At 35.8% G+C, this 71340-nt stretch overlaps 4 protein-coding genes across 8 annotated transcripts; 3 read left to right on the top strand and 1 right to left on the bottom strand.

Annotated features, from left to right (window-relative positions):
- The first annotated feature begins 1308 nt into the window (after positions 1-1308).
- On the top strand, positions 1309-25993 carry GRV2 (DNAJ heat shock N-terminal domain-containing protein). Of its 2 annotated transcripts, none has more exons than XM_088883005.1 (22): positions 1309-2238; positions 4245-4478; positions 4688-4775; positions 4882-5090; positions 5817-5918; positions 5999-6061; positions 6288-8534; positions 11958-12320; positions 13709-13849; positions 14907-15299; positions 15454-15948; positions 16643-16866; positions 16969-17313; positions 18334-18628; positions 19681-20097; positions 20169-20514; positions 20589-20929; positions 21040-21477; positions 21603-21727; positions 22067-22190; positions 22511-22579; positions 25354-25993. In XM_088883005.1, exons 1-22 carry the CDS (start codon positions 1774-1776, stop codon positions 25549-25551), a joined length of 7722 nt encoding a protein of 2573 aa, XP_088739131.1. In that variant the 5' UTR covers positions 1309-1773; the 3' UTR covers positions 25552-25993. The 2 variants fall into 2 exon arrangements, with proteins under 2 accessions (XP_088739131.1, XP_088739130.1); XM_088883004.1 differs by having other exon boundaries at positions 20586-20929.
- A 1198-nt stretch (positions 25994-27191) lies between these two features.
- On the top strand, positions 27192-42853 carry LOC105166442 (2-oxoglutarate (2OG) and Fe(II)-dependent oxygenase superfamily protein). Of its 2 annotated transcripts, none has more exons than XR_002287382.2 (15): positions 27192-27785; positions 27903-27980; positions 32410-32459; positions 32602-32655; positions 32842-32894; positions 33055-33127; positions 33707-33768; positions 34387-34455; positions 35103-35208; positions 36384-36454; positions 38398-38498; positions 39822-39885; positions 41115-41182; positions 42211-42253; positions 42569-42853. XR_002287382.2 is itself a non-coding variant. In XM_011085792.3 (15 exons), exons 1-15 carry the CDS (start codon positions 27570-27572, stop codon positions 42647-42649), a joined length of 1221 nt encoding a protein of 406 aa, XP_011084094.1. In that variant the 5' UTR covers positions 27200-27569; the 3' UTR covers positions 42650-42853. The 2 variants fall into 2 exon arrangements, 1 of the variants encoding a protein (XP_011084094.1); XM_011085792.3 differs by having other exon boundaries at positions 27200-27785; positions 39822-39917.
- A 3240-nt stretch (positions 42854-46093) lies between these two features.
- On the top strand, positions 46094-59489 carry NUDX19 (nudix hydrolase homolog 19). Of its 2 annotated transcripts, none has more exons than XM_088882308.1 (6): positions 46094-46837; positions 49812-49952; positions 50043-50147; positions 50279-50378; positions 56031-56123; positions 58409-58725. In XM_088882308.1, the coding sequence occupies exons 1-6, from the start codon at positions 46280-46282 to the stop codon at positions 58537-58539; spliced, it is 1128 nt and encodes a 375-aa protein (XP_088738434.1). In that variant the 5' UTR covers positions 46094-46279; the 3' UTR covers positions 58540-58725. The 2 variants fall into 2 exon arrangements, with proteins under 2 accessions (XP_088738434.1, XP_011084091.1); XM_011085789.3 differs by lacking the exon at positions 58409-58725 and adding an exon at positions 58801-59489 and having other exon boundaries at positions 46096-46837.
- A 612-nt stretch (positions 59490-60101) lies between these two features.
- On the bottom strand, positions 60102-68889 carry EMB1187 (Protein kinase superfamily protein). 2 transcript variants are annotated; one of them, XM_011085791.3, is made up of 12 exons: positions 68572-68889; positions 65874-65965; positions 65545-65651; positions 65252-65357; positions 63949-64071; positions 63699-63790; positions 62906-62990; positions 61198-61303; positions 61048-61114; positions 60713-60805; positions 60480-60630; positions 60102-60318 (listed from the first exon to the last, which is right to left on the bottom strand). In XM_011085791.3, exons 1-11 carry the CDS (start codon positions 68694-68696, stop codon positions 60502-60504), a joined length of 1125 nt encoding a protein of 374 aa, XP_011084093.1. In that variant the 5' UTR covers positions 68697-68889; the 3' UTR covers positions 60102-60318; positions 60480-60501. The 2 variants fall into 2 exon arrangements, with proteins under 2 accessions (XP_011084093.1, XP_020550887.1); XM_020695228.2 differs by having other exon boundaries at positions 60102-60630; positions 68572-68888.
- Positions 68890-71340: the final 2451 nt, after the last annotated feature.

Below are 71340 nucleotides of genomic sequence, written 5' to 3'. Positions count from 1 at the left end.
ATTTTAGTAGTTCATGAGGATATTGGTCTCATGAATGTGACAAAGAGCTCACTTTCATTTTTACAAATGCTCAAACTTTGGGACATGGATGTATATTGATTGACTAGCAGCTCTTAGTATCTACTTTTTGTTTTGGCAGCAAAAACCTATTTAATAGACATATTTTAATCAGTGAGACAACAAACAGTAAGGGTTTGGACAAGGACCAATGAAATACCTAGAAAATCAGAGTTTTATTATAACGACTTTATTACCCTGCCATTCAATAAATCTCCAAATGGAAGTTGGATGTGCAACTGCCAAGCATAACTTATCTATCTATTGATGTTTGATGTTTTGGTTATTAATATATAAAATTTGTCAAAATAGAAATACCAAACTTGTTACATAAATAATTTTCACATATCAAACAATTACATTGCTATAAACTTCTTATCAATTCAACATCACTATTCAAACAAAACTTTTAACATCGAATCATCACCAAATGGACATATACCAACTTAATCAGTGACTTAATTTCCAGAGTCGATACTTTAGTTAGAATATATCACATGCTGGTCGACTGTCCCAACATTAATTTATAGCAATTTAGAACTGAATAACCCAAAAGTCCCAAAATAACTTACACTTTTGAACCTCTATTTTAGTCCAATATGTCTTTACTCGTTGATAAGTTAAACATTTAGTTAGAAATTCTGCCACTTCACTTTTCATCATTTGCAACCAATAGTAAGGTCTTACCCTACTTGATGCAACAGAATAGGCGCTGCAGTATCCTTTCGTCGTCCTCCTGCACTAGACATCTCCTGGTTCTTGATTATAGAAACGGGACCAGTTCGAATATAGCTCTACTGGTGCAGTAAACTTAGGCTCAAACTTCTTTTTTCTCGCCTAGTCTAACTGAAATAATTGTCCTTTTTTGGGCTTTGATGCATGTAGACATTTCAACATTAGAAAATATTGATCTTTCATTCAGACATGCATTGTGATTTGTTTAAACATAGATTACAAAGTATTTGAGAATAAATGTAAATTACATTTTGCTATCTGAACTATTCTTATTTTGACACTTTGACATCTAAATTATTTTTTGTATCAACTTACCATCCCAACTTTGTGAAATTTCGTAAAGTTGAAATGGTAAATTAACAAAAATAAATTTAGATGCCAAATAGTAAAAATAGACATAATTCGAATGATAAAATATAATTAATCTTTTTAAATATTAGTGGACTTATGTCTAATTAAACTTGTAAATTTGCTGGAAAATAGAAAAATGACAAAAAAGAATAAGAAAGCAGAAGAGAGGGCTTTCCAGTGTTTCGCGTATGGGTAGTGCGGAGCCTATTCTCTCATTTTATTCTTCTTCGATCAATTTCATTTCGATCTTCGGAGAGTTGTCTTTCCGCTAAGTGTAAACGTTGATGAACCCACGCTCATCCGCAAAATTTCTTCTCAATTTCTTCTGATCTCAACTCTCTACTTATATTTATACGTTTCTGTGATTATATTTTGTACATTTGTCTATTAACTTCCCAACGATCTTCTGAATACATATGCGGATTGATCGGGTTTTAAAATCGATAAATTCTACTGTGAGTTGATCACGATAGCTCAATTAACCACCTTAGGGTTTTCAGATTTGAAGCTCTGGGTGCCAATCAGTCAAGGCAGAGACCTCTGCCGTCATCTTCGGCAGGTGGAGCATGGTTCTTCCTACGGCCTAGTCCTCCCCAGCCACACTCTCTTCACTACCTCCCTGAACCACAGATGGACTTCGTCAGCCGCCACACCGCGACCCCTTCCGACCACACACCACCTGCTCACCCCGCCTCCTCCTCCGCGCCTGCTACCCCGCTTGAAGAGCCCGAGTACTTGGCCAGATACATGGTTATCAAGCACTCATGGCGGGGTCGCTACAAGAGAATTCTCTGCATTTCCAATCACGCAATTATTACTTTGGATCCAAGCACGCTATCTATGACTAATTCGTACGATGTGAGTTGTGATTTTGAAGGCGCAGCCCCAATAATTGGGAGGGATGATAATTCTAATGAGTTTAATATTAGTGTGCGGACGGATGGCCGTGGGAAATTTAAAGCCATAAAGTTTTCGTCCAAGTATAGGGCGAGTATATTGACTGAACTGCACAGAATAAGATGGAATAGACTAGGCACCATAGCAGAGTATCCGGTTCTTCATTTACGCCGGAGGACCTCAGAGTGGGTTCCTTTTGTAAGTCTTATAACATGTTCCTTCTACTTGACTTGATTTTCTAATTTTCTATTTTCATTCCTCTCTGTGCTATTTATGGGGCTCTTATGCTGCTTCCCTTGGTTTGCTACTTAGTTAGTTTGCCATGTCTAGCCCTTAAAGTTTGTGTGAATCATTATCTTGGATGTTGATAACCATAGCAAAAGTAGGTGCTTTCATTCTTCTGGATGATTGATGTTATTGTAAATGGTGCTAAAGATTGGGAAACTTTTAACTGACTATAGTTTCTCCAACAAATCAATGTTTACATAAGATGATGCCAAAAATTGGCTCTTTGGTTACAATTATTTATGTTCTCATAGGGTGCAAACCTGTGAGGAGCTTTAGCATTAAATTATGTAAAAGAGAGATGAAATACTGTCTAATACTTGCTATCTTCAGGTTTTTTGACAAACTCTTTTTCTTTTTTAATTTTTTTTTTATTTAGAATATCACAATCCTATTGAAGCTGATGTATCATAGGAATACCTTATTGAAGAAAGAGCTTTGATAGGCCCTGTTTAAGTATTTGGTGGTAAAATTCTCATGTTACTTCATTGATCTTCGCTCTTTGTAGGAAGGTTGTTAGTTGGGCAGCTTCATTGGATTATTTGGCCTGTGGGTGAAGTTTACCTTCATAGGCAGACCAATCTACATTAATTCCTGTAATATATGCCCTTAAGGGTGATTCGGATTGATGGATTTGGATTTGAAGAAAGGATTTCAAATGACGCAATTTGAAAAGAATTTGAAATCCATCCATATTATCAAAACTGTGTTCAGAATCAGAATAGAAGGATTTGAAATCCTTTAAATTTGGAATTATCCAAACTTATTCTAAGGATTTGAAATTCATTCAATCCATACAACCTTAGATCTTTAGTGGTTTGATTTTGTTCCAGATTTCCTGGATGGTAGGATATATTGAACTGTGTTGTATGACCTGTGAAGTTTTGTTTAAGGCCATAAGCAGAGCTCTATTTGTGTTCTTCCCTTCTCTTGGAATAGGTTCAGCATGATACCATGCTTTATAGAAATCTAATCTCTGTTTAGTATTATTATCCTCTATTGATATATTACAAATATGGTCTAGGAAATGATCTATTCAGCATTTCTGGAGGACCTTGCAGGGAAGACGCTGAAATCCTATAACACTCCTGCTTTTGATTAAATGTTACTGCATCTTAATTTATTTTAGTTATTTCTATGAATATCTGTATTTTATTTGGCTTCCTTTGTTGTGCGAACTTTTGGAGTTGGAATATCTAGTTTTGAAATTGAATTTTCCTTGATTTGCTCCTACAGTATAGGGGGAATTTTTAGTAGTATTTGGTTTTTGTTTTCTGTTTCTTTCTCGCATCCTCCCTCTCTGGTAAGCATAGCGTCATCTTGTACATCTCCGATAAGCAGATGACTTTCTTTCTGTTGCTGCAACTTAGTTAGTGCTTTAGCTTTCAGCTTCTGCAAGAGAAGGATTTGCAACTGAAACTGCTTTAACTAATACTTGATTAATTGTCTTTTCTATCTCTATATAACCACATGTAGAATCGTAGATGCAGGCAGTCTGACCTGAATGTTATATTTTATGACATTTTTCTACTTAAATACATTTTTTTTAGCAGTCATATCTTGAGCTTAAAAATGGAAGTAGAGAATAATGTATTGCTACGTAAAACAAGAGGAATTACATTGGAAGAATCAAAGAGGATGGATGATAGTGGTTACATGGATGCAGACAGGATATTATTTAAATAGACTAAACATTAGTCATTCTTATTTTGATACTGGATTGTTACCTTTTTGTGGTCAAGAACCACTTATTAAAATAAGTGGCACTTGCTTCTTTCATCTGGTTCATTCTTTGTCGGTTTAATGGATATCACTTCCACTGTTCTCTACATAGCTTGTCTGAGCTGCTATAATAATCATGGTGTTTTATATCTGTTGAGAAGAAAGGGGGATGATTCTGGTAAATTTTAATTATGCAGAAAATGAAAGTTACTTATGTTGGAGTCGAAGTGATAGACTTAAAGTCTGGGGACCTTCGTTGGTGCTTGGACTTCAGAGATATGGATTCACCAGCCATAGTTCTTCTCGGTGAAGGATATGGGAGGAAGAGTGTTGACCATGGCGGATTTGTTCTTTGTTCTTTATATGGAAGGAAATCCAAAGCTTTCCAGGCTGCTTCAGGGACGTCAAATGCTACCATTATATCAAATTTAGTACGGAAGACACTTGCTTCTGCTATGATGTTATATCTTAATATGAAAAAGCATCTTTTGTTGTCTTTAAACTATGACATTCTAATCTATCTCGGTATCTCCTAATGCATGAAGATGCTAGAGAATTTTGTATTGACTTTCTTAAACAGTTACGTACTGCAGATAATGCTAATGTGCTAAAATTGTTTTGTTTAAACATTTTTTTCCAGACTAAAACTGCACTTTCTACGATTGGGGTGTCATTAGTTGTTGATAGTTCTCAATCACTCACCATCACAGAGTATATGAAGCGAAGGGGTAAGCTTTAACATCAAGATCGGATGCAGTTCACATTTTAGTTTGGCTAGTATATCCTTCTGACATGCTCTGCTTGTCTTCTCTTTTTCAACGCATGAATTTGTAGCTAAGGAGGCTGTGGGGGCGGAAGAAACTCCTCTTGGTGGTTGGTCTGTTACAAGGTTGCGAACTGCCGCTCATGGAATGCTACATTCTGTTGGATTGAGTTTGGCAATTGGACCAAAAGGAGGACTCGGGGACTCTGGTGATGCTGTCTCACGTCAGCTTATTCTTACCAAGGTCTCACTTGTTGAACGTCGCCCCGAAAACTATGAAGTAAGCATGCCATTGCAATATGATGAGTGATACTCTTTTTATGGAAGTAATTCTCAGAGATTTTTGCATTCTTTTAGTTAACTTACCTACCATTGTTAGGAGGTGCATGAATCACTCCTAAGAAGAAAAAACCGTGCAAATTTTTAATTACAAGCTGTTTTTACGAGATTTTATATGCATTGTTACAGTTGTCTTAATCTGTCATCTGAAAATTAATTAGTAGAATTCTTAAAGTTGTTGACAAAAGAGGTTGGTTCTTTTCCTTTTGCATATATGCCTTCAGTTATGATTGATTTCCTTCTGGTCGCGGTTAAACACTTGGAAAAATCTAGTGGTCTTTGTTCACATACAGGATTGCTTCCATTGTGTTTTAGCTCCTGTTTGTGGGAAGATGTTGCCTCATTGTGGCTCAATAAATGGGTTCAGTCTGATCCTACGCTTTGTATTAATTAATTGTTGGGTTCAATTAATAATGAACAAATATCTTAAATTGAACCTATCAGGCATTCTCGTGTATTCAGTTGTTACAGGTTAAACTCAAATAGAGTTGGGAAGCAATGCTGGAGCTACCAAATTTCTATATAGCTGGCACCTGTGTGGAGCCTTGCAGTTTTTGAACTTCTTTGAGATATAGTTGTGTAGTATTGCAGTTATGCTCCATATAGATCTAATGGAAACGTTCCTAGTTAATAGACTTTAAGTGCTACATGTCCTCATTGAATGCAGGCTGTTATTGTTCGGCCTTTGTCTTCAGTTAGTGCTCTTGTTCGGCTTGCTGAGGAGCCCCAGATGTTTGCTGTTGAATTTAATGATGGATGCCCTATTCACGTGAGTGCTTTTGGGTTATGAGTAATATCTACACTGTTTTGTGGTGTTAAGTTCCTGCTCATGTGTGATAGTGATTTCAGGTTTATGCGAGCACTTCTCGTGACAGCTTACTTGCAGCAGTTTTGGATGTTTTGCAAACAGAAGTAGGTAGATGTGTTTTTTTTTTGGTCTATTAACTTTCAATTAGAGTTTGTCTGCTGATTCTGTGTGCGAATTTGGAAGTTGGTCTGACTAATTCGGCATGCAAGTTGGTTGGACTTATGGTTCTTGCTTTGCATATAATTGAAATTTCTATATATTGGGAGTTCTCATAAGCAGTCATATTGTATGATATTTGGTTTTAGTATGTTATGACTTTGGCTTGTGCAGGGTCAATGTCCGGTGCCTGTATTACCAAGGCTAACGATGCCTGGTCACCGGATTGATCCCCCTTGTGGCAGAGTTCATTTGCAATATCCCCAACAACCTCAGCGACCTGTTGCCGACATGGAATCTGCAACAATGCATTTGAAGCACTTGGCAGCAGCTGCCAAAGATGCTGTAGCTGAGGGAGGCTCCATTCCGGGTTCAAGAGCTAAACTGTGGCGCAGGATAAGAGAATTTAATGCGTGCATTCCATTTAGTGGAGTTCCTCCAAGTGTTGACGTACCTGAAGTGACTTTGATGGCCTTGATTACATTGCTTCCTGCTGCTCCCAATCTTCCTCCAGAATCCTTGCCCTTGCCACCGCCATCTCCTAAAGCCGCTGCCACTGTCATTGGTTTCGTTGCATGCTTACGCAGGTTGCTGGCTTCAAAAAGTGCCGCCTCACATGTGATGTCATTTCCTGCTGCAGTTGGAAGAATCATGGGCCTGCTTAGAAATGGTTCTGAGGGAGTAGCTGCTGCAACGACGGGGCTTATTGCTATGCTTATCGGTGGTGGCCCTGGGGATACGAGTATGTTAGCGGATACAAAAGGAGAACAACATGCGACAATCATGCACACAAAATCTGTATTATTTGCTGAACAGAGTAACCTAATTGTCCTCGTCAACAGATTAAAGCCAATCTCTGTTTCGCCATTGTTGTCAATGGCTGTTGTTGAAGTTCTTGAAGCAATTATATGTGAGCCACACAGTGAAACGACCCAATACACTGTTTTTGTTGAATTACTGCGCCTCGTTGCTGGATTACGCCGTCGCTTGTTTGCATTATTTGGGCATCCTGCAGAAAGTGTCAGAGAAACAGTGGCGGTAATTATGCGTTCAATAGCCGAAGAAGATGCTGTTGCAGCAGAATCAATGCGGGATGCTGCTTTACGTGATGGTGCGCTGCTGAGACATTTGTTACATGCATTTTACCTTCCTGCTGGCGAACGACGTGATGTCAGCCGACAGCTTGTGGCTCTCTGGGCAGATTCTTATCAACCTGCCCTTGATTTATTATCTAGAGTTCTACCACCTGGGCTGGTTGCATATTTGCACACACGAGCTAATGGAATTTCAGCAGAAGATATATCTAATCAGGAAGTTTCCTTGATGAGCAGAAGACAGCGACGTTTACTTCAACAGAGAAGGCATCGTCCGGTGAAAGGAATACCATCTCAAGGACATAACATGCCTTCTGTTAGTGATGCTGAAGGCAGTGATCAAGCACGGCAGACAAGTGGTTATGCATATCGAGGTTTAGATGGCTATCGGAACTCTGGAGATCCAAATAGTGTGCAGGTTCCATCTATTCATTCATCTCTGAATCATGCTGGCGAGAATTTTTCTAGTGAGCTTCCAGCTGTAGGGGTGCCTCCAACTGATCAGTCATCAGCCACTGCTCCCCCTGATAATTATGCAGGCCATTCAGGTGAGTCAACTGAAACAAATGCTACAGTCACACGTGATTCTGATGTTGGTGCATCTGGTTCCCAGAACTCTGGCCTCCCTGCTCCAGCCCAGGTTGTTGTGGAGAATGCACTTGTGGGATGTGGAAGACTGCTGTTAAATTGGCCTGATTTTTGGCGAGCTTTTGGTCTTGATCACAACCGCGCTGACTTGATCTGGAATGAGCGTACTAGGCAGGAGTTAATGGAGTCTTTGCAGGCTGAGGTTCATAAACTTGACCTAGAGAAGGAACGAACTGAAGATATTGTTCCTGGACATACATCTAAGGAAACAATTAATGGGCAAGAAGCTGTGCCTCGGATATCATGGAACTACACAGAATTTTCTGTGCGGTACCCTAGCTTGGCCAAAGAGGTTTGTGTCGGTCAATATTATCTACGCCTTCTGCTTGAGAGTGGCACTGGAGGTAGGGCACAGGACTTTCCACTGCGTGACCCGGTTGCATTTTTCAGAGCACTTTATCACCGGTTCCTGTGTGATGCCGACACTGGGCTGACTGTAGATGGTGCTGTTCCCGATGAAATGGGTCCCTCTGATGATTGGTGTGATATGGGAAGATTGGATGGTTTTGGAGGAGGGGGAGGTTCCTCAGTCAGAGAGCTTTGTGCAAGGGCTATGGCAATTGTATATGAACAACATTACAACACAATAGGCCCATTTGAAGGCACCGCACATGTTACAGTACTCTTGGACAGAACAAATGATAGAGCTCTAAGACATCGCCTTCTTCATCTTCTGAAGGTATAGGCATGCTGCCCCATTTCCTAACTCTTCCCTCCTCTACCAGTTATAGAAATTAAAAATTATCAAATTGCAATTGAGATGAAATTAATTGAAAAAAATAAGAGTGATAAAAAAGAAAAAGTTTCATTAGCATGTTACATATTGTTCAAGTCATGATACAAAACCAATTAACATCCAGTTAATTTACATTTAAGAATGTGATGGCTATACTTGTCTAAGAATGGGGCGTTCTCAAGTTTTGTGTGATGTTGGGAACTGTTTTTCGAGATTTACTGGGGAAAAAGCTTAGGCCCATAGCAGGATTTGTCTGGGGATGATACAGACTGTTGGACTTTACAGTGTTACGATGCTTAGAAATGTGGGGTTAGAAGATGATATGTCAGAGAATTGTACTGTTCTGCAATTCTATCTTGCTGTTGTCTTTGGTGTTAAGTGCACAAGATACAAAGATGGCAGGCTTTAGGAAGAAGGTGAGGTGCATGCGGCGTGCCTTACTGTAATCTGCATAGTTGCGTTTCTTAGCATATGTTATTAGTGCTGATGTCGCCGAAGAATCTGCATGAAAGTTTGGGCACTTAATCACAGAAATACAGCACATTTAGCATAGTTGACTAAAAAGTTGAGCAAACTACAGTTAGCTACAACACTTGATTGCAGAAATTTCATCATTCAATCACATACAAGCATGGTTCCATCGAATTTTGGAAAATTCCAGAAAAAGTGTACTAATTTGTGTTCTGAATACAAAATTTCATGGTTATGTTGATTTCAATTCCAAATGTTACTTCCCTTTTAGTTTGAGATATCTTTAGGAAATGTTTTCTTCAAACATTTCAAAGAGCTATACCTTTGAAACCTACAACCAAATTTCAACCCCATGTTTGAAAAAGCCATATATTCAAAAGCCTATACCCCATTATCAGAAAATACTGTTGATTTTGCAATTGGAAACAAGTAAAACAAGATGTGTTCTCAAAGTGTCAAATGAATGTATGAACTCAATTGCTTAAACTTTTGAACTCACTCATCCAAACATAATTTGATTTCCCCTCACCCTTTACGGGAGTCATTTCAAGACAATTTTCAGAAACTATTTACAGAAAATGTAATGTATATGAGTTTTCGTTAGATTTCCATCCATTTTAAGTGCTGAACGGACCAAAATGCCCTTGGACTAAAAATTATAATTTTTATTTATTTTTAAAATTTTTTTGAGTTTTTTCTATAGACCAAGTGGATAGGTTTTTTTTTTTATTATTATTTTTCAAAATTTTTGATCCACTCTGTCCCATTTTTTTTTACAGACTCTTATTTTATTTTTTTTAAAAAGAAAGAAATAGAGTAAAGGCAAAGTTGACAATTTTATACTCTATCCAAGGGTTACATAATTTTATCAAACATCATCAGGGTATTTGTAATTTTTCAAACAACGAGGGGTATTCGTAATTATGCTACACCTCAGGGGAGGTCGTCGTAGTTTACTCTTTATTACATTCTATACATGTTTGTGAGTGTAAATATGTGTTTATTTATACATGGTGTCATGTATAGCAGATACCTCTAGATGCATATATAGAAGAAAGTAGATGTGTACATACATGCATTGCACCACATAACTTCAGTTGTGTGTATGCAATTATGCATGCAAGTATACGCAAACAGAAATACATGCACAAGCAGACAAAGACATACTGAGCTATAGATGCTAAAAATATTTGTGTTTCAACGTGAATGGCCTACTACTAACTCACACTGAGCTATAGATGCCAAAAAACTGAATTGTGTGTTTCAGTATGAAGGGGCTACTACTAACTCAACCTTTTGTGGAAATCGTTTCTGGACAAACTAATGGAAGATGGTGATATGATGAATTAAACTGGAGATGCAAACATGGTAAATAACTTATTAAATATGCACACCAATACTCTGGCATCATATTTGTAATTTAGAGTTAAAAAGCTTCTATAGTAAGATATGCAATATGATGCTGCATGTAATATATTCATGACAATGATTTTAGACTTTGCCATCGAAACTTTTTTTTTGGACAACTTACAATCTCAACATTGCAAAATTCGCACTTTGTCATATATGACCGTCTTTTTGTTGATTTTTTTGCGGGAAGAATATTACATGCTCTGCATATGTGAAAAATATCACATTACATAACCTTTAAATATGACATTTAAATATGACATATGTACAGCATGTGATTTTTTTTTTTTGACAAAAATCTTGGTTGAGAAATAGTTATAAATGGCAAAGTGCTAAATTTTGTAAAGTTGAGATGGTAAGTTCACAAAAAGTATTTTAGACGCCAAAGTGTAAAAACGGTCATAGTTCGGATGACAAAATGTAACCCTTTCTTTATGATAAGAATGCCAAAATGTGTGGTTTTAGAAAATTTGCTTATATTCACTATTTACTGAGAATTTATTATTTGCAGGACATGTGCCAATTGTGTGGAGAATGAAAGACAGAACAATTAATGATTGTTCTGTGCTGTAGTTCTTACTGAATTCTATGTTTTTAACTTACTTTTTGGGGCTTGAATGAATTCTATGTTTTTAACTTAATTTTTGGGGCTTGAATGGTTTAGAGAACCAATATGAAAAAATCCAGCTGGAAAGCAAAATTATGAAATTCTTATGTGGAACTTTTAGGTGGCATTTACATCCTTGCATGGGATAAATTTAGGATGGATGGGACAATATTAAATGGTGGATTACTCGTGAACGAATAAGTCAACCTTTACTTATGTGGACAAATGTGTTGGCCCTGTTGGAATTAGAGTGGAGGTGAGATAAGTCATCACACCAAAGTAGTGTTTAAGCCCAGGCCAGGCATTTCTCTAGTAAACATTGGAATTGGTTGGATTTGGCCATTTATCCGGGCAAATCCAATGATGTAAAGCCTTAAGGTTAAGGATGATTATTGAGTTTGAAAGTGTGAGCAGAGGTGATTATAATGGACATGACGATTCTGAGGAAAACTTGGTCCCATGACTGGGCGTCTTGGGTGAATATGCAATCAATCATGGGTCCTACTCCAGTATCTCACTAACTGGTATGGAAATGTGTATGGCTTGAGTTTTTATTGTGTGTACTTTCTTCCTCATTTTATTGGGAGAAATTGTGCCAAATACCCTGCTATTTATCTTTCTTGTTTGCTATCAACCTGTTGCTTCCCCCTGTTTGCATCTGAAGCAACAGGATTGCTAAAGTTAGACACAACCATGATAATCAAGACTTTTAGAAGCTGGGGCATCTCCATGGTGTGCATAGGTTTATGTCCTGACTTCTAGAAGTATATCAGCTCTTGGGAGTTTCCTCTTCATAAACGAACCTTGGAACAGTTGAATTATACCTCAATTTAAAAGACAAATGTGTAAGCTACTTAATACTTCAAATCTTCCTGCAGGTTTTGATGAAGGTCCTATCAAATGTGGAGGCATGTGTCTTGGTCGGAGGGTGTGTGCTTGCTGTTGATTTACTAACAGTAGTTCATGAAGCTTCAGAAAGAACTGCGATACCGTTGCAGTCTAACCTAATTGCTGCAACTGCTTTTTTGGAACCTCTGAAGGAATGGATGTTCATAGACAAGGACAATGTACAAGTTGGGCCGGTGGAGAAGGACGCAATCAGAAGATTTTGGTCTATAAAAGAAATTGACTGGACAACCAGATGCCGGGCATCTGGGATGCCAGACTGGAAGAGACTACGAGACATACGTGAACTCCGGTGGGCGATGGCTGTTCGAGTTCCCGTTCTTACGCCAATCCAGGTATAGCATCGTCAGTAGGATTATTATGCCAATAAGAAGAAAGTAAAGACAATTTAAAATTAAGTACATTCTTCATATAGTATCATTTTTAAATTGCCTTTTGATTTAATTTTTTAAATATTCTCGAATTCTTTTTAGTCCCTTTTTTGGTCTTTTTGAAGTGGGGGTGGGGTGGACTCCACTCAAATTTGAGGAAAGCAAGCGAATAGAGTAGGTTTGCTTGTTATATGTTATGGATTATATTGATGCTTCTTTTTCTACATTTCTAAGGCACATATTGCATCTCTCTCTAAAAGACTCTAAAAGAAGCAGTGTCACGACTTGATTGTTGAAGGGGTTAAGCCAAGTGACTCCTGGCGCCCCTAACTTGTCCATCACATAGGTTAACTCACTTTATACGTGGATGAGAAAGAATCATTGACTCCAGCCTGTCGATGTTGAATTGGTCTTAGGAGGGTGGGGTCAATTCCTTCTTCGCGTCTTGTCTGGGCAATGAGGTGGGTCAGCTTTCAACATGGACAAACTGTTGGGAGAGCTGGGGATTCCCTTAGCCTAAACTCTACAATCACGTCAATATAGTGCTTTCAGAGGGAGATACAATGGTGAGTGAACAAACTTACCTTCCAATGGTGAGTGGAAGTGAAAGAGAGAGTAACAAACTTACCTTCCAATGGTGAGTGAAAGGGGTTATTTATAGTTGAACCAGAAATATGGAATATGTGTGGCACGGCACCCATGGCCTTGGATAGCCTCTTTGGTGGGTCTTACCTATAAGTCCTCATTTTGCAAAACGTCAATTGATGATTGTGATAGTCCACCATCACAATGAATCGAGAATGCGAATCAACATATATGTTGGTGTTAGACTTTCAGGATCATGGTTACTAACATCTGGTTAGATTACATTACTCTGTATATGAGATATGAAAATATATTCTGTGAATCATGATGCATTTGATTCATTGAGTTGTTCACAGCACTGAAGTGTTGTTTATCTATCAAACTACTACTGAACTGATGGAGTTGAATTAGTATCTAGTTTCTATAGAGACTTATTACTGGACTACAGACTATGATCATAATCATTTGTTGCAGTTTTTCGCCACAGAATATGAAATAAAGTAATTTCTACTGAGATAACGAAGAATTTTTCGCTCTTATGATCATCTACATTTCTTAGACTAAATATATTATAAATTAGTTACTGAATGAGGTTGTTTCTTATTTATTTTGTTATTTAAATAGGATATTTATGGTAGAGAAATTTCTGTTTTTCCTGCGCCAAAGGGACAAATAATGACATGGATGGAGTCTTTACTTGATACACCTACCTATAGTTGGGTATGCTTGTTTTACAATGTTCCTTAAACGGGCGTGTTCTTTTTCAGGTAGGAGATGTGGCATTGTCCATATTGCACAGTATGGTTGCCGCTCATTCAGATATAGATGATGCTGGAGAGATTGTTACACCAACCCCCAGAGTAAAGCGGATCTTGTCAAGCTCACGTTGTCTTCCACATATTGCACAAGTAATATTTTTAAGTGCCTGTCCTTTTATTGGTTGTCTGTACTCTTGTCCCAAATTGGCCAACTGAAAGTCTACTCATACTTATTAGAATAAAAAATTGCTAAAAATGCAGAAAGTTGTGCTTATTATTGTATCTTTTATTTATTTACCTGGAGAGCGTGAAAAATGTAAAGGTTGATATGTGGTTTCAAATAAGTTCCAACAACCTTTGTCCTCGAATATTTGAGATTTTCAATCTGGCAGTTCTATGATTTGTATTTGCTAAGGGATAGTAAGTCGAGGATTATGTTGATGGATATGCGAGGGTGGGGTACAGCATTTCTGACTTCTGTTAAAAGAGTTCTCTACCTACTAAATTTTGCTTGTACGTAGATCTGGTACAAGTTGGTTCAAAAGAATTATGAAGGGCTGTTCATTTTGTTTTTCCCTTCCCTCAATCTTTACTCGCTTCAACGAGCAGGCCATTCTTTCACGTACATAAGGCATTGGGCCCCTTAAAGCATTCCTTTGGTTATGAGCTTGGTTACATAAAAGATTGATGTGTGGCACGTAGAGTAAAATAGGATCAGAGCTTTATCCTACAATAAACTGGTTGCCTTGCAAGCCATTTAGAATGGGAGTCAGTTGTCTGGTATTTATGCTTATCGTCACATGAGATGCACATTGGAGACTGATTGAGCAAACAATTGTAGAAGGGTCACTGGAACTGTTGCACCTCCTTAAACTAAGATATAGTTTCCCTGTAATATGCACTTAGGATATCCGCGTGTACTAATATCCTTAAACTCCTGGTGTTTTAAAGATGCAACTTTTCATATTCTCTTGTGCCTTTTCATGGTAATTATATTATAACACTTTCACTTTGGAAGTGGGGTATTTAACTTTTGTTCCTTTCTTTGCCTTCCAAAGAGGTTTGAGATGTTTTCGTTATTTTTTCTTTTGTTTTTAAGCTGAACTAGGCAGTGGGTAGATGGTGGCTCCATCAATATGCACATTGTTTCTCAATTTCAGAGCTTTGGTTAATGAACCAAACTCTTTCCTCTATTTCTTATGTGCAGGCAATGCTTTCTGGTGAACCGACTATTGTTGATGCTGCTGCTGCTCTGCTGAAAGCTATAGTTACTAGGAACCCAAAAGCAATGATCCGATTATACAGTACAGGCGCATTTTATTTTGCTCTGGCTTACCCTGGATCTAATCTTCTTTCAATTGCCCAACTCTTCTCAGTGACTCACGTTTATCAAGCCTTTCATGGTGGTGAGGAAGCTGCAGTTTCCTCTTCTCTACCTTTGGCGAAACGAAGTGTTTTGGGCGGCCTCTTACCTGAGTCATTGCTTTATGTACTGGAACGTAGCGGCCCAGTTGCTTTTGCCGCAGCAATGGTTTCTGATTCTGACACTCCTGAGATTATTTGGACACACAAGATGCGAGCAGAAAATCTGATCCGTCAGGTAGCCCTGAATCTGCGACTGGAGTTTGCTACTTGTCTTTCACCCCAAGCATCTTTTGTTAACATTTAGTATTTACATTCTAAAACATGGTGCTACTTGAGTCATCCTCAATGCAAATAAGTGCTGCATTTAACTCTCAGTTTTATTTTATTAGGTTCTTCAGCATCTTGGTGATTTCCCTCAGAAATTGTCACAGCACTGTCATTCCTTATATGACTATGCTCCAATGCCACCCGTGACATATCCAGAGCTGAAAGATGAAATGTGGTGTCATCGTTATTATCTTCGAAACTTATGTGATGAAATTAGATTTCCTAATTGGCCTATTGTTGAACATGTTGAGTTTTTGCAATCATTACTAGTAATGTGGAGAGAAGAGTTAACTCGAAGGCCAATGGACCTTTCTGAAGAAGAAGCTTGCAAGATACTAGAGATTTCCATTGATGAAGTATCCAGAGACGACGCCCCTAAGAAACCAAGTTTTGAGTCAGTTGAGGAGATACCTAATATATCAAAGCAGATTGAGCATATTGATGAGGAAAAGCTCAAGAGACAGTATAGGAAACTTGCAATGAAGTATCATCCAGACAAAAATCCTGAAGGGAGGGAGAAGTTTCTGGCAGTGCAGAAAGCTTATGAGTGCCTGCAGGTATGCCAAATTCCTTGATCCTGTGTGAGGATCTGTCGTTACTCATACAAAACGGAGACCATATGATTAAGCTTGAGAAAAAAAAAAAGAACATATAGACAAGGGATCTTATAAGCTGCCAGATCTTATTTCAAATGAATTAGTCGACTTGTTTAGACGCCATTTTCACAATTAAGCTGTTTATTTGACTGGTAGAAAGTGCTCTAAATGTATTTATGCTGTCAAGATGAGCCAAATGCTTTTTTACACATATAAATGGATATCAGCATTGGTTTTAAATATATCTTGGAACTAGGAAGGACACGGGACTATATATATATATATTTAATTCTTAGATATGATACTACCTCAATTTAAGGTGTGGACCAAGAAATAAATTTAAATATATAAATTTAAGTGGCTTTTACGGAAGAGTGAAAATGTAAATCATAGGGCTTTCCTATGAGGTTTGGAAGCCCCTTTGGTTTTGTTGCCTCCATCTAATATTTCATTCTGCAATCAGCAAAATTCTTGGAATATGATCAGCAAAGTTGGACAAAATTCCTAAGTTGAACCCTACATATGAGGGTTTTTATGAGGCATGTCTTTGGCCGGAATGGAAATCTCTTTAATTGGTTGTATTTCTTCATATTTGAGTTCCATGTTTCATATTTTCTTATTAGTGATCCGCTGTTTTCTGATTCCTCTCCCTTAGGTGACCATGCAAGGATTGCAAGGTCCCCAGACTTGGAGGTTGTTGCTTCTCTTAAAGGGCCAGTGTATTCTATATAGGCGATATGGGAATGTATTGATGCCATTCAAATATGCTGGATATCCTATGCTCTTAAGTGCCATTACAGTGGACAAGGATGATAACAATTTTCTTTCCTCTGATCGAGCACATCTTCTAGTTGCATCCTCGGAGCTTGTTTGGTTGACGTAAATTCATCATCTGCCTTTAATTTCCATATCATTCTTCTTTAGATAAGTACTTTGTAAATGTACTTTTGCTTATGCTATTTCCACATATTTAACTTTCAGGTGCGAGTCTTCATCATTGAATGGTGAAGAGCTTGTGAGAGATGGTGGAATACCTCTTCTTGCAACCCTCCTTTCCCGTTGCATGTGTGTGGTCCAACCAACAACTCCTGCCACTGAACCGTCCGCTACTATTGTTGCTAACATAATGCGAACCTTTTCAGTTTTGAGTCAGTTTGAAAGTGCGAGAACTGAGATGCTCGAATTTTCAGGATTAGTTGATGACATTGTTCATTGCACTGAACTTGAGCTTGTTCCTGCTGCTATTGATGCTGCCCTGCAGACCATTGCTCACCTTTCTATCTCCTCTGAAATTCAAAATGCCCTTCTGAAGGCTGGTGTATTGTGGTAAGATGGATATTATTTTGTTATGATTATGCTTTCATTAGTTTTCTAGCATGAGATTCTAGTTTCTGGAAGTTTTGCAGAACACTACTGTTTCTGTTATGGATTTTTTGACTGTCCTTTTATATTTATCGCTTAACCTGGCTCCAAGTGACATATTGCTCAGTGACTTAGCTTGTATTCGTTCATTACTTTTCACTCTTTTGCCCATATAATTCTTCGTAGCTCATATATGAATATTGAATAATGAAATTACCCATATTGGTCTATTTATAATGCTCTTTGTGCTCATGTGGATGACTTTGTTGCTGGCATTTTCTCTGTGTCTGTCTGAGCTTGTAGAAAACTTATTTGCTTGTGAAGGTGGTCGTATTTTTATTTTTTTAAATTGAACAAAATATTGGAACTCTAGTGTTGAAGATGCTTTGTGGTGACTATTCTTTGAATGGCAGAATGTACTTTTTCTACGTGAAGTGTGAAAACTTAAGCTTTATGAACAATATGAATTTTGAAGTCACTGCATCAGCTGGCACATGACTGTTACATCTTACAAAAACCACTCTTATGTTTCAAAAAAAACTGCTGTACCTTGATGTTATAGTTTTTCTTGTGGTCTCTTACTTGAATCGAGGTCCATTTACAAACTTGAGGGTTCATAGAGTTAATGTTTATTTGTTCGGTACCTTTTGTCGAGTCAATTTGCTTGCGAAGAAAGTCCAACTTTTATTTTAAAATTGAACAAAATCTTGGAACTATTGTGGTGAAGGTACTTTATGGTGAGTATTCTTTGAAAAACAAAATTTCTTTATTCTACGGCACTGTGGAAGTTTATGGTTTATGAACATTGTGAACTTGAAGGCCTCTGCATCAGCTGCTATGTGCCTGTCATATCTTAAAAACCACTCCACTGTTGCAAACTGCTTTATCGTGATGTTATGGTCTTTCTCAGGTGGATTATTTTGTTTGAATCCAGGTCCATTTCAGAAACTTGTGGTTTTATAGGGTCATTTTTTGTTTGTTCAGGTACCTTATACCATTGTTGCTCCAATATGATTCGACGGCGGAGGAATCAGATAAGACAGATGCACATGGTGTTGGAACTAGCGTTCAAATTGCAAAAAACTTACATGCTGTAAAAGCATCTCATGCCTTGTCAAGGCTTAGTGGTTTGGTTGACGAGGAGATCCCGACACCCTACAATCAGGCTGCAGCTGATGCCCTTAGAGCTTTACTTACCCCTAAACTTGCAAGCATGCTGAAAAATAAATTAGCAAAAGACCTCCTATTCACATTAAACTCAAACTTGGAGTCCCCTGAGGTAAATGCTGCAGATTTTGCATTTTGACAAAGAAAAAATATATTGGGTGCTACTTGAGCATTGCCTCATCTTCTTGCATCAGTATCTGCATTTTTTCTTTGAATGTTGTGAAATTCAGAACACTATAACAGGGCAGGCTTCTTAACATACTTTTTCTGATATGTAGGCAATACTTGCTTCTTCTTCTTTTGTAAGTACTTTGTTGGTTCTATTAGATGTAGATAACTGAGGGAAAAAAGAGAGGAAAGCAATATGTTCTACATGTTTGTGTTATTAAAAGGTTTCAAGTTTACGTCCTTAGATCTTCTTGGCTTTAACTACTTGGTATGTAGTTGTCATGAAGATTCTATAACTGATTCAAGTTTCATTTTTTTTCTTTTCCCGATTTACTTTTTTACTAGCAAATCCAGGTGTGGTGGTGGCATGGATGTTTTCTGGACGTTCTGCATCTAAAACTAGAGAACTTAATTTTCATTTGAACTGTCTTTTGCACTGGACATAGTATTTAATTCAAAGAATCTCTTGCAGGTCAACTATTGGTTCTTTAAGGGAAGAGGTTATTTGTTTGCATTTAATAGAGTATCTTCTTCCGTATATCTATCTTGTTAGATCAAAGAAATTTGGTGTTGGGCCTTACAATCTATGCCCTTCTAGTTGTTAAATTTCCATGCATTTTCTTATGTTTGATATGCAAACCTATTCGCACATTTTCCTCCTCCCCACCCCATAAAAAAAAAATAAAAAAAAACAAAAAAAGAAGCTTTAGCACCAGAAGTTCTTTTCACGAGCCTGAAGGTTTTATTTTTTGCATAATCATTAAGAAAAGGGTATCTGTTATGTGCAAGCTATAATTCTAATCTATATATAGGTTGTCTTTCTGATAATAATTGGGGTGTGGGTGTTACTTTCCATAACTTTCTAGATTGAAAATGTTTTAAACACATATACTGTAGTTCCAAGTGATGGCCATTTTGATGCTCTATGCCATAGTTGATGACCTTGTGGAACTCTCAGATATCATGACATAGTTTCACTTGATCTTTCATTTACAGATAATCTGGAATTCCTCCACTCGAGCAGAACTTTTGAAATTTGTGGAAGAGCAGCGTGCAAGCCTCAGTCATCATGGTTCATATGACCTTAAAGATTCACATTCCTTTGTTTATGAAGCATTATCTAAGGAGCTCTATATTGGCAACGTATACTTGAGAGTCTATAATGATCAACCAGATTTTGAAATTACTGAGCCTGAGGACTTCTGTCTTGCCCTTGTTGATTTTATATCACATCTAGTTCATAATGCACCTGCTGCAAGCATGGATACTCATGTTAATAGTGATGTAACCACTGATGGATCTGCCGAGCAGCATTCTTCTGATGATTCTTCAGCATCACTTGATGGGAAAAGCTTGGAGAGGGAGGATTTGGAACTAGTTAAAAATCTTCAATACGGTCTTCTATCCCTTCAGGTAGAAGTCTGGTGGTTTTTCTTCTGACACTTTATTAGTCACCCTTGACACCATTTTTTCTGTAATTTCAGCACTTGTTGACAAAGAATCCGAATTTAGCTTCGGTGGTCTCCACAAAGGAGAAGCTATTGCCCCTTTTTGAATGCTTTTCTCTTCCTGTTTCTTCATCAAGCAACATTCCTCAGCTATGTCTACTTGTTTTGTCACGGTTGACAACATATGCACCTTGTGTGGAAGCAATGGTCGCAGATAGCTCTGGTCTGCTTATTTTATTACAGTTGCTTCACTCATCTCCCAGCTGCCGTGAAGGAGCTTTGCATGTTCTCTATGCCTTGGCAAGCACGCCGGAGCTAGCTTGGGCAGCTGCAAAGCATGGAGGGGTGGTTTTCATTCTTGAAGTTCTCTTGCCAATACAAGGTATGCTGATCTCATAGATAGCGGTTTCTTAAGAATTCTATCTTGCGCTCTAAAATGGAAATTTTGTGTAGAAGAGATTCCGTTGCAGCAAAGAGCCGCAGCAGCTTCGCTATTAGGGAAGCTTGTTGGCCAGACTATGCATGGGCCTAGAGTGGCGATAACTCTGGCAAGATTTCTGCCTGATGGCCTTGTCTCTGTAATCAGGGATGGTCCTGGTGAAGCAGTTGTGACTGCTCTTGAACAAACAACAGAAACTCCTGAACTTGTCTGGACTCCAGCAATGGCTGCATCGTTGTCTGCACAAATAGCAACTATGGCTTCGGATCTGTACCGTGAACAGGTGAAAGGACGTGTTGTTGATTGGGATGTACCTGAGCAGGCTTCTGGCCAACAGGAGATGAGAAATGAACCTCAGGTATAACTGCTATGTGCTGCAGATGTACTCTTTTGTTTTTGATTGATTACATGGATGTTCTAAAGAATGCTAATTCTGTTTAATGACTTACATCATGTATTGCTGTCTAGGTTGGAGGGATCTATGTTAGGTTATTCCTGAAAGATCCCAAATTTCCACTTAGAAATCCCAAGAGATTTCTTGAAGGGCTGCTGGATCAGTACCTTACATCCATTGCCGCCTCACAATATGATGGCCAAGCTGTTGACACTGAACTTCCTCTACTTCTTTCTGCTGCCCTGGTCTCTTTACTCAGGGTGTACCCCGCTCTTGCAGATCATGTTGGATATCTTGGTTATGTGCCCAAACTTGTGTCTGCAGTAGCCCATGGAGCAAGCAGAGAAACAATGGCTTCAGAAACCTATGTATCTGAGGATGGTTCGTCGCAACAAAATTCACAAACTCCTCAGGAGCGAGTTCGCCTTAGTTGTTTACGTGTTCTACATCAGCTTGCAGGTAGCACCACCTGTGCAGAAGCTATGGCAGCCACTAGTGTTGGGACACCCCAGGTATGCTGTGGTTTTAAGCAGCCCCCCTATTTTCCCCTCCATGAAAATATCATACGAAAGATGTGTTTATCTGATTAAAAATCTGTTGCTAAGTTTGGTCTTGTTCTGATGAGCTTTTTCTTCAGGTAGTTCCACTTCTGATGAAAGCGATTGGTTGGCAAGGTGGAAGCATCTTAGCTCTTGAAACCTTAAAGCGTGTTGTAGTTGCAGGGAATCGAGCAAGAGATGCACTTGTTGCACAGGGTCTCAAGTGAGCATCAATATCTCTTTAGACCCTAAGTTGTAGAATTATTATGCATGTGAAATGTGCAGACGTGGTTAATGAAATAACAATGTGCATAAATTCATCTGTGTTTTCATGATAAATTTTCTAAGATGGGTGCATAAGTATGCAACATCATGCAATTAGTATTTATTAGATACAAAGTAATTTTCGGCCCAAAACGTGCAATTATCTGTCACCTGGGCTAAGATATTGGTGGGTGATTGAGTCCGATTTTAGAATATTATTGGGATATGCATCCTTATAAAACTACTGTTGCATGTTCTCTGTGTCATGCAATAGTAACATGGCATATAATTGTTGTAGGGTCGGTCTTGTGGAAGTTCTTCTTGGCCTTCTTGATTGGCGAGCTGGGGGAAGAAATGGGCTTTGTTCACAGATGAACTGGAATGAGTCAGAAGCAGCAATTGGCCGGGTTCTTGCAATTGAGGTCTGTACCATATCATGATTTGTGTGAACACATAAACCATCCTTTTCTGGATGGTGGTTTGGAAAATTGAGATGGTGCCTTTAGATTGAATGATAAATGTCTTTCTTTCCAAGTATAGAACATTTGCAATGAACTAACATAAAATGCCAGACCAACCTTCTGGGACGGAAGTGGTGCATAATTAGCAAAAGAAATATGTTCTGAATTCATATGATAAGTTGCTCAAGGTGGTCTGAGTTCTATTTTTTTAATTTCTCCAGAAATATATTTGTGTTCATAATCTCTTTGTGGTCATAATCCCTATTGCTGTGTTCGTGTAGGTTTTGCATGCATTTGCAACAGAAGGGGCCTATTGTACCAAAGTACGTGACATACTGAGTGCCTCTGATGTAAGTCATGACTCCTTAATTGTGTTGCATGTTTATCTGACCTATTATTCTTGAGTGAGTTTTTCCTGAAATTTTTAGAACAACTAGTAGCTAAAACCCTTGAGTTCGTGTTTTTTGCATGAATTGGTCAACGGCTGGCAGCTTTATGTGGTTGGTGAGCTGACCCATCCCCTGCTAAACTAGATCATAATGTGATACTGACTTAAACATGGTTTTGCTTTCCATCAGATTTTAGCTGCATCAAATCTTGCTACTTTTAACCTTTCTTTTTTAAAAAATTATAAGCAGTCAGTCTTTCAACAAAGATGACTTCCAGCCGTGGAATCTTCTATGTTTCCTTTAAAAGGACAAGGAACAACAATATGCACACCAAAATGAAAAGCTCTAAAAGGATTAGTAGTTTACAAGTCCTTCTTAAAAGCTTTTCTTGAGGTATTGTGATTGTTTCGTGAGTTTTTTGATTAGCATGCAAGAATGCTAAGTGAATAATGATTTATTTAGGCTTAAGAAAATTAAAGCTGCTGAGAGGAGTTCTTCCTTACTCTCACATAGGATGGGCAGGATAAGGTCAGCTAATAGTGGGGTCTAGTTTGGATCTAGGTAATAGAACCGCCAGGATAATAGATCATATGCTCTGAATTTCTGGGTTGATCAGGCATAGAGCATGAGTTTTAATGCATTTAGTGGGTAATGTTGTGACACTGCAGATTATCAGGAAACATGGAGTGTAAATGAATTTTTGAAAAGCATGAATTGTTCTGAAATAATTTACATACCAAATGTATGTGATACATGAATTAAATATTGAAAAGCATATTTTTTTTTAAACTAATTCGCACACCAAGTATATGTGAAACACAATTGACAGATATGATGGTTTTTAGAATTTAATGGATCTTTTAGTAATTTAATATTCAGAAAAAGATGTCATATTTTGTTGGAACGAATCTTCCAATAAACAAGCACCAAATTCTTTAATGCTGGAGGTTCGTGGACTTTGTGAATGCTGTTCATGTATTTTTCACAAAGTTTCTGGTCAATTTTGCCTAATCTTTGCCAAAATTCATAAATTCCCTTAGCCAATGGTTGCTTACATCATGCTCACATGTCACAGCAATTTTGCATTCATGTTAGTAGATTTTAAAATATACCAACGAATTTCAGTTAAATTACTTTCTAACCGCATTTGTAGAAGTTAGATGGTGTGGGTGAGGTTAAGTTTCATAATGACAACATGTTTGAAAGTTCATAACATGTCCTAAAATGTTAGCAAGATTTTTAGGAGGAGCTTGTTAGCCCTAAAATAAGATTTTGGAATCTTAAAAGTCCCATAGAGAAAATAAAAGGAAAGAGTTTCTAACATATTTTTAGGATCTAAAAAGATCCTTTAGTTTTGACTATATAATTTGAAAAGGTTGATTCCTAATATGTTGTAAGGTTCATATTTTTAGGTTCATTGGAGCTTATGTTTAAAATACTATCTGGCGTTTTAGAAATTATAGGAGCTTATCGGAGCTTTTAAATAGACTTTGCTCAACACCCTATTAGTCGTTTTTGTAATGTTGTTAATACATTTTCTGTTCTCTTTAATATACTAATTAAAATCATGTTAATTACGTTTATTTTGTTATGGTGGTTGAGAGACATGCAATTTGTGGACATGTGCTAGTAGGTCTCAAATTAAATAAAAAGGGTTTTGTGAACAGGACTATATTCAGGACTTGCTTGTATTATGATATATAATGTTGTACTATATTTTTATTTTATGTATTATTTTGGTTGAGAGACATGCAATTTGTTGACATGTGCTAGTAGGTCTCAAATTAAACAAAAAAGGTTCTGTGAACAATATAATACTATATTCAGCACTTGCTTGTATTATGATATATAATGTTGTACGATATTTTTATTTTATGTATTATTTTGGTTGATATTTGTTATTTTGTAGCTAAAGAAATGTGATAGAGGCGCACAACATACTGCATTGTAATATGTATCTGGAATTTCAAAATAAACCAATAAAGCTTTGATCTTTTGATCAAGATGAGTACTTACTCCTGTTACTTGCATTTATTGTAGTACCATGTTTTTAGTTCTTATTTTTTCAAGGACTTACTGCAAAGCTCTCATACCTAGTTCTTGAATGCTAGTTATGCTCCCAGTCCAGCTGCGCACATCTGTTAGTAGGGTTAGATCGTGGTGACGTTTAGTGGCTGAATTAACTCACACCTACAGAGTTATGAGATCTCATTGAAACACAATTGGATTTTGGATATTGGGCTTTGGACAGTCTATTATCTTTCTTTCCTTTTTTTCCTTTTGCTGTTTCCAGTTCTTCCCTTATAAACGAGAAGGCTAACCTTTAAGCTTATTTCGGAAGGACTGAAGGAGCATAAGTATGCATAAGATTTTTATCCTAGTAATATACTAATATTGAAATATCAAGCAAAACTCTTAGATCTGGAGTTAAAGATTTCATGCAGTAGCTTATGCAGGGACAACTTGATTTCCCAGAATTTGTGATAACTACAAGGAGAACAATGAATTCTGTAGTGAAAAACATTTTTCTGTGGTTCTCCAGTTCTATCATGGCACTCCATGAAGCCAAATTTTCGGAAAATTAAGCATATTGTTTCCAAGTGAAGTATGTTTATCAAGCCCTTACATGACTAAATTATACTTCACACCAAGTATTGAAGGAAATGGGGCATTGCAAGGCTTGATCAAGTATTCCTTTTACAAAGTTTGGTTATGTTTCAAATTTGGATGTGCAGGTTTGGAATGCTTATAAGGATCAGCGGCATGATCTTTTTCTTCCTTCAAATGCTCAAACTTCAGCTGCTGGTGTTGCTGGTCTCATTGAAAGTTCTTCGTCTAGGCTTACTTACGCACTGACAGCTCCCCCAACTCAACACAGCCAAGCAAGATCCCCTACCACAGTTACATCTGATTCGAATGGAATGCAGGGGTAGACAAAAAACTGTTATGTTAATCAAAGAGCCAAAGTTAGCTGCAGACTTCTTTCCGACATGAATGATAAGAGATGTCTTCTGCCCAAGCAACTTGCCATTTTGGATGCATTTCTTCATTGTATAGCGAAAAAAATGTACAGCTCTCCTCCTCTCTGTCTTGCTCTCCTCTTCCCCGTGCACCACACAGTCCAACTTTCATAAAGCACAATGATAATTTTGTGAATTGCCGTTATGTAATGATTTTGTACAGTATGATAGGCGACATTGACGACATATGTGCTTGTAAATTTAGTTCCATTGGTGAGATTATAAATTACATCCCTCCTGGAAAGTGATGGAAGATATTACCGTGTATGCATTTTTTGAACATTCATGTCAAATGGTATGTGCAAGGTTCACTTGATAAATATTTGTGTTTGATGTGGCCTGCACGTTCGTTGAATCTTTTCTGGTGAATCTTTTTGTTACTTAGGCTTATCTTTCACAAAATTACTATGGCACGAGTAATTGGTTGACATATCTAGTCTGTATTTTTTCTTTTTTGGATTTTGGAATCTGTATTTATATTTAGGATAAATTCAACACCTTATGAAGTAAGGTCTAATTATTCAAATATTTCAGTCTTTGCAAGTTTACAAGTACGCCCTCTGAGGTAGAAATTGTAATTACAGGTATAATTTTAATTTAGTTGGTAAAATTTATATGAACACCTTACGAGGTACATTAAACTGACATTCTATTAGAGGGTGGAATTGTTTGTATTATAAGATTTAATTACAAAATATATGTCAATGTAATTTATTCTGGTGATTATCAGCATTTGTACCTCATTTACACCATTTATTGGGATTTGGTCGCTCACGTTTCTACCGCATCAGAATTAGTTCCCAAGTTTGAAAATTCCATCAAGTTTTGTCATTACATTTAAAAATTCGTTAAATTAAAAACAAAAAAACAAAAAAACTGTGAATGTGCTAAAGAGAGTTGTAACTTGGATGCCATGGTTGGAATCTCAGCACTCAACTTAACACATTTCTTAGTCATTTTGTTGACCCAAAAACATTACTTATTCAAACAGTGAAATAAGAATTAGTTAGAATCCATACTTCAATTGTTCATCCAACTTCAACCCCAATATCTAGACAACAAGATATGAGATTATTCAGCTTCATAAATTAACAAAAACTTGTCTAGAAAGTTTCTGTAATGAAGTTCCAAGCAATAAGAAATTAACAAGAAAATTTTCAGCAACAAAAATAAGAAAAAGAAAAAATTTAAAAACAACTAAAATAAAATAATGTAAAATATATCAAATAAATTAAATAATAAAAATTAACTTTATCATTATAAACTAAAATATAAGAAAATTAAAAATCAAACACTAGACGACAACTATTCTGCAGTAGAGCAACATTCCAGATATATAATGTAGTTCAAAAACATGAATTAATAAAGTATTTCTTTCTTCCCCTTTAGAATTAGTTTTTTTGAACTTTCTAAATGGAATAACATAATGTTAAATTTTATATATTATTTAGTAAATTGTTTTGAAAATTTGCACTAAAAGAAAATAGTGAACTGCAACAGAAATTAGTGATTGTTTTGTGGATGAAAGGTTCTCGCGACGAGTTGCGTGGCAGATAATTAGAAGAGGGCGTTGTGGATCAAGGATTGGATCTGGACAACATATAACGCATTGGGGCAGATATCGGGGACAAGTTCTTGATCGTCTGTTGGGGCTTATGGCATCATACAAACCAAGTTTCATGGAGGGAAGTGTGAGGTAGCATCAGAATTAGGCCACCACAGCAGCTGTGAGAGGTTGAGGAAGTTTGCTGTGGATGGACAGAATCGTGCGTATTCACATATGTGTTTTGACTAATAAAATGTAACCGTTTACCTCAAAAAAAACAAAAAGAAAAATACAAAACCTGTTACGTCCGCGGGATAGAAACGGGCGCACAACATTACAAAAGATTCGTCCAACCCCACAAACAACTCTGCAACTGGAAATCCGCATGGCGTCTCTAAATCATTCCGCATACCTCCTCCGAGGCTCTGCTGACTCTCCCCTTCTACGCCCCACCTATACAAAAACTCCTGCTAGATTTTTCTATCATCCACCTATACAACAACTGCCTCGTTCCTCTCCTCTCCGATCTTTCTCTGACATGTCCTCGCAAACCCCTGCCCCTGCGGTTTCAACTGTTACTATTTCCTACACTGAACTAAAGGTCAGTGCACCGCTTTCCGTATTTTCTTTCATTAGATAATCTATTGATTCGCTTTTGTAGTTTGCAAGAGATTATTTATACTGGTGCTTCGTTTGTAATGGCTTTGGTTGATGATAGGATCCAAGTGCTGACATCTCGGAGAAAATAGAGCTGGGGTTTGGCCCCAATGGGCTCGGAATTCTGTCCATATCAGATGTATGGAACAATTTCCCCTCATGTATATCTAAACTTTATCAAGTTGTTATAATCTGATAAATTTATTTTTCTACAATGATAGTTGTGATCATTCTATTTTCGGAGTCGTACTATCGGTCACCTATGCTACTTAGGAGCCTCTTCGAAAGATGAATTTCTTTTCATGCTATACCATCAATGATTTTTATGGTGGGTTTCTCATGCAACAAGGTTGAAGTAAAGAGCTTCCCCCATGTTAAATACAAATGGGTCAGTTATAATGAAGGGATGTGAAGAAGTGTTTACAAAATTCCATTAAAAGTCAAAAACATCCTGTCATACACAAGAGATACTCTACAATCTATTTGCAGAACAATGATGTTAAATCCCTGTAATTAATACTTGCAAGTTGATTACGAAATCATTCCAAATGTTCATTTTATTACTCACTGTTTGCCTCCAACCATGGGGCATAAACGTCGAGAATGTAGTTGAGAGTATACTTTCTTATGCATTTATCATATATATTCATTTATCATATGAGTCCTTCATTCAGATTGTTGGTGTCTCTCGACTAGCTCTTTCTGAGTCTTTATGGATTATATGCGACCTTCTCAGAGGTTCTTGGTGTTTCTGAAATTAGCCTTTGCTTAATTTCAAGGGTCTTACATATGGCATCGGACAAGTCATAGGTGTCTCCTTGGTCAAGTTCTGCTCAAGCTTGAGAAGGTTATGAATGTCCTTTGGAGAGTTGTCAATGTTTCCTACTAGATTTCTCTTAGGCTCGAGGGATTTAATATGACCTTTGCAGATGTCATTGGTGTTGATGGGCTATCTTAAGCTCGAGGGAGGAACATGTTACCTTTTGGGAGGTTGTTGGTGGGTCTGAGGCAACTTAACTTGGAGAGAGTTATCATAACTTTTCCAGAGGTCATAGGTGTCTTTGGGCTAAGTTTTGCATAATATCACAAAAGGAGGTTGCAATGACCTTTCTGGAGATCTTGAGTGTTTTCGGGACTAGCATGTGCTTAACCTCAAGGGAATCACATATGACCTTTTGGCCTTTCGGGGGAGTCATTTTGATCCATTGCCTCGATATTGACTATAACCTCTACGAACCTGTTTACTACTCCTTTGGTCAACTATGACTTTTTGACTTAAAAGGATCATGCATATCTGGGTGATCTTTGGGGCCAACCACAACTTCATTGACTTAAAAGGAATGACGTACAACTTTGCACTTTGCGGATATTTTGTATGTATTAAGCACTTTTTCTAGAAATTCCTGGGCTCCAGGCTAATCTATATAGATATGTCATGAGTAATTGATGGTGCAATAAGTTCATGCAATGAGTGGACTTAATCTTATTCAATGTACTTTTGTATTTTGTTCGGAAACAACGAGGTGCATTATAGTTGCAACATGAGCTAATTATTTGAAAACAAGGATAAGGGTAGGAGTCCACTCTTTCCTTTATCACATGTTGGTTTTTTCTTTCAATTGTTGGATTTTCTCTTGTTCCTTCTCCATTATACTAGCCTGACAAGCGGCGGGAATTCAGCAATCATCCTCAATTTTTAAGTAAGTTTTCCCCAAAAAATGCTAAAACAATGTGGTGAGTTTAAATAGTTGGAGGAATTCATTTTGAGAATGATAATAACAATACATTTGCACAACTCAATGTAAAGGATAATGTTATAGTATTTTGAAGAACAAACAGACTGCCTCCCCATTTTACATTCAAATGAGGGGACTTTTATAGTGAAGAGGGGAGGCTTCTATATTGAAGACATGGAGGAGCTTATAAAATTCCAATGAAAAATCAAAAAAGATCCTTGTACTAAGGTATATATTTGTACTGCAACAACACTCCTTGAGCAATGGAGTGATGTTCAGTCTATGTAACTAATACGTAGTTAATTACGAAATTACTCAGAAGATGAATTTATTTCCATTGTCCTGAAATGATGTGGAGTACACTTGCCCATTTTGGAACTAGATGACTTTTGGTGCGAGTTAGTGAATGCTTGATTGGAGCTTGAAAACACGTTTATCTTGAGGCTTAGGGTTTTCATATTGCTCCAGTCCTTGCCTATATTTAAGGAGACGAAACTAAAGTTTGTTAGTATTATGTCACCAACAAGGGGTTGGAGAAGGGCACATGGCCTCGTTCTCACAAATAGGACCACATGGTTTGGTGTCAACTGGCAGATTGTGGACAGCTTAGGTCCTTGTGTGAGGTATTTTTGCTTTGGTTAGAGCCATACAGTTGTGTTCTGACAAGAGAGAAGGGAGACTGGGGCTTGTTTGTATATCTGTTCCTTTGTCTCGACTTGATGTGGGACAACGATATCGTACTGAATATCATTAGTTTTTTAGCACATTTTGTACCTTCCAGTCCATGGATCCACTCAAGTGTTGGTCGTCTTTTCTATCCTAGATGGTGTGTGGATAAGTTATTAGTATACACTAATAAAATTGACATCAAACTTGCAGCTTGAGGTATCTACCGTGTATTTAATTGCATCTTGCAATAAAAAATACCTTTCAGACTTGTAACTGAATAATCAACCTCGAAGTTTTTGAATTAGAAGAATATTATGTCTTCAGCTAATCCTAAATTGGGTTGGTAATACTAGTTATGAGCTTATGATACTTGTTGTATTTACTCAAAGTAGTCCTAAACAAGCTCATTTTCATAAAACAAAGACTTCTTGTGGAAAACACAACCTCCTAAAATTATAAAATTAACTTCTCACTAGTTACTTATAGAATCGACGTATATATAAATTATTTAATGCTCATTGAATTTCATCAGAAGCTATAACTTCTTCTAAGAATTCGACAAGGGTGATTCTGGATTAGCTAGAATTCTAGTGATATTTCTGGTGACCACCATAAAGCAAATTCCCAAGGGAGATATGTCTTGACACACATTTAACAATTGATATTTTTCCATTGCTTTAAGTATAACATGTTCTTTTTTAGATTTCATCCTTCTCATCCTGTAAGATTCTAGGGAACTACCTGTGCTTACTTTGGTACTATCTTCATTTCCGAAATCAGACAGGATTTATGACTGATACGAATGTCCTTAGAAATTGGAACTGCTATGTCATTAATTTCAACCAGTTCTGTTATTCTTTTCCTCTGTCATCCTTCTGTATTTGGGATTTTTGCTTGCCCCCAGCAAGCCTGCTTTCCCCACAAATTATTTCAATATTTAGCTGCTGGTTCTTCTGGATTTTTTTGTGGATAGAGTTTCTGCTGTAACACAAGGCCCATGATAAAATATATCTGGACCTTATTTATTGTCAAGCCTCAGTATTCTTAAAAGAATCATGGCCATTAATGGGGTCCTTTTGTTGTATCATCATGCTGCTTGTCCATTAGTAAAGAATACTTCTGTATGCACCTTCCATCACTTAATAATTAAACTGCAATGCCTCAAGTTTAATGTACTCCTCATCCACAGACAAATGACCCACTTTATATATTCCTTTGCAAGGAACTAAGCGCTCTGATCATCTTTTCTGCTTGATTTCATGTCCGAAATCATCATTTCAATTGGAATTTGAAGAAGAATCTCATCTTGCTGAATGCTAGAAAATAGTGACCTAGAAGTCCTTTAGCAAACAAGTAGCCTTGATTTACCCCTCCTACGGAGGAGAACTCCTGTGCTATTTTCTATTTACTGACTGTTACAATTTGAAAAAATTAAGAGATCATAAATATAACAAAACAATATGCTTTTGTGGTATTCTGATTAAATAGTAGCTATGGCACTGTCTATGGATGCCAATGGAATTTTATTGGTTTAGGGTTGAGGTTCTACGACAAAATTGTTGAGACTATCTTAACCTCCTGTCACTAGAGTAATTTTATTGTATATATAGGCATCTTACCTAGAATCTCAGGGGATCAAATTAGAACCAAAAACAGCGTCAAATGTATCTTCAAAAATTGACTTTGAAGAGTATTACATGATGTCACATGAACTCCATGAAATCTTATGTCTTGTTGGTTAAGTTCACTAGGAAATTAGTTTAGTCACACTAAAATTGGAGAAACCAAGGACTTAACATGAAGAAACCCATTTCTGAAGACCTAATGATTGGTGCTGATTTGTGTGTGTAAGGATATTCATTCGGTTCTAGCTTGGGGCGAAGTTTTCTGTACCTAATATGTGGACTTCCCCCATATCTTTCAGTGGCATGTGTATCTTTTGGTTGTTCGGTTGTGCTAAATTGGTAGGTGTATCAGAGAGCTTTAGCATTTTTTTCACCTTAACATGTATCAACTCGTCTTTTCAGTAATTAGTATGTCAGATTTCCTTGGAGCTTTGTTGATCGTGGCTACTGTAATTTAATGTTTTCATGTATTTTTTTTTTTGTTAAAATACTTGCTTTCTTAAGAATGTAATAATTGCATCAGGTTCTGCTTATATAGGTTCCAGGGTATCCTTCATTGCGACAACATCTTCTACATCTTGCACCTAGGTACGAACCTAATGAGCCACTACCATTATGCTACTACATGATATCCACCAATATAAGCCTTGAATTTCTTTAATTTTCTACGCATTCAGATTAAGAAGACCTTTTTTTGCCTCTCAATTACTTTAGTCACTTTTCAAACCAGATTAGCTAGTCTTCCAGAAGAGGTAAAGTGCGAACTAGAAGACCCTAATAGTAGGTAAGTCAATCATTTATTCATTAACCCGCCTATCACTCTTTGCTAGTTGGTCGCTAGTTCATTTATTCACACTGAAGTTTAGTGCTAAATTCCTGATTCTATATATCTGCCTTGCAATTGCATGTTTCGCCTGGGTTTCAACCTTTTGAAATGTTGTTTAGTCTGAATTATGGGGAGTACATGCAGGTACAACATTGGATGGAGTCATGGAAAAGAAAAGCTTGAGTCTGGAAAACCAGGTAATTCCTGGTCCCTTGGTAATAAAGATAAAAGGAACAAGCATTCCCTCTGTCCTGTAACCATCCAAATATCTGTTCTAGTTTCAAGATTTATTTTGCGTTTATCTTACATTTACTTTTAGCAGTCTTTAACCTATGCAACTTGCTTCCTTTCGAACAGATCTGCTGAAAGGCTCTTTCTACGCAAATCCAATACTTGACATCCCTACAACTGAAATATCACTTGTTAAACGGTACTAACAGCTACTAGCACGTCTATGAGCATTAAGCGGAGATCTCATGACCATTACATATTCTGATAGTTCAATGGATTGACATAAGATGTTCATTATGCAGATTTTACTACCTCCACATCCCTCAGGCCTTCTGTGGGCTTATTTGTACCCATATGGACTTTTTTGAAGTGAAAAGTCAAAGATCAATCAATTTGATACCTAATATGTACCTCTTTAAATTTCAATGACTTGAATATGTATGGCATAACTTAACTAACTTTAACATGGAAATAGACGAACTGAAACAAACAACAATGTGTGCTTTTATTGTTGAATTACTTGGGAATTATTTGGGCATATGATATGATAGACAAACTCTTTGTGCTCAGTGACACATTTAATTTGCTTCATTACACATGGAAAGAAAAGGTCTTTTTGACTATTCTTTTTATGTTTAGAAAGTTCATCCAGAGATTTGTTGCAATGAAGTAGCAGTTATTACTAGTAAAGCTACGATTCACTTTTCCCTTATGAAGGTGCACCAATAAGCACTGTTGTCACCACTCTGAGATATTTTTGCCGATCCTTGCTGATTAGGTATCCATCCTACTGTGGACCAAATATGTGGCCTCGTCATGCTTTGCCAGAACTTGAGCCGGGTATGCACCCTTAGGCCTTAACTGTTTTTTGAAAGTCTGATAAAACTTTTGTTATAGTTTCTGGATAAAAAGTCCCTTTAGGTTAGTGTGCTTTATCTTGTACCCCCAAAACCCCCAACAAAATGTCTGTTAGGCAACCTTGAAAAACTTTTTCAGCTAATCTGGTCTTTTAGTTTGTATATTGCATAGTGATGTAGACTTAGCCAATGAATATCAATGTGTACACAAATTACTTAAAGCAAAATTAGCAAAAATAGACCTCAATTCAGTTGGAGAGAAACATTTCCTCTCTCTCTGCATATAATCTCTCAGCTGCCAGTCATTTACTGTAAAATGGAGCAAAAGTTTTTATTTCTAATACCTATCACATGCTATTACACATTTCCATGTTCTGCCATTAATCGTTTCTTTATTCTTGTCTATGCATCAGTTGGTTTTAAGTCTTCTCCAGTTAAACTCCATTGTATCAGTTTACTTTATCTCCTAAAATTTTTGTGTCTATGACCACAGGGATCTTGTCATAACAATTACAGACTTAGTCAGTCATTAGGTTTTTCTTTCATTATTACATCCTGGATATACATGACTTTTCTTTTCCTCCTCCACTTCATTGTACAGCTTTTAAAGCTCTTGGAAAGTTGATTCTGGATGTTGGGTTGCTTTTGGCACGTCACTGTGATCGCTATGGTAAGTTCTTGTTTGAGGATTGAGATTTCATTGGTATCTTTAAATTGAATTCATCACTGTCAATTATATTTCATTTAACCAATCATCCAATTTTAATTGGTTATGTATACAGAGAACTGCATGACATATTTAAGTGGTCATGTTATATGTAATCTTAAATCCATTGGTGTAATGTTGATACCAAAGCAGAGTGGCTCCAGTAAATCTTGCTCAATTTTACAGTTCCTAGCTTATGATCTAGATTGACATCTATATTACTATACACAAAAAAAGAAGATGCTAGACATTTAATTTTCTTTATCTAAGAAGACAGTCATCCTTAAGCATCTTTTCTGATAGAAGTGTGGACTGTGGACTCTGTTTGCATTCTTAATGTTGGGAGGAAGGTGCAACTTATCCTTGATAGGCACCCATATCTGACGTTGATTCCATATCCTGCATCAAATAGACCTAATATAATCTGGGAGGCATCCAACTGGACTTAATAGTTGTAGAAAAAATCTTTGATAAGTTTGCTTAATATCTTTATTTATAAGATAGCCTCCTTTATTTATAAGAAGGGATGCCTTTTACTTTTTGGTCTTTTACAAGTTTCAGTGTTTCATTTATCATATCTAATTTGTTACTTTTTATTTGTACTTATGTAGCATCAAATGGGTCCAAATTGCACAAGGATGGAAGTCTACAACAAATACTTCTTCGATCTCGATGTCATAAAGGCCGTCTACTTTATTATTTTCCTTCTCTTTACTGGTACTTCACTTCTGTTCAACTTTTTTCATGAAGCATTTAGCCTTTTCAGTTTGGATGTTGCTGTTCCTCTGTTTTTATAAATCACTTAAATCTCTGCCTACTATAGCAATCCAGATACCTCCTATTAGCTGCAAGCTTTAGGCAGAAAACTTCTATCATTTTGTTTGTCAATCCTTAGAAGGATAAAGAAATTGAGCAATAGAATACTTGCTCACCATAGCTAAAGATGCCGACTAATGTCCTTCAGGAAATTGGCTCGTTACAAGAAGAATTCACACAAGTAGTTGGACTAGTTATGTGCAAATTAACATATGCAGACACGGAGCTTATAAGGGGTTTTGGGTTATATATAAATCTTTTTATTGGTAATGGCTTCATAAATTGGCACTTTGGTTATACACATCACGTAAAATAAGTGGTATGTGTGTGTAACTATGGTGTGAGTGTTTCAGTCCCAATCTTGTGTCTTTGTATATGCCTATGTATGCATACATATAAGCAGGTGTGCAATTGGTTCAAATCCATCCATTCTTAACTTGTCACCAACCTGTAAGCCTTGGGTAGCTTCTCCCTTTCAATTGGCTTAACAATTTAGTGAGTTGGTTTATGCTTGATTGCAGGGGTTCTTTCAAGTAGCTAATACTAGATATTTCAGAAGACAATTTTTTTCTCATCATGTACTTCAAGGGTAAAATGGTAAAGTAGAGCTGGTTACTTCTTTCTAATATTGCAGAGGCTGTCCCATATCAGCATAGGAGAAAATTATGAAAGAGTAGAAGAATATCCAATGCATGTTAATGCCTTGATAGAAGGGAATTTGCTTGAAATTAAAAGGTGTTCTATATAAACATTGAACAATTTCTTTGGACAAGTTATAAGTGGCATCTGAAGGGACCAAAATCTGGATACTGGTTTCCTCCTCAATTCTGTTAAGAGTATATGGACATGTCACGTGTAAATATTCTCTGTTTAGTGTACATTTTGTGTTAGAAATGAAAATGCATTTCCCTTAAACTAATTAGTCTTTTTTCCCTTAATGTTGTCACTCCCCCTGCTGACCATCTGGTTTCAGCATTACTTTTTGCTTGAATTTAGTATTATTTTGCAAAAGAGAAAAGAACCCTGGTTTAATGTTCCCCCATAGTCAAATTACCACGATATGACTTTCCATGCAGTATTTCCACTGAAGATGATGAAACTGTGTCATCATGGTGTGGATGGCATACAGATCATGGTTCTCTCACAGGTCAGCAATTTTTAGATCTTGAATTGCAGGAATGAAATGACTATCTAGTTAGAACAAACACATGCTTCCTAGATAAATATGCATTGTGGTAAAAGGAAGAATGATATAAACTTGGGCATAAAGAAAAATGCTAAATTTGGTGCACACTATCCATGGTACTTGACCTAGCTTCTAACTTGTATTTGACGCCCAAATTATGCAAAATCAACTTTGAAGATAACCTTTTCAGTAAATCACTCTGATGCAAGTGAAGATTAACGGAATGAAGTTATTTAATCAAATTGCTACTAATTTAAGTTCTCGAAAAGTAAGATTCACTTGTTAAATGTTAATGGAACCCTTATTTCGAGGATAAACTACATGCCCTGTCAGTTCCGAGTTAGGAGCCTATCTTGGGAATTTCATATCCCTTCTTTTTTCTTGCCTTATAGATAAATGAAACAGTCAACTTTTCCTTACCATCATGATTCCTTTCCTTTCTGGTTAATCCTTTGAAACTTGAATTATGTAACCGGTGTGTTGGATCTTTCTGGAATGCACTTGACTTGCTTCTTCATTATATCCTTTGGTGTACCACTTAAAAGATATTATGTAGAAGACTGATGCTTTTCATGTTGCCATTTCTCATCCTAGAAGTACTTTATTTGAATTAAGTTATTTTATAGCCAATGTCATTCCAAAGCATCTAAAATTGCTGTTGACTTCCCTTCTTACCTCTGCCTGCCTTATGTTCTTTTCTCTTTGGTCTTTCCAACCTTCACTTGAAATCCTTATGAAGAATACAGATGCATTGAAGGCATGTAAAATGACAAGTGGCAGTGGACTTGCTAAGATACAATCTCAAGCATTAAATAAGTTCCCATCTCCATGAACTTGCCTTCTTCCACATGTTAAGTCACATTCTTATCATTAGATTGAGTGACTTTTGAGAGATGTTTAAATCTGCTTGAATGTAGCAATATGACAATTATCTTTATGTAAGCTGCTACCTTCAAATTAATCTTTTCAAGTGACTTATATTTCTTATTAGCAGTCGGCTTAGCTTAAGACAAAACAAAGGGTGATCAAACACATTAATTACCTCCAAGAGATACTTTATATGATTTGTGTTGATATTCATGTTGAGGATGTTGGGTTTGTATGCGACAGATGTGTTGTAGTGGAAATTTAAAAAGTTCTAACTTACAATTGATTTTAATTTCTTTAAATGCAAAAGTAAAAAAATTCACACATCCTGTTGCCAGTTCTGAACGATCATCCTTTTGACGTGCTCATGATTACTGGAGTGACAACCTTCATTTATAGTTCTCTGTCTTTCTTTTTCCAAGTTAGGAGCTGTAGCACATAACTATTGTTGATATAAGAAATTAATATTGACCTGCTTTCTGCTTGCTGTTACAAGTACTATTCTGCTATTCATTATAAAATCCAATCCTCTACATCAGACAATCATGCACAGCATGCTGTTTTAGATAAAGTTGATGAGAAGCAAGTTTGAAGTTGACCTATACTTTGAGAAACCATTTACTGATTGAAATGGTTCTTATTTGGCCTAACTAGTTCTTCAGTGAAGATATAATAAAATAATAGCGGTGAAAACAGATGAAAAGCAGAATTTCATTTTTATGAGTATGTCATTGAATCTTGAATCTGAAAAATGAATGAAGTTGAATTTTCATTACTTCTAGCTATCAGAATGATTACAATACCTAGAACCTGTTTTTTATAGAAGCATATGCAAACTATGTGATCATAGTTATTTACATACTCCATCAGCTGCAAAAAGGACCAAATGTTCTTGGTACAAGTTCGGTGCATCTCTCTTTGGTTTGTTAGGCTAGTTAAGTCTTATGGTTACCAGATATTATATACTCTAAATGTTTTTCTTTTCTTGCTGTCTTTTGACGGCTTTGTGATTATTGCTGCTTGAATATAATATACAGGTCTTACATGCGGCATGTTTACGAGAGATGCTGTGGAATTACCTTGCCCCGACAGCGCTGCTGGCCTCTATGTAAAAACGCGTTCAGGTCAAATAGTAAAAGTACATATCCTTCTGCTGATGATCATAGTACTTTTCAGGTCAAATATTCTAGGGGCATATTCTTTTACTGACGATCATAGTACTTAAAGGGTTTATTGGTGTTTCTTACTAAAAACATTCATTAATTAATTATTCTTCAAGTGAAATTATAGTGAAATGTAAATCTCACATTGGGTATGAAATGGCAAATTAGGGAAATACGACATGATGTGATTCAGGAAGAACCAGGTTGAATGGTTTAGACCTTCGACTTCCAAGCTGTTATCTACGGATCAAATCGAGAAAATCATTTTTGAATTGCTACAGTTATAGCTGCCATTTAGTCCAACGTGTATCTCCTCTACTTCCCAAATATTGGTGATCTACAGATTTCGTGATGGGAAGTTGTGGATTTACTGCGAATTCTGTGATTTTGCTCAAACTGGGGTGAACTATTTGCCCTGTTTATGTTGAGGAAGCAGAAGTTATGGATTAACAGTATTCTAAAGTTCTACATTCAGGTTATAATCATTTCATCTGGGGACAAAGCTTAATGTTTGACCTTCCTTTTATTTAGGTTTTGACAGCAGTTGCAAGCGCCAGGCTATCGGAGATACACCAAATGGGCATGGAGAAGATACTTAAAGTTCTTTAAGATGTTAGCTTAATTAACCTTAACTCAAGAAAGATGTCAGAAAGAACCCTTGGAATTTCATATTAACCAAAAGTGAAATAAAAAAAGAGGTAGCAAACATAGGTACAGAATTTTCAGGCCAGGATGATGGTCCTCTTAGATGCCGTAGGAGCCTCATATTTTTGTCACTAGTACAACCATCAAATGCGCACTGAAATCAGTGGTGAAATACAACTACAAAATAACTTCAAGACACTCGAGTCTCGAGTAGACCATGGCAGATGTGCCGCCATTTTGGATCCCCCTTACCCTCTATTTTCTGTTTCTCCTTCTTTCCGTTGTTTTCTAATATACGAGCAATCTACAGATTCAGTAATAAATACTGCAAAAGGAATTGGTGGATTCTGGTGGAGAGATGCATGGTCTGTCCATGTGAAAATTTTAACATAATAAAATAGAATTTCGTGATGCTATATTGTAAATTACATCACATATAACTATATAAGTATGCAAGAACAGTTTGCCAATAAATTTTACATGATTATGTTAAGAAATATGTTGATGGGTTTGCATTTAAGGACTCTGTTCTGTTATTCAATTTGTAGTTAAGCTGCTGTTTTTTATTAGATGATACTGGTTATATATATATATATATCATGTTTTAAGGTATATTTTCTAGCTCAGTCATCTGTGTACTTCTGTTGCTATAGGTGGTGTATGGAGAAGATGAAATAGCATATCAAATAGGTGAAACAACAGAGATATTGTCAAGAGGTCAGCTTTGTGCAACACCACATTGCGTTCGGGTATTTTGGCTATTTAATCTCTTCTTTTCCTTTTTCTTTTTTTTTTTCCATGATACCATGGTGGAACATTAGGCATTATGCTGGTGGTCTGTGAGATGTTTATATAGCCTTGAATTTTCTTGCTTTTTCAAATTTTGTCCTCTTTTTATGTAATTGCCTTGTTGCAGCATTTGGGTGTAAAACTAAGGTGCATTTTTGCTATTAATTCTTTCTAGTCACTTAGCAAAGTTTAGTTAGTGTTTCTTAACCTGGTTGGCATTTCTGATTCATTTATAATTCATTTTATAACTTTACTTAATTAGATTTTAGCTTCCACACAAGTTAACATAGTGAAAAGTATCCAATGACCAAGGCTACCAATATTGAAATCTGAAGGTAAAGAGAACATAAATATTTTCCTGGTCATACTTGATAAATAGCAGTTGTTGAATATCTCCAATGTGTAAATCATTTTATAATTTACAAGCTCTAAACCTTAGATATTGCTCTCCTAGTATGATACCTGTTAGATGTCCTCCTTTTTGTACTCTGGTCCATTTCTGTACCACAGACTTCTCTTTTGGTCTTTTTGGTGTTAAACATCAATCCATATGGTTATCTCGATATTGGAGTCAACATCACTCTGTTGAACAGGCAAGCAGCTGCACTGTATCTTAATACTATTTGCAGCTTAATGCTGGCCTGCATTCTCCTCAGTGCCAAGAGACTATAATCATATTGGAAATACAAAATATGTAAGATGTTGTTGTGATAGTTCTGAGGTTATTTTTGGTAATATGTTTACAAGAACCATAATATGAACGTTTTGGTTTCATTTGGAAAAATACTAGGCAATTTTATGTTTCGTGCAACAATTTAATTATTAAGTGCTAATAAGGTACATAGTTGTTAATAGTTTTCCTAGCATAAGTTCCCAAAATATTAACTTTTTCCAAGTAAAATAAAAATAGAAAGTGTTATGCAACAAAGGATGATTGTTGCAAGTTAACAGAAAGCAGTTTCACCCCCCCCCCCCCCCTCCACCCACCCATGGAAAAATGATTAAGGATGACTGAGCAAAGTTTTTCAACTACAGAATTTCTTGTATTCTGTTTTATTCCCTACTCATCCAGTTATTATTTTCTTTGATATACTAAAGTTCCTTGATTTGACCCTCTGTTAACCATGCATAACTGCATGATTTATTGGTGAATATAGGCACCAAAGGGAGAGGCGGCATTTGGTGTTGAACGTTCAACATTTGCATTATTTATGCAGCCTGACTGGTATGCTGATTAACCAGTTGTTCTATATTCTAGCTGTTCAATCTTAACTTGTCTAGTTCACTAAAAGTTCTCTTTATAAATTTTCTATTGAACTTTGTGATCTAGCCTTATTTCAAGATACTAAATAGTCCAAGAATATGCAGTCACGATCAGTAGCTGTAGCCTGAAACTAGTAGGTGTACTTATTATTACTTCTTGATTATATGGTTAATAGAGTTTGTTTGGTTAGACGAAAAGGGAGTGTATTAGAAAAGTGGATGTATAAGAAAAAGTTTGGTGTTTGGTTAGGGAGAATAGTTGTAGGCCAAGTAAAATTGGATGTGTATGAAACCCCTCCGAAATCCGTTTTTGATTCCATCCGAAATTGAACGGAAAAGTGAAAATATAAAACCAAAAAGACACAAAAAGTACATAATCTATTTTTATTTACTCGATAACTCATATGAATAACCAAATCACCTCAAAACTACTATGCCAGTGATCATTTGTAGCAATTTTTATTTTATTTAAACCGAATAGTTTAGGATAAATGCACAATACTGGTAAATATTCTTATTAATAAAAAATATTTTTGTACTTGTTTGATAAATATTTTTACTAATAATTTTTTTATTAAATTATTTTAGTATAACACTAACTTTTTTATTTTCTAATTAAAATAAAGAGAAAGGGTTAATCAATAAAATTACAAAAAATAATATTTTATTCTCAATCTATTTTTCTTGTACCAAACAAGGCAAAGTATTTGAAAATTTACTCTACTTCTAGTCATACCAAACAATTCGAAAGAAAACTATTATTCTTTTCCTTTCCCTCCTTGTTTTACTTTTCTTTTCTCTCACTTAAACCAAACAAACCCTTGGATCCAATAGCATGAAAATGAGCTCATTGGCTTGAAACTTTTTATTTTCATATGGTAGCATGTAACTGCATCAAGAAATCGTGATTTCTTATGTTCATAGCATCTAATTATAATTGTTATGCGCCTCCTCAGATGAAGTATATTGATCCATGATTTTTGTGTTTAGGGATGAAAAGCTTATTTTTCCAGAGTCAATGAACATCCATGAGGTGAGTCCTCTTGAGTTCTATTAGTACCGATAAACCTGTGATACTGTATTACTAAATGCTTTACTGCTTACTTCCAAGATCTCCATAAGTTACATTAGCAAGCAAAACAGACTAGGCTAATAAGCAGTCTAAAACCTCACACATTTAAATATTTAAGTAGCCACATTTGTGGGGTATCTGATTCTAGCAAGAGGATGATTATGAAATTTAGTAATGAGAAAAGGAAATTAACTGATAGTTCCATTCTATTTTACCATGCAGTCGCAGAACTTCTGTCTACTTTTAGATTTACTGTATGTTGGTGATTTCTTACAGTTTAGCACGCCTAATGGGTCTATATCTTTTGGAGATTATACGGAAAAGGTGCTGGACAAGTATTATGATCTTGAAGCATAAAACGTAGTCAGTTAAAATGTACATATAAAGGAAATTATTGATTTTTCCCCCCTTCTTTTTCGTTTTCCTACTCAGATGTAATCACTATTTTTCATTGTTAATTTATTAGTAACTATCCAAGTCTTGGATCCAGCTGATGCTGATGGATTATCATCAAAGTGGTTTCCATTTTCAAATTATTTGATGAGATATTTTGCTGTCTTATATGCTTGTTTTTATCATACCTTAAGTGATGCAAGGCAGAAATTTCATTCCTCTACTTAATGTAAGAAGTTCTCTTTTATTTTACATTTTCCTGAAAACATTTTCTAACTGTTTTGCTGATAGCAAAACAAACCTTCAATAAGATACAGCTAAGATTAGCAATTAGTTGAAGTTAATTATCATAATAATTAATAGGATTAGTTAAACCCTCCTTGTTATTATGTTTCCCAGCCCTTCCCTCTTGTTTTGAGAATTGCAAAGACTTATGTGTAGTTTACATCATCTTACCTCATTTTTAGCTATAGAATGTCATAACTTAACCATAGAACTAATATTTAAAATGCCTTCACATGGTTTGGTGTATTTGACTGCCTTAATCTTGTTGGGTACTTGTACTTTCACAACTATGAAGGTATACTTTGTAACTTTTCTATATGCAAATCATTTTGATGCTTCTCCAACTAGGAATGTTATTTGAGTAACATTCATGTTCTCTTTCCTTGAATATAGAAAACAAGTACTTAGTTTTAGTTTGTATCTTGTATTACGTATTAAAAGCTGCCAAGGACAGGAGGTTATGACCTTTCATTCCACTAGTACAACAAAACACTTTTCACTTGAATTGCTAAACTTGATTATTTCCCCCCTCTCTGTGGACTTCAATTTTATCCTCTTGCAGTAGCTGCGCTGGTCGGATACAAGACCAGAGGTGGAGTTTGATTTTTGATTGTGAACTATACCCGAAAATGAGATGTTTTCTGAATTAGTTGTTTTCTTCATAAAAAGTTGGCTAAATTCCATTTTACCCCTCTATGTTTTCTTGATATAGTTAAGAATCTCCTTGTGTTTTAGAAATTGCTAAAAACTCTCGTGTTTTAATAAATTTAGCAAAAAAAAACCCTTCTGTTAAAAACTAACTGAAGGTGGGGTGCACGCCCTTGAAGTGCGATTTGACTCTATTTTTTGCGTATTTTAATCTATCTAAAATTACTATGGTCAAATTGACTTTTTTAAATATTTCTTTTTGCATTTTCATCTCTTTTAAAATTGCAAATTCTTTTATTCTTAAATATATTAATATTAAATATCAAAATACAAAAAATAAAAAATTACTAAATTTTATTTTTCAAATTTAGATATCGACATTAATATAAATATTAAGAAATTATAATAATGATAAGTTATAGATTAGTTAAATATAATAATTATTTAAAATTAATTAATCTAAATCCTTAATTTTTTTTTATAAATTTAAGATATAAAGGTTAAATTAATTGGTTAGATATGACGGCTTTCATCTAATCAATAAGAATCCAACGATCATTAAAAATATATATATATATATATATATAATATGTAAGGGTATAATGGTTATTTTAACAGAGAGGGGCGATTAAGCTGAATTTATAAAATATAAAGAAGGTTTTTGCCTATTTTCAAATTAGAGGAGAATTTTTTACTAAAAATTTTTAAAACACAAGGGGATTTTTTTGGTAATTTGGCCTAAAAAATTACCATGAGCACATGTGTATAAGTATTGTGTCATGACATAAACATTGTCATTCCACTAAAAGAATATTGGGGATTGCACTGAACAGTTTTTGATCTTATCTGAAGCTAAACTCTTCTGGAGGAAAATTTTCAATGGAAGTCTGTTTCTTGTAAAATAAGGCATTCAAATTCTTAAGGTGTACAAACTATTAAATGACCAAAGGTTGTTGCAAAGCTCGGAGTTAAAGTTGATGGCCATTAGCAAAGACAGTTAACGTGATTGATGGACACCTCTATAAGTGTTCTTTGGTTAGCTCAATCAAATTGAATTGAATCGAAAATTCGGTTAATTAAAATTTCGGCATGCTATTTCAATATTATATCGAAATGCTTGATTCCATTTGGTAAACATCCAACTTTATTTTTTATTGATTCAATTTTTATATTGAATTAATCGAGTTTCTTTTTTTTTTTTAATGAACGATGTAATGGTTAATTTATTAATTATAAGGGATAACTACACTCTTCTCCCTTGAGGTTTGGTATAACTATATGTAGACCTGTTGTGGTATGAGAAATTACATCTAGCACCTATGAAATTTATTTTTATCTAACAAATAAGTCCGACTATTAGTCAATTTTTATAGAATTTGTTGATATTAAAAGTAAAATTAAAAAAAAAGAATTATATTTCCCCAACTGATTTATTACTGGCTTATTGTAGGTTAAATAAATATTTTTATAATCAAATTATCCTAATACTTTTCTCACACATTAATGCATGTGAGAATGTACATCTTCACCGTTATAAAGGTAGTTTAGTTTGGAAAAAATTATTTGACCTGCAATAAGTCGGTAATAAATCAATCGAGGGTAAATATCAATTTTTTATTTAGTTTTTTTTTGTTAATGTCAACAAATTTAGTGAATTTTAACCAATATGGAGGTTATTTGTTAAATTTAAGCAAACTTCAAGAGTGTTATGTGTAATTTCGTAAAATAACAGGATGTCTACGTATAATTATATCAAATTTCAGAAGAGGAGAGTATAATTATTCCTAAAATATAACTTTACACTCTAATTAAATTAAAAAAAAAAAAAGAAAGAAAAAGTGAGTTTTCTTCTTGTCATCCCTCTACCATGAAATATCACCCTTCAACTACCTTCACCATTAATGAGCTTGTGTAACGTTTTGGGATTGTCTTTTGAGTCACGTATTGGGGGAGAGATTCGGAGGGGGGCACTAAGCAGTAGGTCCGGCCAACACAAAGGAGTGATGTACACGACAAGAGGTTAAGATCTTTTTTGTTTCCTTGGCTAGGATATACCTTTTTTGTTTTTTTGTATTGATCATTGTTGTTGTATATAGATTAGGAATTCTGATTGTAAAAGGAATAAACACTCTTTATTTACTGTTTTTTAATTGTACACACTATAAATTTTTTGAAGTAATATACAGGTAGGGATCCGCCAAATTTTCCGTCGAGGTACAGACCACTTTTTTAAAAAAAGAAAAAAACTACCTTCCCTATTGAAGCGCGTGTATTCATACAAATATTCCACCTTTATTAGTGGAAAATTGTAAAAACAAAGTCAAAGTTGAACAAAATACAAAAATTAAATAGTCAAGTATGAAAAAAAAAAAAAAATGATTGGAGGCAAAGTGCCAAAATTCTTACAAGTTGAGGTGCGTGCTATTAATTTTTCGTAAAGGAAAATGAAACCCATAAGATTAAAACTGATTTCCCAACTGTCGATAAGACAAAGCGGAAGGATTCGGGTTGTAGAGGTGGTTTCAAACAGGGCTGTAAGAAGGGGAGGCAGACGTCCCTACAACACCAACGAAGAATACACTTGGCAGCACCGCGATTCACAAACTCGATTGACTCACCACCAAGTTTGTTTTGTAATCCAATGAGAAGAAGCTCAGACTGATGCTCTCTTGTTATTCATCTTCAATCCCCAGCTTCTTCTCCAAGACATTAATCAAGCTCAATCCTCACACGCCCCTCCTGTGCACAATGAGCCTCCGCTTTCATGCCTTTGCTGGAAACCCTATACGATCAAGAACCCCAAGACCAAGTGAACCCGTCTCTCCACAATCTGCACTCCAAACTCTTAGAACCCTGCTTTTGAGCAAACCCCATGAACCTAGTTCTCCTAATTTTAAGGTTTTGCTTTTCAGAAAGGGCAGACCTTTGGCTGGTTCCGAGACGGACGGGCACAGGTGGCATTTGGGGTGGCTCAGTTTAGGCGAGTGTAGGGCATTCTTGGAGAATTCAGAAGTGGGTCTGAGCGAGGATTCGTTGGCCTATTTGGGGTGTACATATGAGGATGATGCTGTGTACTGGGCTATGGATGTGTCCGAGGCTAGCGTGTTGGTGAATGAATTGGGCGCTAGACACTTTTGCTTTGTGGAATTGAGGACTCTTATGGTGGCCACTGATTGGGCTGATTCCAAGGCCATGGGTGAACTTGCTATAGCGGGGCATGTGAGTTTTTGCCTTAGATTTAACTTCCATCCTCCCCCCACTCCACATGGTTATACTATATTTGAATGTGATCAGCGTGTTAAGTTTAAAATCCTTCCACGTTCAGAGTTTTTATGCAAGATTTTGAGGGATATGGCCGGTTTGCTTATTAATGAACAGTGTGCAATTATATAAGAATTAGATTTGGGAATTAGCTCTTATCTTCTGTCTATCATTCAGTTTTCCACGTCGTGCTACACAAAAGTTTCTAATCCTTGTCCCAGTTCAACTTTCTGATGAAAAATCTGGCAAAAGGAGCAGGCTAAGTAATTTTCATAATATCCTCTCTAGTTTTTCACTTTGGAGTACAAGTGAGATACAATGTAGAGGTTTTTAAGTTATGATTCTGTTATTTTGGTGCTGCTAAGATAGAAAATCATGGTGCTTGGACAAACTTTAGCTCCCTCCCCCAATTTTGTATGATCAAATAAAAGACAAAAGAGGCATTTTAGAGTATCTGCAGAATTTACCCTTTGGTTCTTAAGTTGCCAACGCTTGTTGATGAATGGAGAAAAGAAAAGTGGATAATACATATGATAAGGCAGGGTTGCATGAAGTTAATAATGCGATTTAGCAGTGCCTTTGATTTAGTTGAAAGGAAATATTAGGGAGTGGAAACATCTCAAAGCTACAGCTTTGAGGAACTGAAAACTTGCCTTGACTGTTAGAGAAGCCAGGATTTGACCATTTGGGATGAGATGAAAAGATCATGTGAAAAGAAAGAAGAAAAAACTGTCAGAGAGTAAAGCTAGAAGCTGGGACATTACAAGGTAGAAGAAGGGACATAACAAGGAATCATGGCAAGGATTCTCTCCCAAGACTTTCACCGAAAAAACCTGTTATATCCAATAGATGTTTAGGTGAATATTTGGCTGGCATCTTCTGCTGAGAAGTTCATGGAACTTTATTGTTTGGTCTACGGGTAAAGGAACAATTAAAGGAAAATCTTGGTCATATGGTGCACTAAAACGAGAAGAGAAGATGATATGTATAGCTGATCCCTCCATCTCCATTATTGAAGGGCTTCTAAAGAGGAGGTGTGTCTTTGGCTAAAGGAGTGCTGTTGTCAGCTAGAGATTTCCTGATACTTTGGGTTCAGTATTTGCTAGTTCAAACTTTCACCATTTCCTCTATTAACTTCTTCAACTTGGAGACTCTCTCTGACCTGCAAGAGAGAACTGTATGTTGGGGCTCAGGTCCTCCTGTTATCGCATTAGTTCCCTTGAGTTGATTATCTCCCTCTGTGCCTACATCTTTAGTACTAGTACTTCTGATATTTCTTGAAAAATTTTCGATCCAGTGCCTCCCATTGTAGCTGCAAAAATACCTCATCTGTCGATAGAAGATGATACTATAATTAATGATCAATGGTAAAAAGCTACAGTGTATGAGGGAGAGAAAATAAGTAAAAAGGAGAAAGATGAGGACCAAGACTCTGTGAAAGATTCAGGGAGCTGAGCGGACTTCTGAACCAAAATAGAGCAGTTTTGAAATCAAAGAACCCTTTCTGACTGGAATACATATGTTGCCTCAGATATTTGACATTTTCCTAATTTTGTTGCAGAAGAGTGATGCACTTAATTTATTTCTGTATATAGTTCTTTGGCAATCTATCAGGATTGCACTTTCCTTTATGGATTCTCTGTCATGAAGGATTCTGAAGGACATCTTAATCTTGTGGGTGAAAATGCACTTATTTCCAGCTAGAGGATACTTAGGAAGGAGTTTCCACTTGGAGCAAATTCAAAATTTCTCCTTTCATGTTTTCTTCATCTTAATATTTGGTTAATTTTGATGGAGCAGTTTCATAGGTCTGGTAGAGTCGGTGCTGATGAAAACATCCTAGTTCAGTAACTGAAAATGGAAAATGTAACAAAAATTATGAGAAGAAAGAGAGCTAGAAATCGTCTTTCAACAAGTTATGAACGTGGATAAAAATATGAAAAGAAATCAACTTATGATCGAGTTACATGATGTGTCGAATAAACTTTGTTTCAGGCAGCTGGGTTCTATTATGTTTCAGGTTTCTTTTAATGCATTCATCAGATTAGCAGTCGTCTTAACGTCAATCGAGTTACCTCTGTGCTTGTGCATCAAGCAACTTATGATCTTCCTGTTTATACTTTCCCGAATTGGGGTTCATGCAATTTTTTCTGATACAGATAATGCTCTGCATCTTCCATAACCTAAAATCATTTCCATCAAATAGATGGTAATTCTTCCTAATTTGCAGTCATCATTCCAATCTTGTCTACGACTAAACTCTAAACGCCAATCCCTGTTTATGATTAAACCCCCAAACCCCATTCGTGTCTATGACTAAACCCTAGGCTCTTAATAGCAATTGTCAGGAGCTGTTTTTTTTATCATATTCACAGCATATGCAAAAATATGGAAAGAAAATAATTGCAAAACACAAGCTTTACGTGTTGATGACTGTCCTGTGTGTATGGTTGCTTAACATCAGTTTTTGCTTGAATAGTTCTTGCGAAAAAAAGGTCACCCATAAACTATTTATGCTAGGATAGTAGTTGGATTCGCAGTCAATGCACGTGAATGTAATATTGGGGTTGTCCCCATTCCATAGTCCAACAGTTATGGAGTTCTATTTTTTTACTCTTACTCCACCATCTGGTATCCTACAGCTCAATGGTGCGGCTTTACTATTTCAATATTCCTACAATCATAATGCTTGGTAATAGAGGACATGGAATTTCCTGTGGTAGAGTTTTTTGGTATTACAGCCCAATATTGCCCCTAAGGGACTGATGTTGCAGGAAGTACTTGTCTTCCCTTTTGCACATCGTGAACTGATCTTATCTAACGCATTGCACATGCTGTTCTTCTGGAAGTGTTGCTAATCATTTTCAAAAAAGTGGCTGTATGTCTTCCTGATGTTTTCATTATTAAATTATCTAACTTCAAAATTGATCAGGCTAGAGCTTTGCTAGAATGGCATAATACAGCCCGTTATTGTGGATACTGCGGAGGTAAGACAGTCCCCATGGAAGCTGGGAGACGGAAACAGTGTTCAAATGAGTTATGCAAAAAGAGGATCTACCCTCGTGTTGATCCAGTATGTGATTTAATCTTATTTTTGTTAGGTGAAAAGTTTCGTCTGTTCTTCACTTACTATACCGTCTTCCCTCTAATTTTGTGCCTACAGGTTGTTATTATGTTAGTCATAGATAAAGAGAATGACCGTGCATTATTAAGTAGGCAATCAAGATTTGTGCCGCGCATGTGGAGTTGCCTTGCTGGCTTTATAGAGGTCTGTCTCATTTATTTCCCACCTCAGGTTCTCGGGATGCATCATCATCGTAGTTTCTCCTCATGTATTTCCCGTCCTTCCTCCTCTTGTTTATGCTCACCTGTCCTCCCTTTATGGCTTGTCAAATTTAGCCAGGAGAAAGTTTAGAAGAGGCTGTAAGGAGAGAAACATGGGAGGAGACTGGTATTGAAGTTGGTGAAGTTGTCTATCACAGTTCTCAGCCGTGGCCTGGTATAGTCTCATTCTTGTACTTCAGTGCCTGGCTGGTCTATTATCCTTTGTTTCAAAAGTTCTGTTTGGTTCCTCGAGGATCAATGAAACCCCTTTAATTGAATAAACAAAAGAGGACCATACAGAGGTCAATGTAGTATTAGGAATGATCCAGCTATTGTTCGGTTTTCAAACTGTACCAGATCAAGTTCCTTGAAGAAAAATTATAGGTTTTAGTATGTGCCATCATTTTTCCAAATATTTTAGTTGGGCATAGGTTTATAAACTTCATGCCAATTCAGAACCAAACTGAATTATATATGATTTGAATTCCAGAGTTACTAGAATCCTTAAAAGGTAGCTTAAATAAAGAAAAAAAGCTAGAAATAGATACATTCTTAAAAGAATGTGCTTTATCCATTTGATCTTTTCGAAGGAGTTGAATTCTATTCCCTAAATTATGGATTAGCGTATTGCCTAATTTTAACAAAAGACATGTTAAATATGTGAGATACTTGAGGATTATTGTTGACTTATATTACATAGGTAAGACCCCAAGTTGCACAATTAGAAAAAAGAAAATAAGATTTACGAGTGTGTACCAGTTTTGGAATTCCAAATTTTTGTTGATAACAAACTTGGTAACCGTTTAGATTAATCTTGCCTTATTTTGCTTTTGTGAATTTATATGTATTGTGCATTTTTGTTGTTCATTGATCTTTTAACTAATTAACATCTCTGACCCTCCTAGGCAAAAGTATGTTTGACATCCTCATCCTAAACTACATCTCATATATTATCTTAACATCTCTGATTCTCTAAGTTACCCTCCTATTTACATCTCATATATTATCTCCTATACAAAGCTAAGATATAATTTTATATTTACAACTAAGAAACAAGATCTGCTGAATCATACTGTGATTTTCATCACTCCCACCCCCAAAAGCTATCAGATATATAGATGTTATCCATTCCCAGCTTGCCTATAACTTCTGCAAATTGTGCACTTGCTAGCCCCTTAGTCAACATGTCTGCCATTTGTTGCCTTGTTGGAACATATGGAGTGCAGATGAGTCCACTTTCGGATTTTCTTTTATAAAGTGCCGATCAATTTCAATGTGTTTGGTTCTATCATGTTGTACCGGGTTGTGAGCAATGCTAATTGCTGGCTTGTTGTCACAATAAAGCCTCATAGGTCCTTGCCTCTTAATCCTGAGGTCATTCAAGATGATATGTACCCATAAAAGCTCACATATGCCATGAGCCATAGCTCTAAATTCCGCTTCAGCACTTGATCTAACTACAGGTTGTTCTTGCTCCTTCAAGTGATCAAGTTGCCAAAAAACATAGTGCAATACCCAGTTGTTGACTTTCGGTCCGTAATTGAACCTGCCCAATCTGCATCTGTATTAACTTCAATTGCACTGCTTTAGATCTTCCTAAACATGATTCCTCTTCTAGGAGTAGTTTTAAGATGCCTCAATACTCTGTATACAACTCGAAGATGAACATTTTTAGGATCATGCATGAACTGGCTGATTACACTTAGTGTATATGCAATGTCCGGCCTGGTATGTGATAAATAAATTAGTCTTCCTACCAGCCTTTATACCTCCCTCTGTCAACAGGCTCACCATCCTTTGCTTCACTTAATTTGTGGTTTGGTTCAATAGGTGTATCAATTGGTTTGCACCCCATGATTCCAGTTTCTTTTAGAAGGTGCAGGATGTGCTTGCACTGAGTTCGATCGAGCCACTTCTATGCAGAGAAAGTATTTTAACTTTCCTAAGTCTTTAATTTCAAATTCCTAAGCAAGGTCATCTCTTCAGCATCATTGCGCGTGACTATAATATCATCTACATAAACAATAAAAATTGTCATTTTGCTTCTCTAGAGAATTTAATGAATAGAGTGTGATCTCCTTGACTTTGCTTGTACTTCATTCCTAGCATTACTTTTGTAAATCACCCAAACCATGCCCGAGGAGATTGTTTAAGACCATATAGAGCCTTTTACAATCTGCAACTTGATTCCCAAACTTATCTTCAAATCCAGGTGGGGCCGTCTATAAATCTCTTCATTCAAATTTCCATGTAAAAAGGCATTTTTTACATCAAATTGCTGCATTGGCCAATCAAAGTTAGCTACCAAGGATAACAATATACGTATATTGTTCATTTTCTACCAGAGCAAAGGTTTCATGGTAGTCTACCCCATAAGTTTCGGTATATTCTTTAGCTACAAGTCTCGCCTTTTATCTTTCCAACGAGCCATTTGCTTTCTATTTAACAGTGAACACCCATTTACATCCTACAAGTTTCTTTCCTCTTGATGAATCCACTATTTCCCATTTCTGATTTTTAATCAACGCATTCATTTCATCATTCATGGCATTTTTCCAGTTCTCATCCCTAAGTGCCTTATCAAGTGTTTGTGGTATGGAAATTGATTTTATTTTACTAAGAAAACACTTATGACTTTTAGAACATTTTTCAAGGGAAGTAAATGAGAAATTGAATGTTTGGTGCATGCTCGTGTTCCTTTCCTAATAGCAATAGGAACATCAAGTCATCACATTCAAGTGTTTGGATATCAGTACCCGCTGATTCAGGATCAGATTCTTGAGCGTGCTCTGATAAGGTTTGGACTGCATTCTTTCGTGAGTAGAGCAAGAGTGGCTTTATAGGATCTGCCAAGGTGCTAGTCTAGGTAGTGTTTGGCTCAACCTGCATATGTTGTTTAATAGGAGAACCATGATTTTCAGGAATTATAGGCTGGGCAATTTCTGGCTGAATCTGTATAGGTTTTTCCGTAGTGTCAGGGAAAGAGAAATCAAGTAAAAGATTATGTCTCCCATGCTTATCTTCGTGACAATGAGCTCTCTCCCCTGAAGATAAGTAGTACTAAAGACTCATTCTCAACAAAGATTTATGTGAGGAAGGATGATAGCATTTGTACCCTTTTTGTGTTGGAGAATAGCCAACAAAGATGCACTTTAGGACCCATGCGTCAAATTTTCCTCTATTGTTAGCATGAATATGAACAAAACTAACACACCCAAATACTTTGGGGTAAACTATTATTCAATTTTAAAGTAGGAAAGAAGCTATATAGAACCCCCATTGGTCTTTTGAACCCCAAAGTTCTAGAAGGAATTTGTTTATTAAGTGAGCTCCGGTTAACACAGCTTTCCCCCCAATAAGCTTTAGGCACATTCATTTGATACAATAAAGTTCTAGTTACTTCAAGCAAATGTTGATTCTTACGCTCGGCTACTCCATTTTGTTGAGGTGTGTCAACACAAGATGAATAATGGACAATACCTTCTTTTTGAAAGAATTAAGACAATGTTTGATTGATTGAAGTATTCCTTAGCATTATCACTCCTTACCCCTTTTATGCTCACTCCAAATTGATTTTTTATCAGCTAGAAAAACTTAGGAAAGATCTTGCTGACTTCAGATTTGTTTTTCATGAGAAAAATCCATGTTACCCTTGTGCAATCATCAATAAACCATTTAGCCCCAACACATTAGCTATCCTTGATGGTCCCATGTATCAGAATGAATCAAAGTGAAAGGTAACACAAATTTACACAAAGGAAAAGAGGTTCAGGAGGGTTTTGCAAACTCAAACATCATAATGCGTGTTTGCTCTAATACCATGAAGAAAGGAATAATTTCTCTTCTTTCATAACTAATACAACAGCTATCTATACAGGTCCTTACCCTCTAGTTTAGGGATTCCATCTATCAAAATCTCTAATTTAAAGGAGATTAAAGATCCTGAATATGTCCTAGCTACAATCAAGATATTATCTTGATTCAGTAAGATACCCTCCTATTTATAGCTCATATATTATCTCCTATTATCTTATATCATTTTATATTTACAACTAAGATACGAGATTTGCTGAATTATATTGCTGATCATCATTTTGTCAGATTCTAGGTGTAAATTAGATCGGTATAATGACAATTAAAGGATTATTTATAAAATGTATTCTGTGGATCTAATTGATTGTTTGGGTACCAATCTAAAGCTCAGAAACTACTGCTATGCTCTTTATTAATGTGTGCTACAGATGTTATATGTAGTAAGGCCTTGCTATTCATGTAATTATTCTAGATGAAATTGGACTTTTGGTAATGAATCATCATCAGCACAAGGTCATTCTGTTCCTTCTCAATATTTTACTTTGTTTACCTAAATACTAGTTTCGGATGTGATCGCAGTGGCAATATTGGTAAATTAGAACTTCAGCAATGATTTAGAAATGAACTGACTGATGTATGAGCTTCACTGGTAGTTTGGTGTGTGTATATATATATATATATATAGATGTGTGCGTGTAGCATATTCACATTGTAATTTGAGGAGACCCTGGTTAAAGACATAGAATTGGACAAGCAATTGTACTAGCTATTAAGTTCTTACAGATGTGACTTTTGAAACTAGTATGTCCATTCGTGGTTCTTTTCATCATTTAAGTATCTAATCTTCTGCTATTATTATTGGTATATAATGTAAACATAAGTGACTGTAGCAAAAAGTTTGTTTTCATTTTTGTCCCCTGTTTTCAGAAAGTGTACCAACTTTTTCTTGGGAGATAGCATTTTCTGGATGAATATGAATGTATTCGATACGAAGATATATGTAAAACTGTTTCTGATTGGTGTATCTTTGTTATAGTTGTATCTGGTGGTGGTGGTTGAGTTTACTCTATCATGCATTGACTACCATATGTTTGTTTTATAAAGGACAAGGCAGTGCAATGGTTATAGAATTGTGATGATTTATGGATCCGTCCACGACATTTTCTACTGAATGGGGTTGTTAACTCTTTGCAGGATTTGATTTTTTTTACCTATTCTAGTAACATATCAACATGTTTTTGAATCGCTTATCTTGTTGAAGCTTATCGTGAAATGATCGTTCCAGATAACGACAATTAAGGCGTAAATAACCACCTTTCCATAACTACAGAAAATTCTTGATACCAAAGTATTTTCTTCCAAATGTTTATACTTTCTGATTTAATTTGTTTTCCCCATCTGAAAGTTTGTATTGCTTTGATATAATAACAAAATGATGATAAGAATACTGTTCACATCTCATCATTTGTGTTCAAAAGCATGGTATTTAACTTGCTCATGAATATCCAAGATAATAACATGTAAAGCCTAAATTAGAAAGAATGATGGGTTGCTAAGTGCCTTAACAATTCAGTAGCCTAGAGTCATTAAAAAGACAGTAGTCAATCCCTGGATGCTATTCTTTTCAATCTGGAACATAAAACTTGCTTGATTGTTAATTTACCATGTTTCCATTTGTTTAGAACACCACAGAGGCAAGCAACAACAAGTAGATTGGGTAGGACTTAGACATGTTATCCCACATACTAGAATGTGGGACCTTGTTGCCAAGATGAGCCTTTTCCACTTAAAGTTAGTATAAGATGATGCAATGTTGAATGACTCTTGTTTTCTTATGAACTTAGTAGGAAAAGAACGACTTGGAATTCAAACACAACATGTTTATTACTTTTGCATTTCTGAATACTTGTTTACTTTACCATGGAATCTTGTTAACATTGTTCATGTTTCCAGCCATTCTGATATTAGTAAGCTCTCATGCTGACATAATGTTTCTTATGTGGTGTTTCCTTAGTTGGACCCAGCAGCATGCCATGCCAGCTAATGGTTGGGTTCTTTGCATATGCTAAATCACTTGAGATAAATGTGGATAAGGAAGAACTAGAAGGTATGTTTGTACAATAACTTTTCTAGTTGTTGGTTTGATTTCTTTTGTCTCTGGGAAAGGGGTTAAAGGGGGCCTGGAGGGGTCTTTCGCTGCCCAAAAATATATCTTGATGGTATACGATATATCCCAAAATGAAGAACATAAAGCTATAGTTCTAATGGTCTAATGTTAGAAAAGCATATGTATCTTGGCAGTTCCAGCACAGTTTATGGAAAAAGGATGGTTATGTTGACACCCACCCACTGGAAAATAGTGAAATATAGAAACAAACTTTTCACTTTGAATAATTATACAAACACTCCTTGATGCTAAAGTTTGCCTTACATTAACACTCCCCTTGACATTTTCTGCCTTAGAAAATGACGATGTATCACAAAATAATGAAATCACTTACTAAGCTATAAGTAACAAATTTAGCGAATTCTAATATTTTAACCAATATATATCTTTAATTTTTGACATTGGAGGAATTATGTGATTCTTTTACTTCTTATTTATTATTTTGTCATTCTTTTCCTTTCCACTGTTGTGTATATTTAACTAATTTAGATCACTTGAATATAATATAACTGTATTCGAAGATGAGTGTGGGGGAGGTTTTTGCGTGTGAACATACCTGCATGTGTATCTGTTTTTATGGGTGTTTGTGTATCTGGAAATACGTATATATGAGTGTCCTTTTCCTTGTCTCTATGTGTTGTCTGTTTTGTGGATGTGTGTTTCTGTTCTCTGGATATACTTATTATGGATATGTGTTTTTCCTTGTATCGATGTGTGTATCTCTATGTCGTGTGCATATTTATGTGTGTGTAGGTGTAGAATGAATATATGTGTATGTATATTTATAATGCAAGTGGAATGGTAGGAGAGAGACGAGTTCTTTTGGAAGAGTTCTACATTTGAAAATTTATAGGTGGGAGTAAAGATGTCCTGACACTTCCAATTTTTAGTCAATTTTTTCTTTTTTCCTTTTATTTCAACTATTTTGTAAGGGTGAGAACATAATTATTCTTATGAAAAATGACAGGTTTTTCATTTTACTTAGATAATTTCAGTGTCATTTTCATGTAATTTTAAAGGCATGCTCTTCTTTTTGTGCATGTGGTCTTGTTTATTGTTGATGTGATAACATAAAAACAATGAAATAAATTCTACGTTTGGACTTTTTGGTTAATTGTTTGTAAACCTTTTTGACAGAAATATCCTTCCTGTGAGAGGCGTGTGTTTCCCAATTTTCCACTAGTCTCAAGAGCAGAAACACTAGTCTTAAGAGTGGAAACAGACGAGAAAGTTAATGACATCTTATGTAACTTAGGTCGGTAAAATGTAATAATTTCTTGAAGTAAGAAGTTCTAATTAAATTTTGTTAAGTATTTCAAGAAACATATTTTTTCTTAATTACCAAACAAAACTTGCAATTTTTTCATATTTAAAAAATTTTGAATTACATTTTTCCATATAAAAGAAAGAGGTGGGAGTTTTTGTAAATTTTAATATTACCTTTACTCATATTGTAACGAATATATTTTAATATTGATCTTTTTCTTAGTTTGTTATTTTTTATTATTTTAGTTTGTAATGTAATTTTTTATTATAATATGGCAACCTGAAGTGCAAGTGTGTAACTTTAAGGCCATAATTGGTATGTAGAAATAAATTTGGGGGGAATAGAGTAAACTTAGGAATGGAATGATTTTGATATATCATTTCTATGTTTGGTATACCAAAGGAATGAAAAATAAATTGAATCAAAACTTTCCAAATTATGTAAATAATAAAAATTAATAATTAAAAAAAAATCTAAGGAATGTCTTATTACATAAGAAATATTATCTTAAAATCTTAAATTAATTATAAATTTATAATATATATTATTGAATGACTTCGTATGTTTAAATTATTTTTAGAAGTACTTATTATTTACATACTTAAGCATAATATAGAAAATATAGAATACAACAATATATGGTATATATGCTATTATATAATATTTTATGCTTATAGTAATATTAATAAAGATGTCAATATTTGTCAAAGAAAAAAATCCATCCCTTACATGTTATGAATAGGTAATACCATAGTGTGAGGATGGAATCACTAATCCCTTTCCTTATACCAATCACATATGTAGGAATAGACTAAAATGTCAATTCCATCCCCACCCCATTCCTACATACCAATCATGGCTTAAATATATTAGAGTAATGGATTAGTAATTGATTAATACTTTTCTCTTTTTACCCTTTGTTTTGTGTCCAAGTTCTTTCCCTTTTTCATTTCAACAGATCGGTCAACCGACCTACAAAACCACCATCCACCTCTCAACACAACATTGCTGACCACCCTTGCCGCTTCCTTCCCTGGCCTGCCTTTGCCGCCTCTGTCTTGTTTCCCACTGTATGTTTTTTGTCTGTGACCATATGTATGCGGCATGTGTATGTAATGTGGGTGTGCTTGTGCATGGCGAATATATGGATTATGCATGTGTCAACGACTCAACATAATGATCCCTATTTTTCTTTTTTCTTACTCCAAGTGTCAAGATTGTAATATTTTTCTTAAATAGGAAGCTTGTAGCATTTACACAGGGCCTTAGCCTTTCCAAAGGTTGCATTAATATCAATTTATTTGGCTATTAAGGTCGTTTTGCCACCTGACGGATCTTTTCACTGTCTAGATGCTAAATGGCATAGCAGAGAAGAGGTAAAGAAAGCTCTAACATTTGCTGAATATGAGAAAGCACAGAAAACGGCTGCGGCTAAGGTGGAGCAAATGTGCAAAGGGGTGGAGAAAGGGCAAAACTTGTCTTCAGATTTCAATGTCGAAAGTGGAGAACTTGCTCCTATGTTTGTACCTGGACCTTTTGCAATTGCTCATCATCTCATCTCTTCTTGGGCCAATCAGGTTGTGCTGAATGGTGTTCAAACACAGAAACAAGCTGCTGGTTCGCTATCAAGTTTATAGTTCCCAAAAGAAGCTAGATGCAGAAGAGAGAGAGGTTCAACTTTGTTACGATCACTTGCGAATTGCTAATCTGGGTATTCTTTTCATCACCTAATTAAATATTATATGTATAGCATGGATTTACTCCATATCTCTGAAAAACTTGGTTAGCTTTTGAAGATATTTGAGTCTGAAGAGGCACGATATTTCATCTGAAAATCCAGCTTCAAAAAGTCTTCATAGACATTGGATCTTGGTTGCCTAAATTTTTTGTTTTGTTAATGCCAGTTGGAGTATGCTGATGCATATCTGGTATTTATACTACAATGTATAACAGCCTACAAGAGTTGATATCATTTGCTAAGTTCCATCTTGCTACATTGGGAGACATGTTAAAATAATTTGAAGTTGTGCATTATACGAGGTCGAGCGTACAGAGAAATTTCGACTTTTTACAATTGTCCATGCACAGCATTTGAAATTGCATCTGTAACAGACATTTATGTGTATGTTCCTACTGCCAGTTTTTAGACAAAACCCATTCCTGGACTCTCCATTTCTGTTATTCCCCACTTTGTAACTTGCCATCTATCATGTAGGCAGGAAGAAGGTTAGAGGGTATAACTTCATTCGCAAAGTGTAGTTTTACATCACGGATTTTGGTGTAAAGTAGCCCATGAGTAGTTATGGGTATTGATTATAGTGTATGCATAACATTATTTGAGAAGGCGGCAACTATATACATTGCATGTTCGATGTAACAACAGTTTATTATCCCAACACATTCTTATTCATATTCCTTAATAGACTATGTTGTATTGAATAATAGATGGTAATTATTTTAATTTATATTTACTAAAGATTTGTGTTTTACTGGTTTCTCTACAAGAGGATGGAAATATATTAAAGAAACAAAAAAAAAAAAGAAAAAACCGATTACAATAGAAGAATAGGGATGTGAAGAAGATCGAATGAATGGAGTTTATTTGAGCATGAGCTTGGCCGCTCTCCACTTCGTCATGCATGAGAACAGTATCTATGAATATATTCCTTGGCCATTTCTGAAAATTATTTTCTATGCTACAAGTGCACAGTTTTGTCCTCAATGCAATCATGGAATGATAAGTTCTAGTAAAAAATGAATCATCTAGTCTAAAAGTAAAATCTTTTGGCAGAAATCACAGCTATTGCTAGAATGCCACCACTCGTGGAATGATGTTGATTTCTGCCCCTTGCACTGACTTTCACTTCCCTGACAAAATGGTACAACACCACAAAGCAAACGCCTTTATTCATCAGATTAAAAGAATTACATCAGAGTGCAGCTGATGCCTCCAGGACAACACTTGCCAGTATATACAAAGCAGGAACATTGTACAGGAACCAGGAGCCAGGATTTTGTAGCGAAGATACCTGCCAAGGCAGCATGCTACATTTAACCGGCCTGAGGTATTGTGAGATATGATTGTGCCAACAAAAGACACTCCTCCTTCTGTTTCTTGTATTCATTGTATCGCAGGAAGAAGTAACCCAGATAATCAAAATCAATAGGAGACATTTTTGCCTGCCACAAAGAAAGCAAAAACTTCATATCAAATTCTTCCTTCTTTGACTCAACAAGAAAAACTCTCGAGAAACACAAGTACCTGGATTAAAGCCCACAACGCCCAGTACAGGTGAGATGCTAGCATGTAAGTATTTGTCTCCGCATAAAGAGCTTCAAGTTCTTTATCAGTAACCTGTCATTTTTTGCCAATGGTCATCAGACTACAAGCCGAAGGTGTTGCTCATGGCATTTTGGACTGGAACCATGTCATTACCTTCGGTGATAGAAAGAACCTCTACACATGTAGATATGTGGTAATATCCATAAATTATATACAAGCAAATTTAAGAATGTCAATGACTCATAACTTCATCCAGATATGTAATGTCTCCTAATCAGCATAAGTTTGATGACTGATGGATCACTCCAACATACCTCATGTGGCCTGTCAGGTCTTAAATAGTGCCTGAAGAAGTGATACTGTTCATCTTTACTCGGGTATCTGAAGCAGCAAGTATATATTATCATCAGTCTAAATGGAGAAAGCAACTTCTAACAGAAATTTATGCAAGGAAGATGACATACAAGCTATAGTCACAATCATAGCCCGCATATTCATTGAAGTGATTCCCAATGTCAAAACCTCTGTAATTGTATGATCCATACTCAAAGTCGATGAAGTAGAGCTTATCTGTAAGTTGACAAGGACCATGGGGATTTGTGAGGAGAATATAAATAATGCAATTGGATATGATAAAAGTTGCTGACAATAACTTTTACATGCTATTAACACAGTTTGAGATTTCTCCCAAAATGAAAAGGGGGAACCAGTTCAAATCTTTGACAGCGCTTTGTTTTCAGGTGCCCATAGCATAATGTTTCCAACAATAACCCATGTCAGATAGAATCCATCAAAGACATTATAAGATGCTTTCTACCATCCTTCTATTCTTGGAAAAGACTTCCATCAGCTAGCTGTCCTCAAAAAAACAGTATTTACACTAAAAAAAATTCATTACTCATCAAAAAAGAGCAATTAAAATTTGGTATTGTATATCATTTGGGGTATGCTGAACCAAGTAGGGGATGGCAGCCAGATACACAAACCCGCTCCTAGTTTCTTTCCCCTTTCACCAAAAAGGATATCAATTCCCATAAATGAAATCAAACTAGTACTAGGTATGGCAATTGAACCAGGGCAACCAGGGGCCCGATCCGATCTGATTGGGGTGGGTTGGTGCACTTTTTGGCGGGTCCAGGTCCGGGTCCAACAATTTGGAGCCCGACTGGTCCAGGGCGGGTTTCATCCTGGACCCGCCCCTCTTTTCTTTTAAATATTTTTTCTTACTTATATACTTTTGTACAATACTAGTTAATAGGAAATATGGTATTAAATGTAAATCCTTAAACAATTCTGCATATATCCAACTCCATATAAAAAATAAAAAATCAGTATATAATTCATTTTAAATAAAACTAACTATGTTAAAGTACCTAAATTTAAAATAATATTACTTATTGAAAATAAAAAAAATCAGTTGAATGTATTATTTGTATTATATAATTCAATTTAGATTAAAAAACTATGTTAAAGTACCTATATTTAAAATGATACTATTTATTGAGAAATTAGAAGTTTAGATGAATGTATTTTTTGTATTATATAATCCGTTGTATATCGAAAACTATATTAAAGTACCTAAATCTAAAATGATATTACTCATTCAAAAAATAAGAAATTACTTGAATATATTCTTTGTATTATTTAATTTAACTTTTCAATATGTAAATACCTACATTAAATTTTATTAATATTGTTTTATTATAATATGCAAAATTAAAAATCAAGCTAAAAGGTAGTTTTTTCAAAGCAAGGGCAGGGTGGGGGCAGGTTTGGCGGGCAGGACTCGGCGGGGCTATCGGGGTTGGGCCAGGTTTCTTAAGTGGCAGGGACGGGACAGGACGGGCGGGTCTCGTGTCCAGGAAGAACTGCCCCGTTGCCATCTATAACTAGTACCAGTGTACCACGGGTGCATTCTTGTCACCAATAACATATTGTCAGATAAATAAGTCAGACCTATGTTCCGACAAGTATCAATGCTGAAAATTGAATGAAATCATTCTTATAGTGTTAACATCAGGAAAATACCGCACACACATCAATTGTACGGTTTTATTCAATTCGGAATATAAGTACTGATAAAGAATCCACAAACACACCAAAGAGTGCATACCCATTTGGAGAGAGAGAGAGAGAGCTCGACTTAGAGAAAAGCTACGCATTATAAGTTACCTTCATCATCATTAAGCATCAAATTCCCAGAAAGCAGATCATTGTGACAGTATACGACAGGAGCACTAAATCGATCTGTAATTACCTGTTCCACGATAAGATAAGATAAGTTTACAAATAATATAGGTTTATCCACAAAAATTAAAACCAAAGTAAATAGCACATGCAACAGGTTAATATAAAATGCCCATCTTCTCTGTCACAGGATGTCTTTCATGCATTGCCTACTATTGACTGGGAAAGTTGCATCATACAAGCCAACAAACAATAAGCTTCATCAGCTTCATTTTTCTTTTTCATATGTTGAAACTAAAAAACTCCAACAAAATTGGAACTGACTAATACAAATAGTAAATAGAGATAAAAATCCATAGATGTGTTTAGCACATAAACAATTTCTGCGTTTGAAAAGACACTTAGTACAGTCTGTAAAGATGCCATTTATTATATTGAATGGTAAATTGATATTGGCCAAAATTTTGACATGAAATTTGATAGAAAAGCAATATAAGTAACTGTCTTTCTTAGATGAATGAGAGCAAGAAAACATGGGGAAGAAATAGAAATATAAACAGAACGAGACAAATTTAGTTTCCACAATCGTGATGCTATAGCTGATGAAGTGAAAATCAATTACTTCAGACTGTTAAAAAGAAAAAGGAAGTGCGCCATCAATTTTTACATCATCAATAATATGCCAAAATCATTCCATAAGACCGCATGCTCTTCTCTGGAACAAAAAGAGACATGGCACCAGGCAAAATAATAACCAGGACATTAGGCAGAAGATAACCTTGAGGTCAGTGAGTTCTTCATTAATTTCTCCAAATGAAATCATCTCATACTTCTTCTGCTTCTCACCATCATCAAACTTGAGTCTTGATGCTGCATGGAACACCAGAGAAGCTAAGGCATGAGGTAAAAAATGCAACAGCAGCAACACTTTAATAAAACAGATCATCCTAATTCACCACATAGAGAAGGGACAATAAGCACAGATAATCCAGAGTTTTTGGTACTAGAAAGATTATCACAAAAAACACCTTTGTCTAAGAACTTGAAGATGTCATTCCATAGTTGGGGTTCTTTAGAACCAGGAATTTCCACCTCATGGAATCTCCGGAGCTGTTTAGCAATTTCTGTCATGAGCTTTGGTTTTCGCATGTCTGTTAAGAAATAAAACAAAATCAAGAAAGTATTTTCAATTTTAGTCACAAAACAGCTAATATGTAAGTTGAGTACTAAGCTAGTTCAATATGCATAAAAGTGAATATCTGCACTTATGACAGAAGGACACAGCTTTTCACAGAAACCAAGGGGAACCAGTATTTACCTTACCAGCAAAAGGAAAAGAATAAAAGGAGATATTAACATTCGAACAGTCTATTCATTGTGCAAATGCTTAAAATGCATCTAGAGAACATATAAAGATCCCTTACAGGTTAAACAAATTTGGTTGACAAAACAAGAGCAAAAATTGAAGTGCTGCATCAAAGCAACTCAAATGAAAAATTCTGGGTCATATATCTGATCTGGGAATTTTGTATATTTCAATTCATTGGGCTGTATTGAAACACTTAATTTGGTTTACATTGTGGGCACCAAAGGAAGCTTGATAGAGTTTTAATACTTCTCTTCCGAAAAATGCATGTAGAGTACACTAAATGTCTCCAAAATGGAACGTCATGGATAAAAGACAAAGAGAAAGAAATTGTACAGTCACACTAGAAGAGAAATAGTCCAACAATTTCCTTGTATCTTCTCTTGTCAAACTTGTCTTTAAGATCTATAACATTTCGACTCAAATTCCAACATTCTCACATGTTAGAAATATGTTAACTTAACTATTAGGCTAAGGCATCTTCTCCCTGAATTGTCACCGGAGTTCCAGTCAATCCTACTTCGACTAAAGCTTCTTGTTTTCAGCATTTGAAAGTCCAAGAGATATATTATGCAGTTTACAGACCCATCCTCCCCTTGTCCACCACCCAGCAAAGGAAAAGGGAAAAATGGAAAAACAATTTCTGAAGATGCAATCATAAGGTTGATCACAAACCCCAAAACAGAAAGTGTAAACAACAACTTTCAACAATAAATATTGTGAACTTGATGATCACCTATCCATGAGTAACAATCTTAGAGAAATTAAAAATGGACAAGTGAATAGCTGATGACAGACACTTGGACGTTCTGAAATTTACGAGAAACGAGACAACTACAAAAGAATTACTTGGAAAGGCTCACAGATGGCTAATTGTTGAAAAAAGAACCAAGCAATAGAAATAGGAGAAGATCATTCATTAAGAAGGTCATAACCACTTCGCATCACATGGTCTCAATGCTTACCAGATGGAGTAAGTGTGCGAGCATTAATAAACGATTGCACCATGCCATTCCCGAAAACTCCCAGCAACTTTGCACCAAATCCCGCATCTGAGAGGTGTGGAATAGCCTAAACGGAATATGCATGATTCATACTTAATTTTTTTAGAATCAATCAGAATGAAAACGAATCTCTTCAGATGAGGACTGGAATATAGAGAAAGATATCATAGAGTTACATCCAGTAAATTCCATACAGGCAGCTGATTGCATATCCAATGCACAGAACTTTTACCCGTAATCCCTCAGTGACATACCTGCAGCTCCCTTTCACGATTGATCACATATTCAGTATTTGGTCCAAACAATCTCACTGTCATACTCACAACACTCTCTTCGTTCTCCCTCACGGACACCTTGAGTACTGTTACAATAGAAAGATAATCCTAGGGTAATTGATTTACTGTAGCAGACACCAAACTACCAGTATGTAAGAAAATAAGATCCGTCATAGTTCTATATCTATTAATCGAATTAAAATCTGATTGTTTAACAAAAAAAAAAGACTTCTTATTCATCCTTAAAAATAGGAGGAAAAAGAAGGGTACCAGGATAAAAATTCATAAAGACAACAAGAGAGACTCACACAGATTTGTGATGCCACCAGATACTGTTTCAAGGGAAAAATCTGACTCATCCAACTTTGACCATTGTTTGAATAGATCTTTGAATAGCTCCCTACCAAAAAGTTTGAAAGAAAATAAGTTAAAACTAAAAGGAAACTGGTTTTTATACAAAACAGTACTGAGAATAAATTTTATAACTCTAATTTCTTTAAGAGACTAGATGATGCCATTTTATCACCTTTTGCTTCCAAATAACGCACATTATAGTAGATTAGGTTAACTACAAGAATAAGGATACACAAAATTGGAAAGAGAATAGAGGACAGACATCTAGGTCCTTTCCAGAGTTAGAATGACAGAGAAATGGAAAAAGGCAGGAAAGGCACTTGTTATTCCAAATGTTTGCCAAACAGGCCACTAACCAATTTCTAAAACCACTGCAGCAGTCATTTGCTAGTTTCGAAACATCTCATAGCCATAGAAATAAAACATTTAACAGAAGAAAACTAGTAGAACGTTTGTATATGCTGTCTACATTAGTACATTTAGGATGTCCTCTAAAGTTATTCTCAATTCATCACTTTTTTGTACGCAGATCAGCATAAACATTTAACCTCACTTGTGCCTTATTGATAACTGAACTAGATTCTAAAGCTGCAGTCAACACTCAACAGACGCACAAAAACAAGGTACGACGTATTTGAAGGGGGGGAAGACCACATCCACCAACGAAAAGGAACATGTTAAGAGCACAAAATGTCCAGTCTAGCTAAATTCCGATTTTTATATTGATCCGGGGGGGGGGGGGGGAGGAGGAACTCAAGAGTTCTGGCATAGAACTAAAAAACTATATACTTAGGTTAAGTAATAAGAGAGTTGCATATCATCATAAATATGGGGTATATGCAAATACGTGCATAGCAAATATTGACTACATGGCCCAGTCTTATCACGGCATAATGCAACATAAAGGCGCTTGGAGCAATGGAGCGTGTGAGAAGCATAATTGAAAAGATAAATTTTGTATAATGTTAGTTTCTCTAAAATAAATTTCAGCCGTATCAGCAAATTCCAGCAATTAATTGAGTGAACTTCAGAACTAAGTTCAGCACCTATTTCAGCAATTATTTAGTATTAATATCTGCAAACTCCACAAATTTCAGTAGTTATTTCAGAACTAACAGGATTTTGATCTTTTAAGCAACTAATATGAGAAGAAAAACCTTCCCAACCTGAACTTCAGAAAAGAGAGAGAGTAGAGTAGAAGGGATAAAGGAAGAGAAGCCTGAGCGTAGTGAAGAAAGAAAAGGCAGGAAGAAAGAAGACTTGGCTACATGGCAAAGGGAGAAAGAAAGAAGAGATAGGCAGGAAAGAAAGGCATCAGGGAGCACGGAGCTTATTTTTCCGACCCTTTTTTATTACAAGGGAACACTTGGGTGTGAGCTAACATGAAGGCGCTCCCATCACCACAAAAAGGTACAGGAGGCTTGAACCATTGTGAATCCAGTGCACATTGTTTACACCTAAGCGTTAAAAGCAAAATGATTTTGTTCATGATGATATCATGGTTCAATCATCCCTAAAGTAAGTCGATATAATAGAATAGGGTTGAGCTGCGACTAGCATGCACTTCCCATTTATGCAAAGGGAAATGTTAGCATCACTAAGTTTCCCCCAAAGCTAAACCATCTTTCTTCAAAATACAAGTAATCAGAACCATAACTAGTTTTCTACATCTTACTAGGGAAAGGCCAAGGAGAACTGTCTCATTGATGTTCTGATGGTACGAGAGGGCTTAAATGCACAATATCATTAACCTCACAAGCTGAAAACCAGTAAACTTCGCAAGCTGAAAGTAGTAATATTATGCTACAACCTCAAGCACTAAAATCACACTTCAAGTCCAAGCTCCCTTAAAATCTCATTTTAGCCAAAATAACAACAGTAGGAGAACAGTCTCTGGTTATGCTATGAAAACAATTACAAAAATCCTCCGGGAACTTTCCAACTGAACATGGAACTTGGGCGATGATCCTTCAAGTTTGTGCCTTCCCCCAAAACTACATCTCAGTGTCTTCCACACATCATAGCATTATTTCCTCCATTATTTGTTCATATAGTCATCACAATAACACTTATATACACCAAGAATGTCTGAAGAACATACCTCCTAACCATACTCCATCATGTTCACATTGCTGCTAACCATCTCTTGAAACATGGTAAATATATATTTACCACACATCACACAAAATGGAATTTCATCTTTACTATCGTTAATTTTCTGTTTGCTTAACCCCTTAACTTTCTTTCTTCTCTTTTAAGTTTTAATCTGCCTTACTATTTCTTGGAGAGATAAATATATATCATTCTGATATTCACATGACTGATAATAGGCAAGTTCTGAAACTTCACAGAAAGAAATCAAGCATACATGCTGATCTCATGATAAAGTAATAATACTCGTTCCGTAACTCAATCACGTGGCGCGTATTTGCTTTTGTAATACGACCCAACCACTTCACATTTTTCACACCTGCGTCAGACATTCAATCTAGAGAGCAGGTGCATTTCTCTATATAGACACGAAATAAAAGCTCCAAGAAAACTAAAGAGCTCCCAGTTCATTCACTTCAGTGGAGAACGCTAGCTATAATGAAAACCTTCGCAAAAGAATAATAAACAACAGAAAAGCGAAAAGTCAACAAAAATGCTCACACTATCCGAGGCTTCATATCGGGAAGGGAGAGAGCGTGGTCAACGGTGAGAGAGGACGACGGAATATCAGAGCTGTGACTTTCCGCCACTTCCGTCGCATTCCAGATCTTATCTGCAGCCCCCATTACTACTCAAATTCCCCCCACGCAAGAAAATTCACAATCCCTAAGGGAGACAATAATCTGTGGAATCGAAATTGCTGAGAGACAGAAGATTTTTCCAAGGTTGATTGTGGAGTATTCTTCCCCAATCTTGGTGGTTTTAAAGCAGACAAAAAGAGGAGAGTAAATCGCAACCCGCCCGGGAACAAGGCTTTGTCTTGTATTTGGCATCAGCGCCAGGGAAAGAGGACTGGCGAATGACCGAAATACCCCCACCCGATGACTATTCGATTATGAGATTATTTTATTTTATTCTTTTTTCTTAGGGATAATTACATTCCCATCCCGTAGCTTGGTGTAATTACATATAAATTTTGTAATTTGAAAAATTATATCTGGTACAATTAGTTTTACTTTTATCTAACAAATAGATCCCTCTATTAGTCAAAATTTACTAAATTTGTTGATATTAACTAAAAAATTAAATGAATATTAATATTTATTTTCGATTAACTTATTACAGGCCAATAATTTTTTTTCGACTAAACTATCCTTATAACGGTGAAAATACACCTTCTCACATACATTAACATGTGATGACATATGAGGGTAATTTTGTTACAAAAAATTTATCAAACTTGTAATAAATTAGTAACAAATCAAATGACAATAAATACAAATTGTTATCTGATTTTTTTGTTAATATCAACAACTTTTGTGAATTTTGACTAACGGCTAAACTTGTTTATTAGACGAAAATAAATTTTAGAAGGGTTAGTTGTAATTTTGTAAACCACAGAAAAATGTACGTGTAATTATATCAAAATTCAGGAGAGAAGTATAATTTTTTTTTTCTTGTGCGTGTGTGTTGACAAACAAGATTTCTTATATGAACTGCTTTTCTTGCACGCCAGAAACATGTTAGAGGGATATTTGACCTTGGAATCTTGGAATTGTTTAACTTTTCATTTTTTAATCAAGGCAAATAATTATTTATCAAATTAAATTCATAGAAAAGAATTTGGTGGGGTCAAAAGGTTTGGTTTCAACATATTACACTCTGCAAAGTTTTAAAATAAAAATAAATTTAATTAATTAATATTTTGTTGTTATTATTATGTGGATTTTATATTAGAAGGTAAAGTATTAAAGAGTTTTATGTAGTTAGCGCGTAACGTACTATTTTAACAATCTGTCATTAATTTTCAAGGTAACTATCCATGCATATGAAAGTCTATTTTCATAAGATATCCTTCAAATGCTTTCTAATTTAAAAGGTGTTTGCCGAAGCCTATAAGCTTTTTAAAATATCTTGTAAAATGCTTCAGAGCATGTAAATTTTATAAAAATACAAAAAATATATAAGATTCTAAAGTTTGATGTTTTAGAGTTTATAAGCTCTTTTAAAAATTGGAGAGTGGCGATGACCTGCTTCACGATCTATTGGTATTGCAGCAATAGTTGAGAACTTGACAGCAATACATCAAAGATAAGATATTGTCAGCTGGAGATCCACATCAGGCTATTTTGGCACAACAGTTGCTAGTTTTTTCCAAACTCCTGTTATTATTGTACCTTGGTCCTCGTTGCTCGGGGGGTTGTTCAAGATTGCGTGGAATTAGTTCGTTTTATGTCTTGCAATACTTGAAAGGTTGTTTAGCTTGGATAAACATTGGATGCAACAACTTAATCACAATTGTGTTTTATGTGATGATCAAGAACATGAAACACATGAACTGCAGGTTCTCTCGGAGGTGTTTGGCTATTCTTCACAAAGAGGTAAGGTTACAATGGCCTTAGCAACAATCGCTACAAGGCATTACTTGGGGTAGTAGTAAGTGGAGAGGAAGGCATCTGCTCAATGCAGCACACAGGGTTACACCTCCAGTTTCCGAGTTCATTACAGAGCAAATTGGATTCATGATACTGAGCGATAATTCACAGGACAATTTTTTGTATTTTATAAGGTCTAGAAAATTACTTGGACTTGATATAACAACATTTCCAGGTGATGGGTGTCGAATCCACCAAAAATATTTTTCTACTAGGACTTGGGAAAATAGTGAGTAGAGTCGAATCCACCGAGATTGGTTTCAAATTAAATCTTTTAAGAGTAGAAGTAAAAAGGGGGAAGCTTGTTTTAAAATCTAAATCTAAAGTAATAGAAAAAACCACTTAAAAGAGGATAAATATGAGAAAAACATTCCAGCTAAAGACAAGATAATACTCAATTTTACGGTTAATCATAGATAAAAAGACGACAATCATTCATGATAGATAAATTGGTTATGGTCATTGGTACGGCCTAACAACCTTACCCTTTCCTTACCTTGTCGATAGTTAAGGAACGTCAGTTGACTAAATCCCTAATCAGTAAACACCATTAGGAATGTTCACAAAATTTAATTTACCAACAATATTAAGAAATAGATAGGCTCAATACTAACCAATAAATTTTTATGAGTATTTATTTAAGTTAGATTGGGCATTCTTCACAACATAATCGAAAACTACGACATAGTCAGTTATGTTGTGTTACCACTAGTTATTGAACTAAACAAACAATTACAAATTTGCAAGTTAATTGGCTAGGCAAATATTCTTGATAATGAACAGGGCCCTATTATGCATAAATCAAATTATTTATAATAAAAGCACAGAGAATAAC

The sequence above is a fragment of the Sesamum indicum genome, linkage group LG7 (genome assembly GCF_026168435.1).
Source record: "Sesamum indicum cultivar Baizhima isolate 11 linkage group LG7, ASM2616843v1, whole genome shotgun sequence".
Lineage (NCBI taxonomy): Eukaryota > Viridiplantae > Streptophyta > Magnoliopsida > Lamiales > Pedaliaceae > Sesamum > Sesamum indicum.
This window is presented reverse-complemented; position numbering and strand designations above follow the sequence as displayed.

Coding starts and splice junctions, on each gene's coding strand:
- LOC105166442 (XM_011085792.3), top strand. CDS start 27,570: ATGGCGTCTCTAAATCATTCCGCATACCTCCTCCGAGGCTCTGCTGAC. Junction 33,128..33,706: donor GAAATATCACTTGTTAAACG/GTACTAACAGCT, acceptor CTTGCTGATTAG/GTATCCATCCTACTGTGGAC. Junction 39,918..41,114: donor CAACACCACATTGCGTTCGG/GTATTTTGGCTA, acceptor TGGTGAATATAG/GCACCAAAGGGAGAGGCGGC.
- GRV2 (XM_088883004.1), top strand. CDS start 1,774: ATGGACTTCGTCAGCCGCCACACCGCGACCCCTTCCGACCACACACCA. Junction 15,949..16,642: donor AAGCTTATGAGTGCCTGCAG/GTATGCCAAATT, acceptor CCTCTCCCTTAG/GTGACCATGCAAGGATTGCA. Junction 21,478..21,602: donor CTAGTGTTGGGACACCCCAG/GTATGCTGTGGT, acceptor CTTTTTCTTCAG/GTAGTTCCACTTCTGATGAA.
- EMB1187 (XM_011085791.3), bottom strand. CDS start 68,696: ATGGGGGCTGCAGATAAGATCTGGAATGCGACGGAAGTGGCGGAAAGT. Junction 61,304..62,905: donor GATGCTTAATGATGATGAAG/GTAACTTATAAT, acceptor GTCAACTTACAG/ATAAGCTCTACTTCATCGAC. Junction 61,115..61,197: donor TATGATTGTGACTATAGCTT/GTATGTCATCTT, acceptor TTGCTGCTTCAG/ATACCCGAGTAAAGATGAAC.
- NUDX19 (XM_011085789.3), top strand. CDS start 46,280: ATGCTCTCTTGTTATTCATCTTCAATCCCCAGCTTCTTCTCCAAGACA. Junction 50,148..50,278: donor GCCTTGCTGGCTTTATAGAG/GTCTGTCTCATT, acceptor TGTCAAATTTAG/CCAGGAGAAAGTTTAGAAGA. Junction 56,124..58,800: donor GGATAAGGAAGAACTAGAAG/GTATGTTTGTAC, acceptor TTCACTGTCTAG/ATGCTAAATGGCATAGCAGA.